This window comes from Gracilinanus agilis, chromosome 5, assembly GCF_016433145.1.
Source record: "Gracilinanus agilis isolate LMUSP501 chromosome 5, AgileGrace, whole genome shotgun sequence".
Classification (NCBI taxonomy): Eukaryota; Metazoa; Chordata; class Mammalia; order Didelphimorphia; family Didelphidae; genus Gracilinanus; species Gracilinanus agilis.
In genome coordinates this window covers 120637211-120709299 of record NC_058134.1, presented here as the reverse complement: position 1 = coordinate 120709299, position 72089 = coordinate 120637211, and the positions used below count along the sequence as shown (strand labels likewise).

At 41.4% G+C, this 72089-nt stretch overlaps 1 protein-coding gene across 1 annotated transcript; it reads right to left on the bottom strand.

The window, feature by feature from the left end:
• Positions 1 to 13337: 13337 nt before the first annotated feature.
• PODXL (podocalyxin like) lies at positions 13338 to 31910 on the bottom strand. Its single transcript, XM_044679014.1, has 8 exons — positions 31853 to 31910; positions 21928 to 22530; positions 20371 to 20819; positions 19719 to 19790; positions 16406 to 16559; positions 16139 to 16200; positions 14815 to 14982; positions 13338 to 14109 (listed from the first exon to the last, which is right to left on the bottom strand). The coding sequence occupies exons 1-8, from the start codon at positions 31908 to 31910 to the stop codon at positions 13909 to 13911; spliced, it is 1767 nt and encodes a 588-aa protein (XP_044534949.1). The 3' UTR covers positions 13338 to 13908.
• Positions 31911 to 72089: the final 40179 nt, after the last annotated feature.

Sequence of the window (72089 nt, the reverse complement as noted above, 5' to 3'; positions counted from 1 at the left end):
GAGAGAGAGAGAGAGAGAGAGAGATTGATTTACTCAGGCCCATACAAGCTTGTCAGCCTTTGCCCTGGAAAGAAGAGCCTTCTTGGAGGGTAGGTATGGGGGTGGGGGTTGTTTTTATGAGACAAACATGCTTCTTTGTACTCTTTTTGTGCAAACAAAAGGTGGAGTGGGGTTTTTAAGATTGAGGCGTCACCTAATGGATCTGAGGGTAGGATTGGACTAATAATGGCAGAGCTCCCCAGGCAGGTAAACATTAGCTTTTAAGACCCTCATTTGCTTTTAGATCTTAGTAATTTGCACGTTTTAGATCCGTCTTTTAAAACTCAAATCACAGTGGAGGATTATAATTTCTTATATGTTCTTGTTCCTATGTTTTTAATGGTGTTTCTCTTAAACTACCTCCACTGGTGATATTTTGCCTATTTTTATTTTTATTTTTTTAAAACCCTTAACTTCTGTGTATTGGCTCATAGGTGGAAGAGTGGTAAGGGTGGGCAATGGGGGTCAAGTGACTTGCCCAGGGTCACACAGCTGGGAAGTGTCTGAGGCCAGATTTATTTTGCCTATTTTTAAAATTAGCCATGAAAGGAAGTAGACTTGAGGATTTGTTTCTTTGTATTTCTTGTGTTAAATGTGAGCAATGCCTGGAATTGCTGTGGATTAGTAAGTTTTTATATTCAGAGGTCCACCTTTTCTCTATTGAAAAAAAGATACCTTTTCACCAAGAGAATAGAAGAGTTTGATAAATAAAATTTTGAGTGGCCATAGCCCAAAGAGCTCCAAGGGAGAAGTAATAGTAAGTATTAATTTTCCCTGTGGAACTTGAATTGGAACCCAAAATTAAAGATGATGTGAAATTCATCCTCTTTTGGAGTATATAGTTATTTGTCAATAAGATCTCAATATTTTCACCAATACTGCCCAGCTTGACCTAGAAAAAAATATCAATGTTCAGTTTTTTTAAATTTTACACATAGCTGTGGTACATTTGACAAAAGGTGTTCATTGTTGAGTAAATAAGTAAACTTTAGAGGACAAATAAATTATATATGTGCTGATAACATGGTACCTCAATACTTCTCTAAGTAGAATTAGTTTAAAATGTTGAAATGGTAACAAAGACATCTCATATACTAAAGCTAATGTCTTATTAACCATTTCAGAGTTTTACTTCCAGTATGCAAGTTTGGATTTGTGCCTCCTCCATTCTAGTTTGGAGAAAGGAGTATTGAATAAGTCAAGGGGTGTGAAGAAATCTGAAACACAATATAGAGTGTAAGTGCAGAACAAGGAGTTATAAAATTACATATTTGGGGTCTAATGTAGGATTTTCTCTAGGTGGTGGAGTGCTGCTTTATCACATGACTTCATTTTCAGTGGTAATAACACTTTCCCCTAAAAAATTAAGAGACTAAAAATACATGTCAAGTGGCAATTGCGATTAATGCTGGCTTCCCATCTCTTCCTCCAGAACAAAAATTTTTCCTTGTCAAAAACTTATTTTTTGAGTAGTCACTAAAAAGATAATTAAGTAGCTTAAATTTGGACTGTCGAACATTCAAACAAATTATTTAGCAGGATTAAATAACTCAGACTTCTAATTTGTGTAGCAGTGGTATGGAAAGAGGTGATTAAAAGACTTTTTTACCTCCATAATGTCAAATGAATCCTATAATTTTGGGGGAATGTCGTTTCATTCCCAGCTTAATGGGGAAATTTTCTGCCTCGTGCTGAAATAGCTCTTTTAGGTCTTGATGGAGAAGACAGGATGATGTGGAGTCTTGGTCTGACCTCAATGAAGCAGCATTTTCTAATGAGAACCTTTGCTGAGAGAAAACAGTAATCAGAGTTGTCTTGTGCAAATTTTGGTGTCCCAAAGAACTTCCTTGTCAGTGTTGGCCCTATATTGTAGTGAGCTGTGTACCATCTGGGTTGCTGGTATTCATGGCAGTTGGTCTGGATCTCAGTGCTGTCTACCACATAAATACTAGCCTGACAGTATCACCAGTCTTCAGTTCCATTTGATGCTTAATGAATATGAATGTCACTAGTCTTCAGTTCCATTTGATGCTTAATGAATGCTAAATTAATTGGCAACAAAGCATTCTGATGTACTAAGCAGGCCTGTATTTATGATTAAGGTAGCTGCTCAGATAGCCAGTCCAAGCTTCCCCTTCCCTCCTCCCTCCATTTTCAAACAGCTCTCAAAAAAGTAATTATTGTGTGTAGTTATTGGTATTTGATTAGCCTTCATTTTCTAGTTGGATTAAAAGTGAAGGGGGAAGGGAGAGAGAGTTGTCATTTCATAACTACATAAAACCTAGATTAGATTTGCTTAGAATCAAGCTAGTGCCCATGTTTTAAAATAAACTAAGGATACATAAGCTCAGGGTCTTTGTTTATTTTTTCTTGAAATATATGAATTCTAGCTTTGGTATCAGATCCTAAATGATTTTGGTTTTGTGATCAACAACATTTTCCTTTTAAGATGATTACCGAGATATTCACTGAAACTGATAGAACAAAAGTTCTTAACCTATTTTTTTTTTTGGTCATGAACCCCTTTTCAGGATAATGTTTTTAAATGCATAAAATGCATAGGATTACAATGGAAGCTTGTTATGTTGAAATAGTTATCAAAGTATTTCTTTTTAAAAAAATCATGAGCTCCAAGTTAAGCACCCCTGTCCTAATGTTTTGCCTATCTAAAGAACCGAGGAGACATCAGTTCTGTGGTAAAACAGACATTTGTGATGAATGATAATCTGATCTGAACTAATTAAGGCCAGGTGCATAAATTAGTCAGAATCCCAAATTATTTTACTCAGTCATTGTCTTAGCTGTATGTTGTGATTCCTCCTAAAGAATTTTACTCCTACATTTAAGGTAGGCTACCCAGAAGCCCTGGGCTTGCTTTTTCTTTGTAAATTTGGTAACTCATTGATGCACACGTTGTACTGTGTGAAAGCCTTTAGTAATACCATTAAGTTGAGTTCAAAAGTTGTGTGATTGCCAAGAGACTCCTGCTGCCACTTGGTGATGCTAGGACAATGAAATGACTATATGTCCACACCTGTCCCAAATCATATGAGAAAAGAGGCCATCTGATTTCAAAAGGCTAATTTTAATTTTGCTTAAAAGTTTATAAAATTGGGACAGGGAAATAAGAAATAGAACTCACCTGCTTGCATTCCTCTGCATTTTTCCTCTCTAGACTAATGCCACAGCAAGGTATATATTTCAGTTGACAACTCAGAAAGAAATGAGTGCTTTGCCAATTGGAAAGCATGCCAGAGGACAACTTGATGGATATGCTTATTTTTCTTGAATGAAATTTATCCTGCCCCAGAGATGTGTTTGTGTTGGTCCTGAAGCCAACTTATACTTTTAGGATGCATGAAGTACCTTTTGAAAGGAATTATTTCAATGTTAGTGTATTTTCGCACATACATTATATAATCTAATAGAAGTTTCAAAATAATGTCATTATTTTGATCCTCTTAATTTAGAAAACCACATATAATGTTTGATCAGCTCTCTATATGGAATTGATTTTCCTGTATTTAGTCCTTATAATTAAATTTCTCTCTCATCCCATGGCCAGTGAGTCCACTCAAAAAAACCATGTGTGGTAAGGCAGGATTTCATTTTTTTCAGAAAACGAGGGAAAGCTCAGTGCATTGATTGGCAAAGACAGTGTTTCATTATTATGTAAAATGATCTGTTTACTAGCAAGTTGGAGGCATGATAGGATAAAATAGTCAACTTTTACTTTTTCATAGCCAGTAAAGAATCTACAATGCCTTCAGATAGAGGTAGAGCCCATAAGCCACAAAAATAGAGGCCCATTTACTATGGTATCCACATACTGAACCATAACTTTTTTCTATACTCTACTTCCTAGTGCTAAAGTCATCTCTTCATGTTGTAATAGATCTTAGATGTGGCACATATACTTGTAGCTATCAGGTCATACAACTTCTTAATATTGAAAAGTCTTTAATAACACTTCTTTTTTGTTTCAAATTCCCTTTTGGCTTCTTAGCAATCCTAGAGATAGTGGAAAGTTTATGCTAACTTAGGCTAAAATGAAACTGATTTTGCAAAAGAGCCTCTATTTCTGCTCTTACTGTTAGATGCATTGTTAAGGAATTTGTGCCTGTTAAAGACAGCCTATTTATGTTGAAACAATTCCCATTTCTCAGTAAAGATCTGAGGAAGTTTTTACCAGTAGAAAACCACTCTGTTGGATATGAGCTGTCCTGCTCATTGTGGTAGATATTTCAGTTTAACCGGTTATTCTGCTAAGTATTTGGACTTCAAAGTCAGTGTCATGACCTGTTGTAGGATAGAACTTAAAAAAGAAATTTGTTGGTGGCCTGGATATCCTCCCCACACCCTTATTAGTATGGGACACTTTATTTCACTGTATCAAAGAGAAAAGCCACTGTAATTGCTCTTATGTAATTGCTCTAATCCTACTGCCCTGCACACAGGGGCTCAGGGCTGTGTTCAAGGGTGCCCCAACTATCAGTGAGAGGCATGAGGAACTGTAGAAAACCAAAATATGAGGTGGACTTATACCTGAGAAACAGGTATACTAAACCATGCTAGATATCATTATCTTGCCTCACTGATGGTCTGTGACACCTGTGTTGGGCTCTTTTTCTCATAATACCTTTCTTCCCTCCTCTTCCTTATAGAATCCCCACCCACTTCCAGTTTCCTGATTTCTCATTTTTAGTCAGTAGAATGTTTTTCTTTTGTTTTTTTCCTTTGAGCACAAGTAATTTTCTGATCCCTGGTTTGGTGAATATGTGAGCACTACTCTGTGAATAAATGAATGGGCAATCTGCTGAACAATTAATTGTAGAATTATGTTGTATGTAATGTACATATGGAGAAAGAATGTATTTTGTTCATTTTTTCTTAATAAAAAGTTGTATATGGGAAATGCAGGATGTGTCATTTTTTGGCTTTTTAGAGTACTCTTTAAAACTGACCATTAAAAATTACTGAGATACTTTACTCCCTACCCCCTTTTTGTTTAAATTAAATTTTTTGCATAGAGTTGGATTTCTAACATGGATACTAAGGTAAGAGAAACAGGGAATTTATGGCCTTATAGTAAGTTATTTAGGGCTATCTAGACTACAAGAAACAGAAATTAATTAGTCAGTTTTAGAAACTCATTTTACATAACAGATATTCTTAATGTTTCTAAGTTTTTTGCAATTTTTTTTTTTTGCAAATCAATTTAAGTCAATTGGGGGAGCTTCCTAGTTAAAGGATCTCTCCGATAAGTTCCTTGATAAATGAAGTTAATTAGTAAAATGAACTATTACCCCATTTCACAATATCGAATACTTGTTTATTGAATTTTCTTTAAGTAGACCTTTAGCTCTGCTTAGCAGTAGGTCATATAAAAGAGCATCTTGAACCAAGGATAGTAATATTTGTGTAAACTAACATGGAAGGGTGATGACTTGGCAAGTATTGTAGTCATCTTGGAAAGCCTGTGAGTCCCCAAGGGAAGAAACAAAAAAGGACCCCTGAAATGTAGCAGCCAAAATCAGGAGTGGTGGGATGGTCACAAAAGTCCCGAGCAAAAAAAAAAAAAATTTTTTTTTAATTGCTACAATAATTCCCAGGCTGTTTTATAGGGTCCAAGTTTGACTATGTGTCATATATAGTCAATAAAGTATTTCCATAAAGTGGACCAAGGATTTTCTTTTTCCTATCCCTTCTTATTTGACTTGTATTCTCCTCACTTTGTCACCTAAGCTCTTCTAAAATGAGATGTTAGCTTGCTTGTGGCAGAAATTTTCTTCCAATTTGCAAATCCAATAACCCATTTCCTACTTCATGACTTTCATTTCTGGGATTTGCTTTGAGTATGACATAAATAACATTTCTCTGGGTCCTCAAAACAGGAAAGAGTGATGTAGGATAAGGCCAGGAATGTGGGAAATAAATGGTTTTCTTTCCCTTATTATATTCTTGCTGACTCCATTTAAGATGGCTTTCAGCAAAGACTCAATAGTGATAACTATAAATTCTAACCTTAACTGATGCTGCTAGATTTAAAGCTTCATACACAGGATGGAATCCCTAATTTCCAGAGGCTTTGGCCCCATCCCTCATCACAACAGGCAAAAAATAGGGAAACTGCCATATGTATAAATGCACATCCTTCATGAAGACGATCCCTCCAGAAAAAAATGGTGTGGCCCTTATTAGAGAAGTTAGAAAAATTGATGAGTCTACACAATAACAGCTGACATATAAATGTCTTGGTGCTTTAAGGTTGATGTTTTTCATATATTTTCTTATTTGATCCTCATAACAAATATAAATAGAACAGAGCAGCCTGGTGCTTTCTTAGTCTGCTTACACAATCCTGAGTATAAGTGCTTTATAATCTGACTCTGATGAAGAAACTAAGACCAAGAGGTTAAATGCTTTGCTCAGGGTCACAGTTACTGTCTTGAGATGAGATTTTTACCTAGACCTTCCTGAATCCCAAGCGCAAATACGTGATGCCATGCATAGTCAACATTCTTTAATCAAAAACCTTTCAGAACTGAATAGGATAAAATATGGGTATCCGGAAAGTTAAGTAAATCTTGGCACTTGAAGATTGTTCCTTTGAAGTCCTTAGAAGTTGTTCACATTCTACTTACTGTTACTTTACCATTTTTGTATTGGAATGGAAGGATGGGGATATCATGTAGAATCCTGGAATTGTTTCTAATGGCTGAGGACAGGGCAGGATGATGATCAATACCACTCTGTTCATTTCGTCTACTTCTTTAGCATAGAGAGAGCCAATCATCAGAAGAGCTACCATATTTCCCCACTGCAAAAGAGGAATTGGAAGCTAGAAGTGGCCAATCCAGGTCCAGGTCTGTTTGTGGTATTTGGGGGCAGTTGGTGAGCAGGGAAGGGCAGAGGGAGGGAAATGATACCAGACCCATTTAAAAATGCCCCTTGGACAAAGGCTTTGATAGAAATGCTTTTATGCATCAATTAGTCCTGTTAACAATCCCATATCTACTACTCCCAGATCTGAGCAAGCCATTCAACTTTTATGCCTCAAACTAAATGCATTACAAATACCTTATTTGATCTTTACAACCCTGGGAAGTAGTTATCACTCCCATTCTAAGGTTAAGGAAACTGAGGGAGACGGGTTGATTGACTTGGCTAACAGTCTATCCAATGTACCACCTAGCTACTTAAGTATCTTTAAGAAAGAATTACTGGGGTGGAGCTATTTAAGAGGATTTCAATTCTTTAAAGTCCAAAGCAGCCTAAGATCTTTTAGATTAATTTGTTTGTATTTAGCAGTTTGACTAAAATACCTTAATGATTATAAAGCACCTCCTTTCCCAAAAAAAGACCAGCAGTGTAAGGTTTACATGACTTACCCAGACACCCTAGCTAGTGACAGAGCTGGGGCTGATTTAGGCCTCCTAAGTCCAACCCACATACCGTTTATAAAGTGTATGGGACTAAATGCCTTTTTACCTTTTCCTCCTTAGAGACTGCAGAGGAGGGGCAAACTAAAAAAGAGGTCAGAACACAAAATTTATTAACAGTACTTCTTGGCTGGCAGGGAATAAGGGTGATTGGTATGTTCAGGAAGACTACAGTCTTTGCTGCATAGATGGCCAAAATCCTGCCTGGGTGTTCCTTCGTTTATACTTAAAATCCCCCTTCCTGATGCTGGCACACTTCAAACATTTAATTCTAATCTATTGTGATAAATGCATGCATTGTTCCCACATTAAAAAATGAGTACAGTTCCAACAGTTAATCCATTAACATTTTTGTCCCATTAGAATTGGCAAAGCTAATAAGATTCTTCCACCTGACATGCAACTGGATGTCTAGACCCTGTGTAGCCAGTCAAGGCTAGATGATGGAGTATATAGTGGGCTCCCCTCTTCAGTCCTTCCTGTGGATGCTAAGGTGGTACAAGATTCCCAAGGAAGACCCCTTCTCTACCTTTAATTTTTCATTTTTGTTGCATTTTTTTAAACGTTCATCTCCTTTCCTGATTGTCCACCTTTCTGTTTATGCCTTTGCTCACCTATCAATAACTCACATAGATTTTATCCCCTTATGCCAAACATACCCCCCACCACATTTATGCTTAGGAGCAATTTTAGCCGAGGAGAATGAAATATCAGAGTTTGAGTCTGACTTTACAACAAAAAAACTTTAATTGACAGCATAGTTTTCCAAAATATAGTTTTGTAGGAAAATGAAAAGAATTAACTATAATCTTTACAATCCAGTTTCTCCATAAATTCCAGTGTACTTCAGACCCCTGTCCTGCTTCCTGATAGCAGCCAGGAGCACTAGCCTCTGATAACGTAAGTGACATTAGCTAATTTTTTTAAGGCCTTTTGAGCAGTGTGTCTGGGCCTGATTTGTTCTATAGTGAATGAATATATGCTAAGTGAGAATGGTAGAAGATGCTAAAACTTCCCCTCCATCCCTGCCCATCTCTACCTAGACAGCAAAAATCCCAGACCTGAAAGGTACTCTATTTTCCCATGTGTACATGTGAGACCGATTTTAAAAGAGAATCCCAAGAGAAATCTGCAAAATTTTACCATTTCAAATTCCAGAATTTCTAAAGGTGCTGCTTTAACTCTATCAATAGGAATTTGTTCTCTTTAGTCTCCAGTCAGTGATTTAGGGCTGCATAAGATTCAAAAAGGAGCAAGAAGCCAGTAAATATGGTGGCCTTCCTTTTTGTGCTCTCTTGTATCAGTGCTTGGTTCCCCTTCCTAATACACATAACTATCACACTGTTCTGCCTTCATTCTCTAAAGATGCAAACATGATAACTTAATCTCAGAAGACCTTTGGAAACATCTTGAGAAACCATTAACAAATTGATTTCAGATGGATCAGCACCTGGCAGATACTGATTTTTGGGTAACTAAAAAGATATGGGATTCAAAGCCAGTGGTGGAAAAACTCATCAAGAATAAATGACTTAAGTTAGACTACAGCAAATCTGAACCATATGCCTAAGGATCAGGTGGAAACCTTTAATTTGAGGTGGGATTTTGCTGGAAGAAGCAAAACCAATTCCAAGCTAGGGCTACAGAGACAAGAATCCCTGAGCTCTTGAGATACCTACCCAGCCAATGTTCCAGAAACTCGGCTAGCCTGCAGTGCTGATCACAACTGACTTCTGTGAGTCTGAGACTAAGCTTTTTGTAATTTGCTTTTTTTAGAGAAATCTGCATTCCTCAGATAAGAAACAGGAAACTTCTTACTTTGTTATTTGGAAAAAGATACATTGTCTTTGCATTTAGAAAGAACACTGTTTTCCCCCTGGTGCACAGCTTGGCAGATTTGGCTAGCTTCTGAGCTGCCTAGGACCAAGGGCTGAATATGGGAGGCTTCCAAGTGAGAATGGGAAGAGGCTTGTATTCCTTCAGGCCAATGAGGCAGCTATACAGTGCTAAAAGAACTGAACTAGGGGCAAGATGACACACAAATTCTAGTCCAGGTTCTGCTAGTAACCCTACATGAGAAGTAATCCATCAATTTTAGGACTTCTCATCACCTACAAAATTAGGTTGTTGAACTTAAGTAGATGGTTCATTATTACCAGGGAGTATACTAGCTGTCATGCCTTGCCAAGAAATGGAAGGTAATAAAGTCCTACTCTTGTGGTCTCTCAGAGTGAATGCTGGATCTGGCCCACTGCATTTTTTAATTTTTTTAAAATTGTGACCATTTTTCAAAAGCATATTCTTACAGCAAATCAGAGTTAGTTAATATGTGATAGTCCTATTTACATTTTCAAAAAATATATATGTATACAGTAGACTTTTCAAATTCTTTCCAGAGCTCTAGCTAGTTAAGATCAAGGAAATGGGCATTTAAATAGCAGTTCTGCTGCTGGTTTCACTTGTAAGGGAAGAGACCAAAAAATGTTTCTAGATCAGACCTGTACACTGGCATAGGTTCCTTCCTTGAAATGGAAAGGAAAACTATTTCTATTTAGCGATCTGTCAATGCTGCCTCCTGTTTACTTGCTGAGGCTGGATGGCAGCTGGTGCCTTATTCAGTGGGTGCTGGTTCATGACATCTAGCTCAATTATTAGGCAGCCTCCAGAAACCTATTATCTGCCAAGTTTCATTTTTCTAAATTAAAAAAAGATTTCTTTGTTAAGAGATAGATCATAGGAAAAGAAAGGGAGGGAAAAGATCCAGAGGAAAATTTAGGCAATATAAAAACAAAAGATAGAGATAAAAATTTTATTTAAAAAAAATTTAAGTTCAAAGTTCTTCCTTAGCATAGCCTTTTGGAGACCCAGGATGAGCTATGGTTGTATTCCTCAAACCAATAATGGATTTTTGGGGGTGGTAGCCCCCCACTTGTCTTCTATTTTGGGGGGGAAGGTGCAGAATGTACTAGATTTTACACCCAAGGCACAGTTACTTCCCAAGTAAGAGATTTGGATCCTGAGGCTTCTGGAAATTTTCAGAAAGGTACCTATGGTTCGGAAGGTATTCAGCCTTCTAACACGTCTTCAGATCAAAGCTGTAGCCTGAATGATCCCAGCCTTGGTTTAAGTTATTCTTGTTTCATCCCCAAGGACATGTTCAGGTTCCTGTGACTCCCCAAAACAAGGATCCCTCTGGTTTAGTCTTTCTACCAAGGAAAATACTGCCATGTCTGGGTTAAAGGCAGCAAGAGTAAAAGTGCCGGCTTCAGGGAACACAGACTAGCCTTTTTAACCATTAATAAAACAGGAACACCTGAAAAAGAGCAAATAGCTCAACGAAGTCTTAATCCTGAGCAGGAAAAAAGTAGAGACTTTTCATTTTGAATAAAACACCCTTTCTTTGTTTCTCCAAAGGAGTCCAGAAGAAAGCTGAGCAAAAAAACATAGGCTTTTGTCTGTAAATGTGTGATGCTAGCTTGGCATCCCTCTAAATTTGTAGTTCTAGAAAGTCTGAAAGCCCCATCTGGGTGGAAAGGTTTGTACTTTGGACCCTTTAAACTTAATAACTCAAGAGAAGCAACTTTGGCAGTGGCTAGAGAATCAAGACCTACATTTACATCTAGAAAAGTCAAATACTGCCTGATGGGTTCTGAACAAGTCACTTCTTACATTATAAGACTACTCTGAAACAATCACAGGTCTGGTGTAAAAAAAAGCAACAAACAAAATGCCTTTTGTTTCACCCTAAATGGGTGAATTCAATCAGAACTTTAACATCCACTCTCTCTCAGAAGATACCAACAGGTACACTCTAGGTAATTTGTGTTCCAATGAATCTATTAGACCTGTAAAAAAATGTTGCCTGCTGCCTCCAGAACAAAGAGACACTTGAAAGACCTCCTTCCCCCCACCCCCCAGCTTGCATCTCCTAGAATCAAGGGCAACGGGGCAGCCCTGAAAGGCACTCAAACTGAGCTGTTTCCTGGAGCCAGAGAGATAACAACCTCCAGCAGATGCCCAAGCATTTGGGGGCCTTAGCTACAGGTGCAAACTCCATGCAAAACTCCTTTGAAACTCCTTGCAAGACTTCAAGAAAATGAGAAGATCAACCTACTATGCTACAATTCCTGGAAGGTTTCTCTTCCCTGCTTTTAACTGACCCCAGGGCAGAAGATAGCTCAGAAAAAATGCAAGATGCCAAAATTGACTTCTGACAACCTGGAGTGGGGGGTGGGGATGGGGGTTAAATCAGGGCAGCCAGGGTACAATTCTGAAATTCCCAGAGGCACCACAGGCAAACTGAAGCAGAATTAAAAATACAGTGAGAACAGAATTCAAACATAAATACTTAATGTTACTGCTCCCCAGGAATGGGTGCTGCTAGACCATGTATCCAGAAGCTGGAGTGCAGCCTGCCTAAGACTTAGCAAACTTAAAAATAATGTTAATAATGATAAGCGCACATGACACTTCCCTACTAAACTTTCTGATTATGTGACCAAATTCCAGGCTGTGCCTGGGCTGCTTGGGTGCATCTAATTGAACTATCTACTTTTCTTCCTGAAACTCCATAAATTGAAGCTAAAAACCACAATCAATAATGGGAACCAGGAGTCAGAATTGAGGTGTGCCCTGACTGAAAAGGCCCTGTAATTCTCAAAAATAAGCCAGTTTCAGTACCAATATTCCCACTGACTTACTCCCAAGTAATCAGAAGCTAGCAATAGGCCCATTTCTGTATATTGTACATTATAAAAAGGGGATGTGAATAAAAATTGCCTTTTTAGATAACTTTTATATGGCATTTTCTTTTTTTAATCCATCTTTTTGAATAGATAAGTTTTGCTATTGTCATGATATGGTCTATACTTAGGGATTTCTGACTCTACATACACCCTGGAATGCCCCAACTTCTATCCCCCACTATACCTATATTATCTTTAAAGGATTGGAATTGAAATAAGTCTTTTACTGTGACTCACTACTTGGCTGCACTGTGAACATAAATGGGTCATCCAGCCTCCATCCAACAATGACCTAGGAGTAATATAAGAGTTACCAGCTATGTATGATGGAGAAAAGAAGGTGGGCTGAGCAAATAACAATCAAGGATAACAAGCAGAGTGCCCTAAAGTCTACCATAAGTTTAAAGGGGGGAAAAAAGGAACCAAAAAAAAAAAAGCTGCTAACCCATTAGCTAGATCCTTTACAGGAAAGCTCTAAAGAATATGGACAAGGATGATTGAAGATATGGACGGCTTGTGATACCCATCAATGGAAAGATTCACATCGATGAGATTATAGAAACCATTGGACGGCTTGATCTTGGGGTTCTTGTGTGTTTGTAGGGAAAGAGGGTAAGGGTCTGCCACTTACTCTACCTCCTTCATAAATAATTCCCAGCAACTTAGTTAGTCCCTGAGTTTCACATGTAGGGTTGGATGAATCCTACCCTTTCCTGCTGCATCGATTGTCCGTTTTAAGACACTGTGCTGACAGATGATCCTCAGGAGCAGAAGACTTTGTCCCAAAAAGCAGCTTCTATTTCAGTGGTGAGAGGGAGGGAGTCATGGGTTCTGGGATCCATTCTTCCCAACAGTAATATGTGCAGATCAGAAAGCGGGATGTTCTCAAGGGCTTCAGCAGAGTCGAGATGTTAAGTGGATGGGAGGCAGGCAGATCTCTTTCCCTGGACCCACTCTAAACAGTGCCTCAACAGTGAAGAGTGAAAGAACAGTGCCAAGTGCTAACACTTCCTGCCAGCCAGTATGAGGTCAACTCCAGAAGTTTGGCAATCCTGTCTCTCATCTGTAAAGGGATTCCTTGAGTAGGAACAATTCACCCTGGCAGGTAAAATCTCCACCTCACCAAATTGGTGAGCAAGGAAATCAGAATTTGTTTACAAGCAGTTCAAGGCCTTCAAGGGTGATTTGGGCCCTTCCTAGGAGGCCCTTGGGATAGTTGGGAAGGATGACAAATAACTTTGCTCTTCAGAAGAGGAGAAAAGACTAGAAAACAGGTCTCATCCACCAGTAGTTTCCACATGAATCTAAATTGCCACCAGTTTTACTTTCCATTTCATCTTTCTTTTTGACAACCTGGCCACAAAATGTTGGTCAGTTCCAGAGGAAATTGTGTGTGGCCATTTTCCCATCTTCCTTTTACCCTTCTCTAACCTTTTAAGATGAATTGTTTCCATTGGCCAGAAAATGAAAAAGTTAAAGCTCCCTCAAGATGAGGTGGGGTGGGGAGAGAGGAGACCCATGACCCTACACATAGGCAACTGTTCCCTTCTTGTCTCTCTCCCTGTTCATGTCTCTCAAGGTGGGGAGGAAGTTGATTTTCCTCCCCCTGCTCAAGTGGCACTTTGGGTGATTAAGTCTCAAAGAGTCCCATGGTGGTGGTCAGAGCTGGCAGACAGGTGGCCTTACAGGTGTGTATCCTCCTCTTCCTGGTCCAGATCATCCTTGGTCAGGTTGTCTAGTGGGACGATCCAGCTGTCCCCTAACTCACCATTGAGATTGGCCACTTTCTTCTCCTGCATCTCAGAGGAAGTCTCCATCACTTCCAGTGTGGGATTGTCATGGTAACCATTCTCCACAGTCTGCAGCTCTTCAGTCAAGCGTTGCTAGGAAAGGGATGGGAAGATGACTGAGGGAGGGCCAGTGGTAGAGGGGTGGAGTATCTCATAAATCTAGTGTCTCTCTCCCACCCCAACCCCCTCAAAGCAACTGGCTCCCTCTGTAGACAACGCTAGCTGATGATCTCACTTGAAAGCTCACTAATAACAGATAAATTCTGTTTTGTTTTCAAGGAGAGGGGAGAAAATGGGCCAGGACCAAAGACTGCTTTTTGCTATCTCAACTCCTTTAAATCTCATCTCCTTTAGAGACCATACCCTTAACATCCCACATGATCCCCCAAAACCTTCTTTTAGCACTTTTACTGAGAAGACCTTTAGAGACAATGCCCCTACCTTTTATAGTTGAACACAGAAATTGAATTCTTAATATTGCATGAAATCACTGATATAACCTATAAGAGACAATTTACCACCTCAGGAAGTGGGGGAGAAAAATCATAAAATGTCAGAAAACAATTAAAAAAATTGTTTCTACGAGTAATTAAAAAAAAAAAAAGAAACAGCACTCTTAAGTATTACTAACTACACTATGCACTTAGAAGAGAAAGGGTTTCATCATGGCATAAGAAATGGGATTGGGAAAGAAAACAGAAGTGGGCAGAATTATTCCTCAAATCACACCAAGATGGCTCATCTCAGAGCTTCAGGTTTAGTTCAGTAGGCCATGGGTGCAATGGGCAGAGTCCTTACCTGGTCCTTGCGCTGAGAGAAGCGCTGGTGGAAGCAGCCATAGAGAGCAGCGACGAGGAGTAGGAAGGCTGCCATGCAAACAATAGTAATGATGAGAGGCAAGCTGAACCGGTCCTCCTCGTCCTTGTCCAGACTTTCCTTTCCGTATGTCATGTTACTAACTCCCAACTGCCCGGAAAGGAATTGAGTAGAGTCAGGTTCTGGGACACCCACCATACACACGGAAAGTATTTAAGCACCAAATATGTGCGAGGTACAGGAGTGCCTAGCCTAAGCGCCAAGGTGATTTTCTGTAAGTCCAGGCCTGACTTCATGACTCCATACTCAACTCCAAGGGCTCCCCTATTGCTTTTGGGATTAAAAAGAAGCTTGTTGTTTGCAGGCTCATTGGATATTCCTTCTCTTCCTGCCCTCTATGATCTGGCCAAACTGGCCTTCCCTCTAGTTCTTCACACTAGACACTCCATTCCCTCTCTGCCTGCCTTTGCACTGGCTGACCATTCCCTAACCTCCCTCTCTTTACATCATAGCTTCCCTTTTGTCCTCAACTCGGCTCAAATACTATTACGTGCATGAATGCCTTTCAGCTCTTCCCAGATGATAGTGCCCTTCCTCTCCCTCCCAAACTACCTTGTATTTTTTTAAACAACTTTGCATTTTCATATTTGCATTTATTCATTTTAGATTAGTGAATTCAAACAAGGGTTCTTAATCTTGATGTGTGACCCCCTTTGGCAGTCTGGGGAAGTCTATGGACTAATTCTCTGAATGCATTTATGCATTTTCAAATGCATAATATAAAATACATAGGATTACAAAGACAACCAATTATATTGAAATAGCTATTTGTCTATGTATCTATATATCTACATATATTTAAACCAAGTTCATAGAATCCCTCAATAAGAACTTGTCTTCTTTATGAGAAAGTAAACTCAAAAAAATTAAAATAAATAAAATAAGGTAAATAAGGTAAAAACAAAAACCCAGTAGGGTTTTTATTCTTTGAATCTGTAACCCCAGTGGTTACCACATAGCAGGTGTTCAATAAATGTTTGTTGGTTGACTGGAAAACTTCTGTTCTCTATTCCAATCCAAGGCCTCTAGTATTCCTGGGCTCCTTTGCTGTTATTCATCCTTTTCTCTATTCCACTACACCTTGATGGTGAGTCACAAAGGAGCAGCTTAGGCCCCTCCTTTTGGGCATCCAGCCCTGGAGATGGCTCTCTGAGCCACGAGAACCCTCTAGAAACCAATAGGGAGTAGGGAACCCTGGGGGCTGGGTTCAAGGCAGGGAGAGGAGAGTGAGGAAAGAGCTGCTTACTGCTTTCAGATCATCCCATCTCTTCTTCAACACTTCAAACAGCTCCTTGGGTTGAAGGTGTGCTGTAGGGAGAAGAAGGGAATACTAACTATGAGGGTGCCAGTATTTGGGGTACTTTCCCTGTGTGGCTCCACCCCAAGGAATGGATGAAAGACTGATACCCTGGCTGAGCTGCTAAGCCTTATGCACCTAACATTCTCCATGGAATTCCCTCCCACCCTCAGAGAAGCCCCCAGCTAGCCCCTGGCCACAGGCATGCTCACTCACTCTGTACGGAGACGTTGAGGACTGCTACCTCTTGCTTCTCTGGCTGGGAGACCAATTGTACATGACATACATCCCTGTCCTTGTTGAAGTTGACTTTTCCTGCTCGGCACAGGGCAGCATAAAGGGGATGGTTACGGGAGTCCTTGGGACTATCCTGTGGGTAGAAAACACAAGTAATTCTCCTAAGAGTAGCTCCTGACACTGTAACAAGGATTTGAATTGTCTTCCCTACTAACTGTGCCCCTGAGGCAGCTGACCTGGAGTCAGGGAGCTTTGAGTTCAAATCTGCCCTCAGATACTTATAGCTGTGTGACCCTGGACTTAACCTTGTTTGCCTTAAAAACAAAAACAAACAAACAAACAAACAAAAAGACATCTTTCCCACTAACCATGCCCCATCCAGGCCAACCTGGACCATGAGATGAACAAGCCACTTGCAATTAAAAGCTGTATACCTCATGTGCGGGGCCAATTCTTTGCCTCATAGTGCTCCAATTTTCTCTCCTTTAACCATCAAATTTAATAATTAAAAGATCTTTGAATAGTCCCCCTGACCAACCTTTTTAAAGAAACAATATTCTTTTTTTACAATACTTTCCCCAACATTTCCTACATCTTCCCCTTCAAGACACCCATCCATATAACATTTTTAAAGGAAAAGTTAAAATGGAAAACAAAACTCATCAATATTTCAAAACAGTCTGCCAGTATATGCACTAAATGTACCAGTTCCTTATAGACACCCATCCCACCTCTGTAAAGAGCGAAGAGGTGACCTTTTCATACCCCTTCCTGAGGCCATCCCTGTTCTTTGAACATGTAATTCTGAAACCTTCATTTGTCACTGTTCTGTGATTGTTGTGAAGTCATGCAGACTGTTCCCGTGTGGCTCTCTTACTTATAGCACCCTGTCTCTTCTCTAAGAGGACAGCTGATGGCGGGAAGTGCTTCCCTACCTACTCCTGAGGTCCCTTTCAGACCTGAGCTCAGATCCCAGCTGGGTGACTGTGCGTAACCTTAGTTGCTTCATCTAGAAAATGAGGATAATGCCACCTGCCCAAACTAGCACATACAATTGTCAAGATCAAATGAGATAGCAGATACAAAAGGAGTTGCTACAAATGTGAATCCCCGTGTGCATCCCTGCTAGCAGATCGTAATAATTCATTCCCTAGGAGCAAAGAGGGGGCAGAGAGAAAGCTCTTCCTGTAGCTGTCTCCCTGCTTTATATCCTGAAATGCCAAACTCCAGGGAAGATTTTGGACTAGGTAGTCAAGTCTGTGGATGGTAAGAAAAGGAAGGGCCTTTTATCCTAAAGATCTAGAAAACAAAGGGATGAGGTAAAGTTAAGACGACAGGGGTACTGACTATGTGGGAGTTGCTCACTTTGCCCCCATGGACTAGTGGTCCCTGGTACCTGGGCAATAGGAAGGGTCTGAATTATACTTTGGGGGAAAATAGCATCTTAGAGATGCCTGGGGAACTCATGAGAAGGAGGCAAGATTCCAGAGTGTCCTTGAAGTCAGACTTCAACTGAGACCCCCTTTAAAGTCCCAGACTTTTCCTGGAGCTGCCTTTTTATTTCTCTGTAATAAAATAATGACTTTAAACTCCCTGTGGGCAGACTATTACTAATTAAGACTAAAGTCTTGCTCATCTTTTCCTTTCCATACTTCAGGCATGTAAAAATGACTTGAATGAGTGAACGAATGAACGTGTATGAAGCCCTGGATGCCTAAAAGGCTTTCTTTTCCCTGCTTTTCAAGTAGGCAGCTACGAGAATAGGAGATTGCCAAAAGAGGGCAGCAATGAGCCACTCACATGAGCCTTGAAAGGCTCATTACATTAACCAGCAATTAATATAAAGTGTTATTTTATTGAACTAGAGGGACTGGGGTTAGAAAGATGAGAAATAGTCCCCTGCTCCACCCCTAATAATAACAACTAATATTTCTATAGCACTTACTACATTATGCCAGGCATGGTGTTCAGCACTTCACAATTGTTATCTCATTTGATCCTCACAACCCTGGAGGTAAGTGCTGTTATTCCCATTTTACAGTTTAGAAAATGGAGGCAAGCAGGATTTTATGGTCATGAAGTTAGTATCTGAGACTAGATTTGAATTGGAGGCTTCCTCATTCCAGGTCCAGTGCTCTATGCACCCAGCTAGCATTTATTTAGGGCTTTAAAGGTTTGCAAAAAGCTGAACAGATCTCATTTGATTCTCACGACCACCCTAAATAGGGTGTTATTGACTGTTCCTATCTCACAGATGAGGAACAAACTGAGAATGACTGGCCTAGGTCACAGAGATTTGGGGAGGTGGAGCAGAGCAGAACTCTGGTCTTCCTGACCCCCAAGTTCAGTACTCTTTGCATTAAGACACCTGTGGTAGATGTGCTATTCCTATGACAAATGATATCTTAAGAAAAGGTTGTTACTAGGACATGGGTGAAGGGGGAGGGGATTCAAGAATATAGGACACTGAATTTATCATCAGATTTCTAAAATGTGTAATGTTTTTCCTCCATTTCTTTTTTTTTAATTGCTTTATGAATTGTCACTTTGGGAGGGAAGAAAAGGGGAAATATAGAGACAAATCTGGATAATTTAAACAAAGGATTGGGACAGCTAGGTAGCACAGAGGATAGAGTGCCAGGCCTGAAGCCCGGAGAACCTGGGGTTCAAAAATATAGCCTCAGACACTAACTAGCTATGTCATCCTGGGCAAGTTACTTAACCCTCATTGCCTAGCCCTTACCATTCTGCCTTGGAACCAATACACAGTATTAATTCTAAGACGGAAGGTAAGGGTTTAAATAAAAAAAAATACTTATATCCATTCTAAGACAGGGTTTAAAAACAAAAAATAAAGTATCCATTTTTTTAAAGGTGATTACTATATGAGGCTGTCCCATTAGCAGCATGGAGTAGTGGCTATCCATTTCCTGAGGGTCAGCCTCCAGAAAACCTGGGCTGGAATCCAGCTATATAAACCTGGCAAGTCATTAAACATTTCAGTGCCCCAGGTAATTTTCCAGATTGCAGAACAAATTGCCAATCTACATTGATAGAGAAAATGTCTTCACTAGTTCCCTTCACTAATTAAATCACAATCTAGATAAAAACAAAAACAAAACCTCACTGCTGCTGGAAATTGATGGGGAACAGTTTTTAAATGGTCTGCTCTTCCCAATCCCATTTGCTCCCTTCTATCCTATTAAAAGGGCCAAGTTGGAGGCAAAGGGCCAAGGATCTATGACCCAAGAGCAATGAAGCTGATGTGGCCAGGCAGGAGAGCAATACTTACACACATGGTGAAGTTGGTCATCTTCAGAATAAGTAGATTCTCTGTGGCATAACTGTCAGCTTGACAGGTGATCTGGAAGGAGTCAGGGTCATGAATTTAGCACCAAACCTGGCAGTTCTACCCTCACCAATCATGGCTTCCAGCTATATGCCTGCCCCTGCCTGAGAGGGAGGAGGCCCAGTCAATCTTATTCTCAGTCAAGGTCAAGTCTTAGCTCTAGGACATCTGAAATGCAGGCACTCCCTTCTGTCACGGATGGGGCAAGTAGAGGTGGTCAGAGAAAGAGGATAACAATGAGCTGCTGGGCTTGGATCAGAGCCTTTCCACCACACCATACGGGGGCCTATGGGCATTAGTGGCCAGACTAAGTTCTAGGAAAGGGATAGAGAGGAAAGGGAAGAATGGGGACCACTAAAAATGGGGTTCTGAGGGGTCGATTTTTCTGGATACAGTGGGGAGGAATGAAAATTACAGGAAAGTTGGAAGGGGTTTCACATGACTTGCTAGCTTTTTGTAGGGAGCTGAAGACCCTGTTAGTAAGGAGGAATATAAAGGGAAATATAGTCTCTCTAACCTAAACACCTAAGCCCTATGGACGCCTCTTTTGCCCACCCGAAATCTTCACCTTCCTCCAGCCGATTATAGTAGTTACCTTGTTGGGTATGGATTCAAAAGTTTCAGATTCAGAGGTTGCCATGGCAGGGGGCTGGTGATGGGAAGAATAGGAGATAGTGGATGAGGTAGAATCAGAGAAAACTGAAGTTGAGCCCTTGGGGGTTACCAAAGTGGTAACTGGGCCTGAAACCGTAGAAGTAAGTGTCTCTGGACCCTGAGAGGTCACCGGACCCGAGCCATCAGAGGGTACTGGAGCCTGGTCCCCAGTGGTCACTACAGCCGATTGAGTCCTGGAAGTTAAGGTGATCCCCGTTGAGGTAATAGTAGGAAAGGCTCCTTGTGCTGGACTGGAAGTAACCGGACTGGTCACGGGAAGGGAACTCCCAGCTATCTGGGAGGTTGTAGTGAAACTCACAGGGCTCTGGTGTTTTGTCAGCAGAGTCGAAGCAGCCGTTTCTTGTGAGGTGATAGTTCCCTTAGTCGTGGCTGCAGAGGAAAGAAACAGAGATGCTGAAGGGGGGAAAAGGACACTGGCACGAAGAAGACCATTCCTTTGTCTCACTCCTACAACCTCCAGGCACCAATCTTAACTTCTGAGTTTCCTTTGTCCCACAAAGCCAACATACCTGTGCACTGGTATGTGAGGCATTGTGCTAAGCATTTTACAATGAATTTTCTCATTTGATCCTCACAATAATCCTCTCACATAAGTGCTGTCACTATCCCTATTTTAGATATTAGGAAACTGGGGTAGAGATTAAGTAACTTGCCCAGGGTCATAGTTATTAGCAAGGGACTATGGTCTCAAATTGGAAGTCAGGTCTTCCTAACTCCAGATCCTGGACTCTATCTACCATGCCACCCGGCTGTTCCAGTAGTAGAGGCTTAGTAAAAGCCACGTAATGATTAAAGTTTAATACACAGTATTGATTCTAAGATGGAAGATATAGGTTGTTTTTTTTTTAAAGCAGTTGTAGCTAACCTTCAAGTAGAGACTTTTAGACTTAGATTAGAGTTTCTTGGTGAATATTAATTCTTGGCATTATGGGAAAGTAAGTTTGAGCTTTATTTACAAAAATACTTTAATTAAATCCCTTTGCCATGAACTAAATTGTGTCCTACATAGGACCAGTAAAAAGCAAACATATTGATAGGGGCTTATCAAGAGGTACGATTCTCAGAGGACTTTGAGCAACCTCCCATAAAATACCTTTGAAACTAAACTAGTTAATTTTTATGTTTTATTTTCAGAGGAAGGTGTTGCTCCTTTGGTGGGAAAAGAACTAATTCCAAGCTGGAAAGACCAAAAGCCCTGGGATATCAGTGTATATAGCCTATTTCCTCATTGTGCCCCATAGAACTATCTCCACCAGTCAAATAAGGATGCTTTGGCTCTGCTGAATTCCCTATCCTAGTAAAATGGTAAGAGCAGGAATGAGTTTAAAACAAGGTTTTCACTTATTCCTATTGTTAGTTCTTTGTTATGAACCCCACCCCCTGGGCCAAAAAGTATAAGATACCTTTGCTACTTTTTCAAAATCAGATCCTGACAATGCCCCTCCCTCTAAAAACAAAACAAAACAAAATTAATTACCTGAAGGTGAGGATTTTACCACCTGTGCTGAAAAAGTGGATGTCTTGGTTCTCAAAGTACCAGTGTCTGAAGATGTACTGGATGCCAACGTGGGTTTGTTAAGAGGGTCTAAGGCAGAACTTCCAGTATCTTTAATAGGGGCTGCAGTGGTCTGTGCTTTGGATCCTCCTGCTGCCACTGTTGTACTGGCCACTTCTTGGTCTGCTTTGGGAGGGACTGAAGATGATTGGCTATCAGGCTTGGATGAACTAGCCCCCGGGGAGCCAGTGCTAGACTTCTCAGGTGAACTAGCCACTGTGGGGCTGGGAGACTTCTCAGGTGAAGTAGCCACTGGGGGCCCAGTGCTAGACTTCTCAGTTGAACTAGCCCCTGGGGGTCCAGCGCTAGACTTCGCAGGTAAACTAACCCCTGGGGGGCCAGTGCTAGACTTCTCAGGTGAACTATTCACTGGAGGGCCAATGCTAGACTTCTCAGGTGAACTAGCTCCTGGGCTAACTTTAGGGTTCTCTGTTCCTGAAGAGCCAGTCAGATGTGGAGGGTTTAAGGCTGTAGAAGTCTCAGAATTGGGCAGTTCCTCAGCTGATGACGATGTCTTGAAGTTTCCTGTTTATAATACCAACAGAAAAAACAAGTGAGTGACCAAAGTGCACTTTATGACAAGATGCATGTGTAAAGACATTATCTTTGTACTGTGTTGTACTTGTTCTGTATATGTTTATAATGCCCTCTAATGTGTCAGAGAGAAGGCACCAAATTAAGCACTGCATGTTTTCAGACTTTTCAAAGCATTAATTGGTTGTGCTGAATTCCCCCCCTCCTTTGTTTGTCTTTCAAAAAATACTACTTGTCTTATGGGATGCCTCTTTGGGAAGAGGAGGGATACTAGGGAAAAACTATGATGCAGAGCTCATAGAGAAGTGGCCCCATGCAATGGATGAAGAAGAATCCTCATCCAGAAGAGCAGCCCAGTGTGACACCCAGGGAAGCTGGCAGATGAGTAAAATCCAGCACAATCTAGTGCACATAGCATCTGGGGAACCTCCATCTCAGTGACAGAGCTGAACTTCAACATATAGACAAGATATTGGGGGGGGGGGGGGGGGAGAGGGGAGAGGGAGACTGGAAAAATGAAAAGCCAAAGAAAAAACTCAACCTTAGAAAATTACATTAGTGACAGGGAAGATCAAAATACAAACTCAGAAGAGGATAATATCGCCAAAGTAGAAACATGTGAAGCTTCAAAGGAAAGTGTGAAAAGATGTTAGACCCCCCCCAAAAAAAAACTCCTGGAAGAGCTTGAAAAGAAGTTTTAAAATATACAATAAGAGAGGTAGAAGCAAAATGGAGGGGAAATGGGAGTCAAGAGATTTGTAAAAGATATACAAAATCTTACAGAAGAAAACAACTCCTCCAAAACTATAATTGGGCAAATGGGAAAAGAAACACAAAAATACACTGAAGAAAACAACTTCTTAAAAATAAAATTGGCCAAATGGAAAAGGAAATACAAAAGCCTAATGTAGAGAATAAAGCTCTAAAAATTAGAATTTGGCAAAAAGAAGCTAATGACTCATAAGACATCAGGAAACAATAGAACAAGTTCAAAAGAATGAAAAAATATAAGAAACTCTGAAATATCTCACTGGAAAAACAACCATAATAATAGATCCAGAAGAGATCATCTAAGAATCATTAGAATAACTAGAAGCCATGGGGAGGAAAATAGCCTAGACAAAAATCATCAGGGAAACCATGTCCTGATATTCTTGAACAAGAAGGAAAAAATAGAAACTGAAAAAATCCATCCATCACCTCCTGAAAGAGATCCCAAAGTAAAAACCCCTAGGACCATTATGTTCAAATTCTAGAACTCCCAAAGAGAAAATACTACAAGTAACCAGGGGGGAAAAAACTCAAATATTATTGAGCCACAGTCAGGATTACACAGGACCTAACAGCTTCTAGTACCAGAAGGTATGAACTACAACCTAGAGAGAAACTAAACATAATCCTCCAGGGAGGGAAATGGTTATTTAATGAAATAGAGAATTTCCAAGTATTCCTAACAAAGAATGGAATAAAATTGAATGGAACATTCAATAATCAAATGGCACTCAAAAGAAGCAGAAAAAAGTAAACAGAAAAATGAAATCTCATGGGATTCAATAAGGTTAAAATGATTATATTCCTACATTGGAAGGTAATAATTCAGATACTGAAGGTGTCTGATATTTGAGATACTTGTTAAACTGATTATATTCCAACACAAGAAGGTGATAATTAAGATACTTAAGACAACTATGATACTTGACACATTTCAGGATTGGTTGAACTGATCATATTCCCACTTGGGAAGGTAAAAAGATACTTAAGAAACCTATAATACTTAAGCTACTCAAGAAACCTATTAAACTGATTACATTCCCACATGGGAAGGAAATAATGAAGATGCTTGAGGTATCTATGATACTTGAGATAGTTAAGGTATTCCTTAAACTGATTACACTCTTTTACATGAGAAGGCAATAATTAAGAGTCTTAAGATATATGATACTTGAGATAGAGAACCTGCTAAACTGATTATACCTCTTATATAGGGGAAAAGTGATAATTAAATATTTAAGGTATCTACCATTCTTTAGACACTTATAGTACTGAAAGTACCTTTAAGTAGATACTAAGATACCTAATAATTTTATACTAAAAGGGCCTTGAGGAGTATACAGAGAGAGAAGGCAGCAATTAAATTGAATATTATGGGAAAATCAATATTTAAAAAAACAAGGGACAAGAAAGAGAAACAATTGTGAAGAGAAAAGAAGAGAAAGACAGGGTTAAATTATCTCACATGAAGAGATATATGAGTCAAAATACAGTGGAGAAGATGGGGAGGGCGGTGCTTGAACCTTACTATCATAATTGGCTCAGAGGGAATAATATCCAAAGTCATTCAGCTACAGAAACCTATTCTATCCTATAGGGAAATAAAAGGGAAGGAGGAATTGGAGAAGTGGGAGATGGACAAAAGAGAGGGTGAACTTGGGGAGGCAATGGCCAGAAGCAAACATCTATAAACAGGTAAAGAATGTTAACAGAGAGTAAAAATAAAATGGAGGGAAATATATAATTAGTAATCATATCTGTGAATGTGAATGAGCTTAACTCACCCATAAAATGGAAGAAGATAGAATAGATTAAAAATCAGACAATATGCTATCTACAAGAAACACATTGAAAGCAGAGAAACACACACAGAGTAATGTCAAGGAGCTGGAGTAAAATCCATTATGGTTCAGCTAAAGTAAAAAAGCAAGGGTAGCAATTATGATCTCAGCTATATCAAAAATAAAAATTGATCTAATTAAAAGAGATATGGGAATGAAATTACATCTTGATAAAGGTACCACAGACAATGAAATAATGTCAATATTAAACCTATATGCACCAAATAGCATAGCACCCAAATTCCTAAAGGTGAAGAAAACAAGATACATTCAACCAAAAAAACAAATAAACAAAATCAAAAAAAGTTAAGGAGGTGAATAGAATTTTAGAAAAGTTAGATATGATAGACCTCTGGAAAAAACTGAATGGGAACAGAAAGGAATAGCTTTCTCTCAGCAGTTTATAGCACCTTCACAAAAACTGACCACGTCATAGGGCATAAAGGCATCATAATCAAATGCAGACTACCAGAAATATTAAATGCATTCTTTGAAGACCAAAATTCAATAAAGGGTTGCAGAAAGTAAGACTAAAATTAATTGGAAACTAAATAATTTTACCCTTAAGAATAAGTGGGTTATGTGAATTGCATTGAAAGCACTGGTATAAACTAATATCACCCTATTTACTGTGGGGGGAGGATGTGGAGGGAAAGAATTTGAATTCCAAAATATCAGAACTGTCAAAAATTGTTTCTACATGTAATTGAAAAAAATGTTAAATTAAAAAAAAAAAAGAATGTTAGCCTGGAATTGGGAGGACCTCGGTTCAAATCTGTCCTGAGATACTTCCTAGCTATGTGACCCCTGGACAAGTCACTTAACACCCATTGGGCGTTACCCCCATAAGGGCTAGTAAGTAGCCCTTACTAGAAGATAAAGTTTTTTTTTAAGATATGTTTTGCATGATAATACATGTGTAACCTAGATCAAATTGCTTGTTACTCTGGAAAGGAAGGATGGAGACAATTTGGATCATATAATTTCTGAAAACTTGTGTGGAAAATTGTCATTACATATAATTGGTAAAATAAAATGTCTTTACAAAAAAAGAATGAATTTGTCAACAAACAAATCACAGAAACAATCAGTAACTTCATGAGCTAGAGTGACAAATTCGTACCTCAATAAAATAGAGAAAAGCACAGATCAATGAATTGGTCATGCAACTAAAAAAACTAGAACAAATTAAAAATTCCAAATTTAGCACCAAATTAAAAATTCTGAAAGTTGAAGGAGAAATAAATAAAATCAAAAGAAAACCATTGAATAAATAAGACAAGAAGATGGTTTTATGAGAGGAAATAAAACCCATAAAACAAATAAACCATTTGTTAATTTTAAGAAAACCAAATTACCAGCATCAAAAGTGAAAAGGGTGAATTCACAACAAATGAAGAAGAAATTGAAGCAATTATTTGGAGTTATTTTGCCCAACAATATGCTGATAACTGCACATCTAAAGAAAACATATGAATATTTAAAAATATAAAAATCTCTCAGATTAACAGAGAAGAAAATGGAATACTAACAGCTCCATCTCAGAAAAAGTAAACAAGCCATCAATGAGTTCCCTAAGAAAACAGCCCCAGGACCAAATGGATTCACAAAAGAATTCTACCAAACATTTAAGGAATAATTAATTCCAATACTATATAAACTGCTTGGAAAAATAGGTGAAGGAATTCTACTAAATTCCTTTTATAACAAATACAGCAAATGAGGGGGTGTCCATGGAGTAGGGAATGGCTGAACAAATTGTGGTATCTGTTGGTGATGGAATAATATTGTGCTAAAAGGAATGATGAACTGGAGGAATTCCATGTGAACTGGAAAGACCTCCAGGAATTGATGCAAAGTGAAAGGAGCAGAACCAGGAGAACATTGTACACAGAGACTGATGCACTGTGGTACATTCGAATGTAATGGACTTCTCTACTAGTAGCAATGAAATGATCCAGGACAATTCTGAGGGACTTATGAGAAAAAACACTCTCCACATTCAGAGGAAGAACTACAGGAGTGGAAACACAGAAGAAAAACATATGATTTTCACATGGTTTGATGGGGATATGATTGAGGATTTTGACTTTAAATGATCACCCTGATGCAAATATCAATAATATGGAAATAGGTCCTGATCAATGACACATGTAAAACCCAATGGAATTGCGTGTTGGCTTGGGGGGGGGGGGGAATGGGAAGAGGGGAGAGAAAGAACATAAAACTTGTAACCATGGAAAAATATTCTAAATTAATTCATTAAATAAAATTTAAAAAAAATACCCTCAAAGCAAGAAAGGCCAGGTTTGAGGTCCTGTCTCTGCCATAGTAGGCATCTAGGTGGTACAGCAGATAGAGGACTTGGTCTGGAGTCAGGAAGTCTCATCTTCCCAAGTTTGGATCTGGCCTTAGACAGTCACTTAACCTCGTTGGCCTCTGTTTCTATAAAATGAGCTGGAGAAAGAAACAGCAAACCATTCCAGTATCTTTGCCAAGAAAATCCCAAATGGGGTCGTGGACGATTGAACAACCCAGCCATACACTGCCAGTATGACCACAGGCTTAACTTCTCAGTGCCACCCCCCCCACCCCCTGCAAGTCTAAGACCGTTAAGTTATGGATCAAGTATCAACTTACATTGGTTGTGGGAGTACCTTTTAATCAAAGAAATCACCAGTCCTAACCCTGACCCTACATAAGCGAGGCTCATAGGTGAAGGGGCTTGGCCAGTGCCCCATGGCAAGGAAGTGTCTGAACCAGGATAAGAACTCACACCACCTAGTTGCCTAGCGAAGGATAAGAGGAGATCTCCCATTCCCCCAAGTCTCTCGAGAAGTTCCCTAGCTTATAGAAACTACCTATAACCATCTGCTACCTCTCCCCCACCCCAAGTGATCCCAGAAACCTTCTCTCTGAACCCTGTATGTTTCATCACTTGTCCTCTTTATCCTGTTATCTACCTCTCTGGGGCTATGTGATAGAGAATCTTAAAGGTTACTGGGGAACTTAGCCTTTGGGGAGAAAGTCACATTCAGGGCTAATAAAACTCAATCCCAGCCCAACCGGGGTATCTGAATATTCCACGTCCACTCCTAGCCCCCAACCAAGACACTGGAGGCGTTGGCCCCTTGACCAGAGTGCCTCTAGTCAGAGTGGGTTTGTTAGCACTACTTGGTCAAAGCTACTGCAAAAACTGGAGCCTACAGTATCCTTCTGTAGAATGTAGGAAGAAAGGAAGGAAAGTGCACAGGACTCAACAAATTTAACTCAAATGTCTCATTCAAGACTTACCACACACTCCAAGCCCATACCTTGCCAAGAATACAAAGGCAGCCCCCTTTCCCTTAAGGAGCATTTGTTTTCCTATATTAGGGGTTCTTAACCTAGGGCCTGTGAATTTGGGGTTTGGATTTCTCTTTTTATATTTTAATCATTTTATTTTGATATTTCTTTTGTAATTCTATTTTATTTTATGCATTAAAAAAAATTCTCATAAAGAGTCTTTCTTCTGCTACAATGCCAAAGAGGTCCAGGTCCACGACACTTAAAAAAATTTTTTTAAAGGTCAAGTGTCTCTGTACTAGAAAAATAGATGTGTCTGCTTTCTTACAGAAGGCAGCATGTATTGAATTTTGAAAGAAACAAGAAAAGGTTAAGAAGGGCAGGGAACAGGGGGTACAAAGACACAAAGATGAAGCATGGAATTTGACATTTGTGTCCCTAATGCTCAGCACAGGTTTTAGTCCCTATAAGTGCTTAATAAGTGGTTTTCTTTCATTCATTTGTCTTAAATGCATATAGCCAAAGTAGAAATTTGTTTTATTTTACTAAGCATATAGGGAAAAACTTCCCATCTCCTCTGGGAGCTCCACCTGTCAGGGAGGCAAGGACAGAGTGGAGAAGAGAAACCCCAGAGCAGGCAGCTTCCTTTCCTTGGGTCTTACCCAGCTCTCCACCCTTAGGGGAGCCCTGGTTTCCTCCCACTTCAGGCCTGGAACGCTTTCCTCCCATATGAAGAGTGACTCTGGGGTTATTAATAGATGGAAAAGGAAATATACAAGAATGCCCCAGGAAGTGGGGGCAGATGGGAGTGGCTGGATTTTTTGTTGGGGGGGGGACGAAAGGGGGAGGTTGCTGTTGGTTTTGAGCCAAGCATCCCCACCTCTCTTTCCAAGGATAAACATTGGAGATCAAGAAATTTGGTACAACAGGAAACAGCCCTGCACCCAACATACCACCACCAAAATCATCCCTGTACTGATAAGAAGTCAGACAACCTGGATCCTAATTCTGGAGTTATCAGTAACTGGCTGTTTGATCTCAAATAGGTTCCTTCATCCTTCTGAAACTCTTTCTTTTTTCAAGAAATGAGGAGGTGGCTGCTGGGTTTGTACCCCAAAGAGATCATAGGGAAAAAGACTTGTACAAAAATATTTATAGCCACACTCTCTGGGGTGGCAAAAAATTGGAAAATGAGGGAATGCCCTTCAATTGGGGAATGGCTGAACAAATTGTGGTATCTATTTGGTGATGAAATACTATTGTGCTCAAAGGAACAATGAACTGGAGGAATTCCATGTGAACTGGAACAACCTCCAGGTTGAAAGGAGCAGAGCCAGAAGAACATTGTACACAGAGACCAATACACTATGGTAAAATAGAATGTAATGGACTCCTGTTCTAGCAGCAATGCAATGATCCAGGACAATTCTGAGGGACTTATGAGAAAGAACACTATCCACATCCAGAGAAAGAACTGTGCGAGTAGAAACGCAGAAGAAAAACTGCCTGATCACATGGGTCAATGGGAATATGATTGGAGATGTAGACTCTAAACAATCACCTTAATGCAAATATTAATAATATGGAAATGGGTCTTGATCAATGACACAAGTAAAACCCAGTAGAATTGCATGTTGGTTATGGGAAGGGGTGGGAGGAGGGGAGGGAAAGAACATGAATCATGTAACCATGGAAAATTTTTCATAATCAATAAAATAAAAAGAAATTTAAAAAAAGAAATGAGGAGGTGGGACTAAATGATTTTTAGGTCCTTTGCTAGCTCTGCCCCTATATGATCCTTTAATCCCAGGGCAGCCTAAGTACTTGACTTGGGAGTAACGAAGACCCAAGTTCAAATCTCGACTCGGACCCTGTGTAAGCCACTTGAACCTCTCTCAGTCTCAGTTTCCCAATCTGTATGATGAAGACAACATTAACTATCTCACAAAGTTGCTAGGATGATCAAATGAGAACACGTTTAGAGGCAACTAGATACAGGACATAGGAGTCAGAAATAATCGCATTTCAAACACTAGGTATGTGATGCAGGATCACAATCCCTGTTTGCCTCAGTTTCCTCAACTGTAAAATTGGGATAATAATAGCACATACCTATAGGGATGTTGTGAGAGCAAATGAATTAACACATGTAAAGTGCTTTGTAATAACAATAAACTACTTTGTAAAACTTAATTCTCTATGTAAGTGTTAGCTATTAGAAAATTGCTACAAGCTATTATCAGAAGTTTCTATGACTGTCCCTCTAAAGGAGCAACAGTTACTATTTTCTCTTTGCACTCTGTCATTCCCTTCGGGGAGCAGCAGAATACAAGTTGGAACCTGGGGACGGGGGATAGGGTCTGGCCCCATAACATCCCCCTCCAGCCCCAAATTCTGGTTTCCCTTTTGGGAGTGACCATTTGCTACCAAACTCCTGGGCAGAAACTAGAGGTGAAGGAGCAAGGATCTCTAGGCACAGCCTCGACCCACTGAGGCCACTGCATCGTTGCTATAAATTTATTATCTACATATATATAAATTAGCCTATTATTATAAATTTGCTATAATTAAAGGAGAAGCCATGGTAAGAGAAAGCTGGGTTTTTGCTGCCTGGACAGAAAACAATCCCCGGATTTAGAGCTGGGAGGGGCGATAAGATTATCCTGTGTGACCCCTTCATTTTAGAAGCAAAGAAAGTAAGCCCCCAAATGAAGTTACTAGCTCGAAGGCACCAGGTAAGTGGTCCTCTGCATCTCTCTTGAAATTCGATGTTCTTTCCACTGTAATACTCTGGCTCTCCAGCAGATGGAGACAGGGGTTAACGTCAGTCTTCCCTAGGATCCCTTGTACATACGGAAGCCCAGATTATTCAGCCTAGCCATTCCGTCAGCATCCCTCATTTCCTCCTCTAAGTAATTTGTTTGAGGCTAAAAAACTTGCTCAGTCCCTCCCCCACCCCCGGTCTGCTGCTCTTCTTCTCTCTGGTTCTCACAGACCTGCTCAGTGCTCACTACACCTCAGTGAAGCCCTTTTGGATTGGATTTAGCAGCACTCAGAGACCCTTATCTTATCTTGCCTGGGTCTTCTGCCTTTCCGAAGGAAGGTGTAGAATTTCCTAGCCAGAACCCCAAGTTCTGCAGGGCCGGGAAAGGACCTGGCCCTGGGCTGGTGCAGCTTTAGGCATTCCACCCCCAGGCAGGGGAACTCTTTGTGTGTGCAGTCTCTCCGCCTTTGAAGAGGAATGCCCAGAAAGCAGGGTCCACCCCTTTTCCGGTTTATTTGTTTGTCTGGTTTTTTTTTGTCTCCCCCACTCCCAATTTGGCAACTAAATAAGAGCCGTGGGTAGAGGGCTGGACCACCGTTCAAATGCTGCCTCAGCACATTTAGTAACTGTGTGACCTGTGCCACTGCCTTACCTGCAAAACGGGGTGGTAACAGCACCTGCCTCCCAGGGCTGTTGGAGGAAAGCGCCATCATATTTGCAAAGTGCTCAGTAAACCTTAAAGCCAGATTTGTAGCTCTATTGCTTACGACAGTGCTTGGCCCACGGCAAGTACTATTACATGTGTATGATGCAGGCATTAATAACTCATTCATTCACTTCATGTTTGTATATCAAAGTGGGATTAGTTACGTTCTTCCCGGATCACGTCCAGACAGGGAGGAACCCTGTGAGACAGGGTACAGGTATTCTCAGCCTCTTTTTCACACAAGGGTGCCTTTATTCGCCAACGGTCAGATATTCAGTAAGTGGATTTACTTCTATGGGAAACTTGCCAGGATGGCAGTTTCATGGAAAGATGGATGTGGCAGGTGATGCTTTGTTACTTAGGTCAATTTTCACTGGGCATGTATGTCAAAATATGGAGCAGGATCTTAAAGAGATGTTTGAGGGGGGTGTAATCTGGTGCCCCAATGATAATGGTATTTTTTTTAAACCCTTACCTTCCATGTTGGAGTCAATACTGTGTATTGGCAGGAAGAATGGTAAGGGTAGGCAATGGGGGTCCAGTGACTTGCCCAGGGTCACACAGCTGGGAAGTGTCTGAGGCCAGATTTGAACCTAGGACCTCCTGTCTCTAGGCCTGGCTCTCATACACTGAGCTACCCAGCTTCCCCCAATGGTATTCTTTTATATGATGCTCCTTTAAGGTATCAATTGCTGGATGTATGTCTGAATGTTCCATGCACCTAGGGTGCTGCTCTTCTCCCTGTCCATACCGTGGCTCAGTCTTTCCCAAGTCCTGGGAGGTAGGACTGAGTCACTCCATTCTGACCCAGGAGTTCTGACCTCAGACACTTCCTGGCTGTGTGACCCTGGGCAAGTCACAACTCCTACTGCCTAGCCCTTTTCATTCTTTTGCCTTAAAACCAATACATAGTATTGATTCTAAGATAGAAGGTAAATTTTTTTTAAAGTACCAACCACATCCTATTCCTGCAAATCCCTTCAAATTCACATAAGTACTTATTAAGCTGAGCATTTCACTTCATGGTCAGTCATTTTTCAGTTGTGCCTGACTCTTTATGACCTCATATAGAGTTTTCTTGGCAGAGATACTGGAGTGGTGTGCCATTTCCTTCTCCTGCTCATTTTACAGATGAGGAAACCAAGGCAAACAGAGTCACATGATTTGCCCAAAGAGACACACAGCTAATTAAGTGTCTGAGGCCACATGTGAAATCTGGATGCTGAGTCTTCCTAATCTAGAGGACATCACTCTATCCTCTGCACCTCCTAGCTGCGTTTTACTAGGAAATAAAAGACCATTTAGAATAAACCACAATCTAACCTTGTCTTCACCAAAAAAAAATTGTCTAGAGAAAAGAGCTATGGCTCATAGAACTACTCTTTGAGTCCAAGGCCATCTCCATCTAATAGTGTTGTCTAGGCTACATCTTTCCATGTTTTCTAGAAAAACATCATAGCTTGTCAATTACTTTGACAGTCTAGAAAACACGAGAAGGCTCATGGGGGTAGACGGGGAACATTCATATTTGGAAATGACTAAGGTCTTATAAAAGGTGTTCATTAAAATTTTAGACTATTATTCTCAAACTATAGAATAATTACACAATGTTATAAACTATATATTAAACAATCTTATACATTAAGTATTATTAAATATATTAAATACTAAAATAATCTGGTCCACTTGGAAATTCGTTTAGCCAGATGCTCGTCTTATGAAGCCCTGCTAGCTTGGGGATCACTTCCTTTCCAGAGGCTCACTAACCATCTCTTTGGTGGTGTTATATAATTTCTGCCAAGTCACTGAGCTGCAATAATACTTCTCTTTTTTTCCCCTTTCTTTTTGCTTTTTTTAGATGATCAGGTCCCAGGGATAAAAGTGGAAGGTCAGTCAGGGAAGTCTTCCAAGAAAAGGTGGCATTCTGAGGCAGGCTTTAAATGAGAATAGATCTGGATTTTTATTTCTAGGGGATTATACATTGTTGAAAGGGGGGAGGATTTGGAACCCTCTGGGAATTTGCATTAAAATGGGGGGGTGGTATTTGAGGAAGAGTGATTAGCCCAATTTGGCAGGAGAATTATCAAGATCAGAAGGGAACAGTGTAATAATGCTCTGCCCAGCTGGCCCAGGCTCTGTCTAGGATCTCTGTCTGCCCAGCTAGTTTCTCTGTATGAAGTCTTGTCTGTGGCTGCTCATCAATGAAGCACTCCATGACATGCCCTCCCCCCAACACTGTCACCATTCAAGGGACAGCCCAAGTGCTAGGCAGCCCAACTTTCCCCTTTCCCCAGGGAGCCCTGGGCTCTTCCCCTCAGGGGAGATTAATTCCTGGCATTCTTCAAATAGAGAATTGTTCCCTGCTTATCTCTTGGCTCAGCTGGCCCGCTAAGCACCCCATCCCAACAGGCAGGGACACTCCATCTGATTGTGTTCCACCTCAGGCTGATGGATGCAACCTTCCTGGAAACCTCATCCAACCCAGGAGGAAGTTCCCGACACCAAGAGAGGAGCGAGACGCTTTACCTGATGGAGATGCCCACACTTCGGGGCAGTTTGTCCTTTTCTCCTGGACACTCCCAAGTACTCCCAGGTCTCTCTCTCCTTCTCTGCACCTCCATACTTCTCACCTTGTCTTCTCCTCCACTTCCCGCTAGTCTTTCTCCTTTCTTATCTCTTAACAATCAGTTCCCCCCCCCCCCAGGGGTAGCTAGGGAGGTCTACCTACAGGAGGTCCTGAGTTCAAATCTGCCCTCAGACACTTCCTAGCTGGGTGACCCTGGCCAAGTCGCTTGACACCCCCCCATTGCCTAGCCCATACCGCTCTTCTGCCTCGGAACCTATCCACAGTATCGACTCTAAGACAAAAGGTAAGCGTTTAAAAAAACAAACCAAACCAACCATTCCCAGGGAGTCCATTTCCAGCCTTCTCTCTTGTACCTGAGACAGATGTTCTACCAGACATTCGGGCACACAAATACCCCCCAAAACACCCCATTACACAGCGGGATTCTGGGCAGAGGGAAGCAATAGAGGCGCTCGAAGGGAAGAGGGCCTTGGCATTGGTAGGGAGGGGAAGGGAAGGCCGAGGCCCGCTGTGGCCACAGTGGGCTGCTTCTGACTGAAGAGGCGCCAGTCTGAGAAGCTCAGGCCGGCCCAGAAGGGACACCTTAGGAGAAATCAGGGAAGGAGGAGACCCGAAGAGAGCGGGCTTCCTCTGGGACCCAAAGTTCCTCCCTCTCTCTGGAGCGGGCCTTCCGGAGGCCCTGCCCTGGCAGCAACCCTAGGCCCATTCTTTGAGTAGGGAGAGGCCCAGGAGGGGGACGGGGGGCTCCGCCTGAATCTCCTTTCTATTGAAAGCTATTTAAAGCTGGGTGGAGGAGGGCTCAGGCGCCTGGGCACGGCTCCCCTGGGGCTAGCCTGGCTAGAGCTCCAATCCCTGGGATGGGAAGCCAAGGTCCGAGCATCCAGCCTCTTCTCCAGATGGGAAAAACCAAGGGCAGGTCCAAGTGGCTGCCTCACTCTCTTGGGCCTCAACGGCAGAAATTTTGGTTTCCCCTTTTCATTCCGCCATGATGAGTGGTTGTTGGGTAATGTTTGGATGAAAGAGGTAGCTATTCCCCAAAATGTTTCCCCCTTCCTGATCATGGGCTAATATCACATAATTTAGAAGCTTTACAAATACAACAATGTTTATAGCTGCGCTCTTTGGGGTGGCAAAAAATTGGAAAATGAGGGTATGTCCTTCGATTGGGGAATGGCTGAACAAACTGTGGTATATGCGGGTGATGGAATACTATTGTGCTAAAAGGAATAATAAACTGGAGGAGTTCCAGGCGAACTGGAGAGACCTCCGGGAACAGATGCAGAGCGAAAGGAGCAGAGCCAGAAGAACATTGTACACAGAGACTGATACACTGTGGTACAATCGAACATAACTGACTTCTCTACTAGCAACAATGCAATGATCCAGGACAGTTCTGAGGGACTTATGAGAAAGAAAACTAGCCACATTCAGAGGAAGAACTGTGGGAGCGGAAAAACAGCTGCTTGAACACATGGACTGATGGGAATATTATTGGGGATGTAGACACTAAACTATAACTCTAGTCCAACAATCAATAATATGGAATTAGGTCTTGATCAATGATACATGTAAAACCCAGTGGAATTGTGTGTCGACTACGGGGGGTTATGGGGGACTTGAGGGAGTCTTGGGGGAGAGGGAAAGAACATGAAATATGTAACTAGGGGAAAATATTCAAAATTAAAATTAAAAAAAATCTTGGAGGAAAAAAAAAATATAACAATGGAGTCTAGGCCCCTTACTTTCCATTTGAAGAAACAGGCCCAGAGATCTCCTTGTCCAGATGGAGGCTGCCCTGGTTGTTAAGTGACACAGCAGGAACAGAGGGTCCTTGCTTAGACCTGGGAGGGCCCTCAGAGGCGCTCTAACATCCAGTCACCCTCTTATAGAGGGAGGCGAGGAAGATCCCAGTATTAGAGGAGGCCTGCAAACGCCTTACGGGCCAGCTGGCTTCTCAGAAAGTCCCAAGATCCAGTCATTCACGGCAAGGCGCAATGGCCCATTTTCTTACTGTTCTCCAGTATGACTCAGGCCTTGTTAGTTTAGTGACCCTCTTCCTTCCTGACCCCCCAACTCCCTTGCCCTGTAGGACCTACCTTCCCTGATTTCTCCTAAGGTGTCCCTTCTGGGCCGGCCTGAGAATGACTCAAACATGGTGATGAGTTCCCAAATGGAGCCCAATGACTCATCAGCAAAATATTTCAATTGAACCCAACAGGAGCACTGATTTTAACAAACCACAGTAGGGGCAGGGGTGGCTCATTCAGTGAAAAAGAGAAGAACAAGGCAGAACTCTGGACTCAAGGGCCAGGAAAGGCTTGAACTAAGGTACAAGGAGCACAGACTTGTAAGTCGAGGAACACATCTGTACCAAATTCCTCACTAGTACTGTGAATCATGTGCACAGTGCAGGTTGGGGTAGGGTTCATAGATGAGATCTTTCCTTCCTCGTGGGAGGACTCAATGTCACTTTAACAAAAATATTGGGACCTAAGAGAAGTGTAGCTCATTAGATATGGGTGTTGCTTGATATCCTGACAAACCTATTTTCTTCTCCCACAATGACAGGGCAACTCAATCACAAATGGAGAAATTATGGGAGGTGCTAAGGTAGATAGAACTCATCAAGGGGAAAATTTTCTTGATTCACTGAGTGAAAATAGACTTGATCTGTTTGATGCTTTCTTAGCTTTAACACTTGCAAAAGTACTGAAGGAAAAACTCAAAATAACATAATTAAAGAATTATATATTAAAGCAATTCTAAAATCCCAACTCATATCTTATCTATCAGATTGGCAAAGATGACAAAAAAAGAAAAATAACAAAATTTGGAAAATCTACAGGAAAACGGGCACATTAATACAATGCTGGTGGAGCTGGTGGAGCTCCAACAATTTGGAACTGTCACAAAAAAGTCACTAAACCATGTATATCCAGGATTCCATTACAGCACAGAGCAAAAAATCCAACCCCTCCATGTCCTTTTGTCTCCATCCTCTCTCACTGTGCCTCTTTCAAAGCTGCTTCTAATCTTAAGGTTTCTCAGTAATTGGCTCAAGCCCTCCTCGGAGGTCTTCCCAGGAACATCTTATAACTTATGTTTTCTCTAGCTCATTCTTCTAAAAGCACCAATCTCTCAAGATTCAAGATATAAAACATCTTTGACAAATACAATGAATATACTGAGAAAAGCCTGAAGAGATTATTTACATGCACTTTTTGATGCAAAGAAAATTAAGTAGACCCAAGGAGATATGTGTAACTACTACAGCAATGTAAGGAGAAGGAATTCAATCAAAATGACTGAAAAATGTAAGCTCTCTTTTCTATATATGTTATTATTTGGTGATTTCCTCTCCTCCCATGGAGGCTTAAATGTCATCTTTATTTAGATGAGAGCCAAATGTATATTTGAAACCTTAATAGCTCCTTAAAGATAACACTAGACATTGGACCAAGGACAAGTTTTGGCAACAGTTAGACCTGAATTCAAGTCTTTTTTTTAGAATACAGGGGTCTTTAAAAGTTAAGTGCTCCTGCTCTAACACACACACTTACTGTCAAAGTAACTTTAAAACATTTTATTAAAAAAAAAAGTTTAGAAACTAGGAAGTGATGAATTCATATATTCAAACTAAAAAAATAACCTCACCAATATACCAGTCCTTAGTTGACTGGTATATTGGTGAGGTTATTTTTTTCATTAATTAAGGGAGTAACTAAGCTAAACTAAACTAAAAAACAAAGTCAACTAAGGACTGGTATATTGGTGAGGTCATTTTTTAGTTTAGTTTAGTTACTCCCTTAATTGGTGGAGTGGTTGGTGGTGGGGAGGACATCTACTATCAAAAAACTACGGGTAGGCATCTCAAACTACGTTCAAAACAAAATTGTTCCCACTATTTCCCATTGTTGAACCCTTATCTCTCTCCCCTTATACCTCTATTCCAGTCAACCAAGGTTCATAAACTTGACTCTTCCTTTTCTCATTCCCCAAATCCAGCCAAGCCAATCTATTCCTACATCTCTTGGCTTCTCCTCTTCACTCACCTGGCCTCCACCTCAGTGCAAGCCCTCATCACTTTCAACCTAAACTACTTTCATAGCCTCTTTATTTAATCCTTGCTTCCAAGTGAATTCAATATATATTTCTTGAGTGCCTGCTGCATGCAAGGCACTGTACTAGTCATTTCCTCCCCATCCTCCAGAGATACAAATATCTGACCATGCCATTCCCCTGTTCTAAAATATTCTGAGTCTCCCCTTATCTAAAAGATGGAATGCAAATTCTTTATCATCCATCAGTTCCAGTTCAGCTTTCTATCTTGATTTTAGCCTGAAATCAGCTTTTCACTCAATACTCTACTTCTTGACTGAGTACATACATTACAAATCTCCCTCAGAATCCTGTCAATTCCTTTTAAGGTTCAATCCAGGTGGTATTTCCTCAGGTAAAAGCTCTCTTCCCAAATCATGAACTGTCTTGTCTGTCTGCCAACTTCCTTAATTTTCTTGTATTATGCCTGTTTGTATATGTGTCTATATACATACATGCATACACATAATTCCCATGATAATATACCCAAGATGGGGCCCTGTCACTGGTAAGTTGGGAGTATAAAGAAGTGTCATAAAGGAAATTGGAGGAAATATAAGGAAGAGAGGAAAAAAGAGGAGGGTTTTGTGACTTCATCTGTAGGAAAATTAGATTCTGACTTGGGAGGTCATTCATTGAAGACCTGCGACTCTTTCTGCAAAGCCAAGTCCAGAATGAAGTGCCCCTAACTCTGTTTATCTATAATTTTTTCTACTAGAACACTTTGTTTTTCTCCAGTTTTCCAATCTCTTAGCCACAGTTTTTCAAGATGGGTAGAGTAGGAAAAGGACTGGTTTGATGCTCTCCTTACCATCCTGATTCCTGAAGAATCCCAAAAGCCTCTCCTTACTGGATATGGAATGGAAAGCTTCTGGAGTTTACCAAAGAAAATTATTACCTTTTCTAAGTCTTCTGTCTCTACCCCACCATTTCAACAGCTCTCAGAGCCCCACCACTTCACCAAGCTAGTCTGAAACTGGAGAAACAAATTTACAATATGTCAGATTTAGAGTCGGAAGGGGCCAACGAATCTCTAGTCCAACCTTATTTTATAAATGAGGAAATTAAATGACTTGCCCAAGTTGACACAAAAGTAAGCAGCTAGCTAGAATTCAAATCTCTCCCTAGCATTAAACTCCATTCAAGGTTATAAGCAAATTTAGAGACTAGGCAGACAGCCTAAGAGTAGGTACTCCAAACAACATTTTTGTATTTGGTTTTGGAATATGTTTTATGATTTCCTTGAGTGCATTCTGACAAGACAAACAGGAGATTGCCTGGGGAGTATGCAGGGCAAAAAGGATTAAAAAGCCAGAGCTAGATGAGAAAGATCAATGTAAATTATTCTCCATTTAGCCCGAGTCTCTCTCATTTCAATCTTCAAATGTCCAGAGCTTCAAGGCAAAACTGAATCTAAGCACTGATAATGAGACACATTTCCTTGTTCCTCTGGACCCTCTAACACTTAAATGTCAACAATCATCTGGAAGTTTCCCTGTGCTATTAATCTGACTTATCTTTTTATGCATGCCCTGTTTCAACTAGACTGTAAGTTTCTCATAAGTGTTGTTTTTTGTTGCGTCTTTTTTTTTCCCCAAACGTGTCTGACTCTGTGACCCCATTTAGGGTTTTGTGGGTAAAGATACTGGAGTAGTTTGCCATTTCCTTCTCCAGCTCATTTTGTGGATCAGGAAACTAATGCAAGCAAGTAGGGTTAAATGACTTATCCAGGGTCCGAGGCTCAACATGGGATGTTTCATATAGGATAGTCACAGGAAATAACTAGTCATTTAGCATATGCCAAATCAAACTTGTTAAAATTGTCCCCAAACTCATCCTCCTCCTCTTCCAAAGCTCCGTGTTTTTTATGGGTCCTCCCAGATTTACAACCCCGTCATCGTCTTTGACTTTTTCCTCTTCCCATCATGGTGAATCTATTAGTAAGGATACTCTAGTAAGCTCTCATCTGTCCTCTTCTCTGATAAATTGGAGCCTAAGAGCCACATAAACTAGCCCTAACGTCTCAATTAGTTCAGAGCCATCCCCAAATCAGAACACCCTCAGAGGTGTTGGCAGGAAGATGAGCAGAAAACCCTACGAGCGTCTCAGGAGGAAGCGACAAGATAAATTCCTTGGATTAGTCATTATGGTCTTCTGGGGAGTGGAGAGAAAGGGGGGTGAGGTCAGGGGACCAACAATGGGCCTTGATTCCATGACTCACAAGGAGTTGGGCTTGCTTTCCAGGCTGTCTCCTGGGCGCAGGCTGGGGAGGAGGGGAGAGAAGAGGGGCCGGTCCTGCCCCCTTCCCCAAGGGGCTCAAAGCACCTGCTGAGTGATTGCCCTCCTGCCAGGGGAGGTGTCAATTCTAATTTCTTAAGGGTCAGTCAAGCTCGGCCACTCTGTCTTCTGGGTCTTGTCTTTAGCTGGAAAGAGCATATTAACCTCCTTAAAACAATACCCCTCCTGGTGCCTCCTAATCCTCTCCCTTGCTCCAGACCATGTGAATCCAGATATTCAACTGATCTGTCTTTCTGGGCAGCATGCCGAAGTGCAGCCAGCCTGGCCAGCATGCAGGGAAGGGCTCTGGGGATGGGGTGGGATGGAGGGTGGGTGGGTAGGGGTGGGGGTGGGAATGCAGGGAGTCTCTTCTCTTGCCAACTCTTTCATGCAGATCTCTGAAAAATGTTCCTATGTGAGGTTGCAGAACAGTGAGAAAGAATCTCAAGTAAAAGCAGAATTGTCCCATTCCCCACCCCCACCCAACATAGGTTCTCAATAAGAGCTAAATTTAAAATGAACTCTGTGTATTATCATCTCTTTTGACTAAACAACCATGTCTGGGGAGAGCAGCCCATTGGGTCAGGATATCAGGAGAGACTACAAAGAAATTTCTGGTCTCAACTCTTCTTAGTAACTAACTGTGTGAACCTGTGACATTTGATTTTGTTGTGCCTCAGTTTCCTAATCTGTTCATGATCTAACTGACGCCTTCCTCGTGAGTGAAATACAAAACTGTAGAGAGAGGAAAGGAGGGAGAAGAGGTAGCCAAAAGGATCAAACTTAGGTAAAGAATCCTTTAGGTACTAGGGAGCAGATTGTGCAACATGTAGAATCATCCCCCTTTCCCGATGGATCCCTCTGGTAATGTGTAACTGGAATTCTGGGAGGGCTGTATTCCAAGATTCCCAGCGACAGACACCATCATCAGAGGAAGAAATTGATGTACTTTGTTTTTTGTTTTTTAAACCTTTAACTTCTATGTATTGGCTCCTTGGTGGTAAGGGTGGGCAATGGGGGTCAAGTGACTTGCCCAGGGTCACATAGCTGGGAAGTGTCTGAGGCCAGCTTGAACCTAGGACCTCCCGTCTCTAGGCCTGACTCTCAATCCACTGAGCTACCCAGCTGCCCCCCACCCCCCATTGATGTACTTTGTGAGTTCCCTAGGTATCCACAGGTGACTGGCCAGCAAAATGTAGGGGAAATGAATGTATTTGAACTGTGTGAAGTGTCAAAGTGAGCCAATCAAGGAAGAGATGCCCAATACCACCAATGCCAGGGGAAAGGACATTGGGTTAATCTTTTGTGGAGGATTTACAGGTAAGTGAGGAATCATGCAGCTTGAGAGGGGAAGGAGGAGGAAGAGGGCTGAATGGGCACTGAAGGATGAAGTCACCCATGACAATGAAATCATGGATTACTCAGTGTGAAAGTATCTAAGGAAATTCACTCCCATACCTAAAGGACACATATTTTCAGTATCCAACAGCTCTGGTAAAAATCAAGTTTGAAAACAACCTTGTTCAAAGTATCATCTGAAGAATTCATCCACTCACCAGTCCCTTATCCTCAAACCACCCCCACAAACCCAAAGCTGTGAAAACAACCTGTTCATGGCCACTTCTCTGATGCTATTGCTAGAGAACTCACTGGCCAGGTTCCATTCCTTGCCTTAATCAAACAGCCACCCAAAGCCAAAGGGAAGTCCCCAACAGACTGCTTGCCAGTCCAAGGATAATAACTCTTGAAAAGCACTGCTGGGACAGTGAGAAAGTTTTCTGAACCACGGCCTCCGAGTTCCCCAGTGACTGACCCTCTTCCGGCCAGTGGACACTAATGGCCAAACCAGTGAAGCACAGCCTTCCAAGTTTCCAATCTTTTTTTGTTTTGTTTTGGAGGGAATCCTCCCCCTTCCAGGAATATCCTCTTTCCTGCAGGTTCAAGGACAATCCTTTGCAGAACCTCTGGGTTGGTAAGATACTATAATTAATGATAGGATCAGATTAAGAGTTAGAGTGGTTGGAAGAAGCCTCAGAAGCCATTTCGACTCCTCTTTTTCTATAAATGAGCAAACTGAGGCCTGGCAAGGTGCTGTGTGGCAGAGGGGAACCAGCCTGAGGTTCTGTGAGTAAAGCTAGAAAAACCTATTCACTGTATGGGTAGAAATAAGATTCAAACTGAGATTGAAGCTTCTCAGAAATTATGCTTTTGATGGCCCCTCTCCCCCAACTGAAAGGTTTTTCTCTAATGAATTACTATCCTTTAGTCTTCAAGCATCCTCTCCCCTCTAGGAAGTCGACCTGATTGAGAGGAGGGGCAGAAGAAATTCTACTCCCTCAAATCAGCACAAGAATAGCCCCTCTAGGATCATGCACCTACTAGCAGAGCTTCCAATAAATCAATGACCTGCCTCCTAATCCTTTACTTTGGCAGAATGCTCTCTGCAGGGTGCCTGACCTCTTCATCCCACTCTTAGGAAGTTGGTAATTAGGAACAGTACCCACTGTTCCTTTGATAGACCCTCCCCAAGGCTCCAGGGGAGGAGACAGACACCCCAATGGAGAAGCTAAAATGGTTTCAGTGGCTTTTCTAAGTAGGGGTTCTAGTCCCTTCATTTAGAAGCTAATTCTCCATGAGGCCTTGAGGAAGATCTGGTTCCCAAGGACTGTTGGCCAAGTAAAGGGCTGAAATACAGACATGGGCTATTATTATTATCATCCTGAGCTCCTTAGGAAGGGGTAGCTGTGGAAGTGGCCAGGTCCTGGCTCTGCCACTAACTTGCCCTGTGACAATGGAAAAGTCCCATCTCTACTCTCGGGGCCGGTTGTCTCACTGGTAAAATTCCGGGGTTGGCCTAGATTGGGGGGGGTCTAGGAACTTGTTTTTAAAAAATATTTTTATTTTATTTCATAATAATTAATTTTTTATTTTATGCATTTAAAACATTCTGAAAAGGGGTCCACAATTTTCAGGATGTCCCAGGGGTCCATGTCACAAAAAAGAGAACCACCTCTCTGTCTTTCCCATCTTCCTGCCTTCTTCTCTCAAGCGCCCTCCTTTCCTCCCCCTTTTACTGTAATCTGGCCTCCCTCTCCCTCTCTCCTTCCACTGTTATCAGGGATGAAGAGCAATCAGGTGTCAGTAATTGCTTTGCACTTCACAGGCACTAAGTGAATGCTTACTGATTGTTGCCTAACAAATGGTCCGTGGCTGTTGTGAGGGTTGTATGACTAGCTTTTGCCCAAGACACACCACTTGGATCCACTTTCAAGAGTGCCCTAGATGGGACAGAGAAATGGAAGCCGGGAGACTTCATTCTCCAAGCTGGAGCTCACTCTTCTGGCTCCAGATGGCCCCCGATTACGGCTGCTCCTGATACAGGCACCCAAGTTAGGGCTCATGAAGAAGTCCTTGGAGGATGGCTGAGGCAGCGGTAATGAACATTTTCTGGTAAATAACTATTTAATCTGACAAAATTGCCCCCCGCTCCCATCTCGGGGTGGCTTGGGGAATTCCTCAGGGAATCAAAGGCAGGGCTCCTTTTAAACAAAGCCAAGCCGTGTACTTGTCCGTGAGACTTTGGAGCTAACTAAGGAAGCCAGAGTTTCCTATGGGAGCCGCCCAGGGAAGTGAGCGAGGCTCGGGTCCCAGCTAGAATCCTGTGCTGGAGCCAGGTGTCCTGAGAGCAGTCAGGCTGTTGATCCTACAAAAGCTGCCAAGGCAGAGCCAGCTGCTTATGACATCATGGAGGAGTGAAAGGAATGAACACCACATATAGAATGATATGGTTCTTACATAATTCTTCCGTTCAAAGGAAACGGGGTTCCAAAGGAAATATTCCTCTCTGTGAAGCCTTGCAGGTCACAGAGGATGGGCCAGGCAGTCTAGTGCCTCACAGTAACCCCACCACTGCTAACTAGCCAAATATGATTAATTAGGAAATCAAGACTAAGGCTTTTAAAGGACTAAGATCCAGTTATTGTCTTCTTTCTCCCCTTCCCCCCAATTTTCTTACCCTTCCTCTCTCTTCTTCCTTATCTGTTTCCTCCCTCTACTTTCTTCTCATTTTCCTCCTTTTTTTAAATTTACCTTCTCGACAGGGTGTCCTACACCTAGCAGGTTCTTAACCTCTAGTGTGTCTAGACTGGCTCTGTCTGGCTACTCCTCTTCTCAGGGTACTGGGAAGGAAATGACCAGTGGGCACCCCTTTGAGGTATTTGAAGTGGCAGGAAACTACTGACGGCTACTTCCCTGTATGATTCTGAATAAGTCACTGTCCCATCTGCAAAATGAGAGCAGACCACAGAATGTTAAAACTACTGGTCCTCTCTCCTTTCCCCTGTCCCTGCCCCAACATGCATTTTAGAAAGGGAGAAAAGAAAGCCAAGGAGATAAAAGTAATTTTCCCAAGGAGCACATATCTAGTCAATGGCAGAGGAATGAGAAACAGCCTATATTCCTTTCCCTTTCCCCAGTGTCCCATCCCTTCAGTGCTAGTAGAGAAGGCAGATCAGAGCCAAATTCTAGCTCTCCTCCTCAACACCTGAGTGATCTTGGACTAGTCACTTAACCTCTTTGGGACATATTTGTAAAATGAGGGAGTTGGGGGAAGGGTGGGATGAAGGAGATCATTTAGAACTCAAAATTTAAAAACAAAAGAATGCTAAAATAAATAATTTTTTAGAGTGAGATGATTAATTAAAATTTAACTGTTGTTAGAGGCAGGTAGAAACTGAGGGTAGGTCAACTGACTCTGTGGTCATATTCCATATGCCTCACTTCCCTGCAGTGACCATGATGGCACAAAAGCTAGAACACACCTCTAAGAGCCATGGTGACAAACCTATGCCATTCGTGCCACAGACAACCACCAGAAATTCATTTTGTTACTAGAAAGGCAGAGACTCAGGCTGAGCTGCTCCCTTCCTCCTCTCCACCATCCTGAGGACTTTTTTTTTTCACTTCCTCCATCCCTCTGCTCAGCAGCCCAATGGGAATGTTTCCTCTCTCCCCTGTCTGGGGTAAGGTATGGGGTCGGTCTCAAGGGGTGGGGCATGGCATGCAGTCTCCAAAGGGTTCACCATCACTGTCTTAGAGGATTACCTTGGCAAGTCAGAGGACACAAGGGGGAAACCTGAAAGGTAATGAAAAATGACAAGCGCAGTTGGGAAAGGAGAAGAAATTGAAGACTAAGAGAAAAGAATGAGGATTACAGATGAAGGGTGGGTAGTACTGTAATTTAAAGTTTATTCTGACCTAAATATCTCACTACTAGGCTTCTATCTGGAGGGGAACATTGTGACCCGATATACACCAAAATATTTATAGCAGGACTTTTTTTCATGGTAGCAAAGAACTAGAGCCAAGGTAGATGCTCACCAATTGAAGTATGATAGTGGCTTGTGAACATTATGGATTATTACTGTGCAGTTTTAAAAAAATGATGAAGGATAAATTCAGAAAAGCATAGAAAAACTTACATGAACTGATCCACAATGAAGTAAACATAGCCAAAAATACTGTATATACAATGAATGTAAGAATACAAATTAGAAAAAGCCCAAAATAATAGTTTTTGCAGTTATAAAAACAAGTATGATACCCAAGGGATACGAAAAGACACCTCCCCATCTTAACTACTTTGCAGAGGCAGAGGCAAGACATCCATAGGTTTAGGAACACTGTATATAGAGTTAGATTTTATATACAAGTCAGTTTAGCTGATTATTTCTCTTCTTACTTTTTCTTTCCTTAAATTTTTTTTTATTATATGGGATGGCCCTCTGGCCAAGGAAAGAGGATAAAATTTTAAATAAGATAAATACACAACACACACACAAACCCTGACAGGGTAAATTTCTTAACTGTCATTTGATAATATTATTCATAGATCATATATTTAAAGCTGGAAAGGTTCTCAAAGTCAACCAGTCCAAATAACATCTTTTCCCATATGCCAGGTTCATAACCAGCCATTATCTTTCCTAATTTTCTCCCACCTTATATATCCACTTGGAAGATGCTGCAGCTTGGGTTTTCTATCCCCAGCCATCTCTCACATTTTCTTTTTGCTGACAGTTGTTCAGGCCCTTCTTATCTCTTGCCTAGGTTACTGTTAAATTTCCTGATAGGTCTTCCTGCCTCAAGTCACTAACCATTTCGGTCCATCCTCCACACTACTGATATAATTATTTTCTTTAAATACATTTGGCCGTGATCAATCCCCTATTCAATAAATTTCAGCAGCTCCCTATTGCCTCTAGAATCAAATATAAACACGGTTTAGCTTTTAAAGTCCTTCACAATTTGGCTTCAATCTCAGCTTCATGAATACTTCCTCTTGAAAAGAAAGCCACAGTGGTCTTTCTTTGTTCCTCCTACAGGCATGGCCATCCCCCATCCTTATTATGTATTTCTCTCTCAAACCTGCCCCAAACTTAGAATTCTTTCCTTTCTTCAAGAGGCAGATCAAACACTAACTATCCTTTTATATGAAAACTTTCCTGATAGTCTCAATTGCTAATGCCCCCTCACTCAACCTGCTATTTACTTTATATTTATTTACTCTCTTGATGTTTCTTCTATATATATTTAGGTACCTCATTTTTGCCTCCCATTAGTCTGTAAGCTTGTTAGTAGGTGATGGTATCACTGATCCAATTCATATCCCCCAGTGCCTAGCACAGAACCTGGCACATATGTGTTTAGAGAATGTGTGATGATTTTTACTCAATTCTCATTTACAGATTAAAAAACTGAGACCAGAAAGTATACTGACCCACTCAAGGCAACAGGGACAGGACTAAGGAACAGAACTAGAATCTGAACCCAGTTCCAAGAGACAAGGGACAGCTAGGTGGCTCAGTGAATAAAATACTGGTTCTGGAGTCACAAGACCCGGAGTTCAAATCTGTCCTGAGACTCTTACTAGCTGTATGACTCTGGGCAAATCACTTAACTCTGTGGATCTCAATTCCTTCATTTGTAAAATGAACTGGAGAAGGAAATGGCAAACCACTCCAGTATCTTTGCAAGAAAATCCCAAAAGGGATCACAAAGAGTCAGACATGACTGAACGACTGAACAAGGGACAAACTGGATGGGGTAAGAAGAGATTAAAGGGAAAATAATGTTGCATGTCCCCACTGTGGTACTCCTCTTTTGAGCCATAAGGACAAGAAAACCCTCAAAGTTTGGATGAAGTATTGCAAATGAACAACTTGTTTTTGCTTCTTTTGAACAAATATCCAACATTAATTGCTCTTGGGTAGGCTGAGCTAATATAATAAAAATGACAATTCTATCTAAATTAATTTACTTATTCAGTGCCATACCAACCAAACTATCAAAAAACTACTTTATAGAACTAGAAAAAAATAACATAATTCATCTGGAAGAACAAAAGGTCAAGAATATCAAAGGAACTAATGAAAAAAAATGTGAAGGATGGTGACCTACCAGTACTAAATCTTAAACTGTACCATAAAGCAATGATCATGAAAACAATCTGAAAATGGCTAAGAGGTAGAAGGGTAGATCAATGGAATAGATTAGGGGTAAATGACCTCAGCAAGCTAGTGTTTGATAAACTCATAGTCCCGGCTTTGGGGATAAGAACTCACTATTTGACAAAAACTGCTGGGAAAATTGGAAAACAATATGGGGAAAATTAGGTTTAGATTAATATCTCACATCCTATACCGAGATAAGATCAAAATGGGTATATGATTTAAACATGAAGAGTGATATTATAAGTAAATTCGGGGAATATAGAATAGTTAACTGTCAGATCTATGGAGAAGGAAAGAATTTACCATCAAACAAGAGAAAGAAAACATTACAAGATATAAAAAGAAAATTTTTGATTATATTAAATTTAAGTTTTTGTACAAATAAAACCAATGCAACCAAGATTAGAAGGGAAACAACTGGGAAAAAAATTTTATAAAAATTTCTCTGATAAAGATTTCATTTCTCAAATATGTAAAGAATTAAGTCAAATTTATAAGAATCCAAGTCATTCCTCAATTGATAAATGATCAAAGAATATGAATAGGTAGTTTTCAGATGAAGAAATCAAAGCTATCAATAATCATATGAAAAAATATTCTAAATCCCTCTTGATTAGAGAATTGCAAATTAAAAGAATTATGAGATACCTCTGAGACAATAAAAGAAAATGATAAATGTTGGAAGGGATGTGGCAAAATTGGGACACTAATGCATTGCTTATGGAGTTGTGAACTAATCCAACCATTCTGGGGGGGAGAATTTGGAATTATGCCCAAAGGGCTGTAAAAAAAAGTGCCTGCCTTTTGATCCAGTGATACCACTACTGGGTCTGCATCCCAAAGAGAGAAAAGAAAATGGAAAAGGAACTGGTTATACAAAAATATTTATGGCTGCTCTTTTTGTGGTAGCAAAGAATCAGAAACCAAAGGGATGTCCCTCAATTGGAGAAAGGCTGAACCAACTGTGCTAAATGATGGTGATGGAATACAATTGTTCTCTAAGGAATACTAAACAGGATGATTTCAGAAAGAGCTAGAAAGACCTACGTGAACTGATGCAGAGTGAAATAAGCAGAACCAGGAGATTATTACATACAGAAACTGCAATATTGTGGAATGATCAACTGTGAAAGACTTTGCCACTAATAGCAATACAAATAAATGGAGCATTTATGAACAAATTGTGGTATCTTTGGTGCTTAACAAAGAATATGACAATAGCAATACAATGGTCCAGGACAATTCTGAGGGTCTTATGACAAAGAATGTTACCCATCTGCAGAGAACTAACTGTTGGAGTAGAAATGCAGGTGAAAACATATGATTTAATCACTTGTTTATTTGGGTAAAGGTTTGGGGGTTTTGGTTCTTTATAAGATTATCTGCTTACAAAAATGAATAATATGGAAATGTTTTGTGTGATAACACATGTATAACCTAGAATGAATTGCTTGTAAGGGCTGGGAGGAGAGAGGGAAGAAAGGAAGGAGAGAATATAGATCATATGACTTTGAAAAACTTATGTGGAAATTTATTAAAATAAATTTTAATTTTAATTTAAAATTATAATTTTTTTAAAAACAAGTATTCTCTGGCTAGAAGAACACTGTACACAGAATTACTTGGCTATTTTGATCATTATAACGACCCAATTCTGAAGGATTTATGATGAAAAATGTCGTCTACCACTAGAGAGAGAACTGAAGTTGGAGTGCAGACTGAAGCAGTACGTTTTTTACTTTTTTTTATTAAAGCACAGCTAATAAGGGAATGTATTTTACATAATTTTGCATGTATAATTGATTTTGCATTTCTTGCCTTCTCAATAGATGGGGAAGGATGGGAGGGAGGAGAGAATTCTAAGCTTGAAATCTTTAAAAACTGAATATGAAAATAAATAATGATTTTGTTTTAAAGACAAACAAGTATTCATTGAAGCCAACTTTTCCCTCTCCCAAGCAATCCAAACTCACAGACTGTGTAGTGTGTGACAGCATAGATACTCCTACAGTATCTAGACTACTCTGAGCCTCAGTTTCTCATCTCCAAAATGGCACAATTAAAAAAAATTCATGTACTCTTTCAGAGTGGTTGTGGAGGGGAGGGGGGAGCACTTGGCAAACCTTCCACTCTAGCAACATGAATTTCCTTTTCTTCCTCTATCTAGCTTTGGCACTCTGTGCTTTGCATTGCCTGTGGTGTCAGACTGTGACATCACTGTCTCTTGACAGAAACAAACACCCGATTCTGATGCCAGGCCTGGGACTTTCCCTGAGGTAGAGTTGTAGTCTCAGCTCAACAGGGGATACGACAGGAAACAAGGCAGAAGCAGCAAAACTAGAAATGAGTGTTTTGCCCATATAACAGATCGATGAAAGGTCAGCACTATTTTCCTATAAAAATCTTCCAATAAAGCACGTGCACGTCACCAAAAACCAGCCAACCCTACAGTAGTATTTAAATGCCTCACTAAAAGAGGAGCTCTGCGCAGGGGGCTTCAGTGAAATGGTCATTCAAGGGAATAAAATGGGGACCCATCAACAGGGAAGTGGCTGGAGACATTTATGAACAAATTGTGATATATCTGGTGCTTAACAAAGACTATGACAAGTTTGGGTCAGGTTAGACAGACCCATAAGGACTGATAATGGAGGGGAGTAAGCGGAAACAGGAAAAGTTTCAACAAGGACCACAGATGTCAGAACTCTAACGAATGTAGTGGCCCATCTTGACTTGAAATGTGCCTTTTAGCAGAGGAGCGGTGGGCCACGGTGCAAAACAAGAGGTACACTGCCAGACATGGCTGGCTTGTGTTTTTCTTCATTTTATGCCATTTTGTGGGGAGTAGGGAAAGCATTGAAAAATCCGTGTGGGAAGTAATAACTTTTTTTTTTTTGAAGGGCATCAACAAAAAATTTAAAATAGTGCTTGTGTGATCTATTTCCTACACTTCTAAGTCAGCTATGTGGCTATAAGGATGAAAATAAGCCTTTACCCTTCTTTATCATTTTTGGGAGGACCTCCATCTAACATTTCTCTGAACTTCAGTCTTGTTCCTGGGCCCCAGAAGCCATGCCTAAGATGTCCCAGATTTTGAAAGATAATGTGCTTGGAAAGCCCACTTCTAGTTCATCATCTCATTACTTTAAAGAGCTCTAACAGGGAAGAGTGTTGTTATCATTCTGCCACGAGTAGACTGAGGAGTCCAGCGTCTCCTACGCAGCTAGACTCATGCCACGTAGCCAGCTGACCCTCCTGCAGACCCTGCAGTATTTTATCTAGGCCAAGCTCCTCTCTTCCCCAATTCCCCCTCTGGAAAAAAAAAATCCCACACCTGAATTTATATTGAATAGCGTAGTTAAGCGCCTTCACACCAAAAGAAAACGTATCCAGTGTAAGAGAAAACTTTTTAAATGTTTTATTTCATGATCAACAAACAGTGATGACATTGAAGGGGACCAGGGCTTGGGTCCGAGATGGTGACCAAGAAACGGTTCAAAGTAATGTCAGACATGATTGAAATTGTGTGGATAGCCAGGAAATGGTGTGTTAGTGCAATGGGGTCAGAAGCGACAGTATTTCTCTAGGGAATATGGACCTGGTAACAGATGATGGAGCTTCAGATCAGGGTTTAGGTCGCTTGAAAATCAAGTGTTACAGCAGACAACTCTACCCCAAGGAGAGATCTTCCCTACACTCGGCCAGCCATTGTGAAAGTGGAATCCACAGAGGAGATCTGACCAACAGGTCATGCCTGGTAACAAATCAGGAGCTACCTAGAACCCTTTCCTAACACAGGAGACCCCTTCCACAATCTGGCTTTCACTGATCATTTCTGACCTTTTTCATACGTTCACATTCTATCTATAGGGGACAAAAATGTTCCCTTTTCTTATTGTGCCTTTTCTTGCCTTCCTGTACAAACGTCTGGAAAGAACTCACTTCTCAGGTATGTAAATAGTTATTTACAGATTGTCTCATTCATTCATTCGATAAATATTTTTAAGGACCTGCTACATATACAGCAAACACTTAGTGCTAAGTGCTGAGGATACAAAGAGACAAAACGGTCCTTGTCCTCAAAAAAAGCTAACAATCCAATGAGAAGTTAAGCTCCTTTTGAGAAAATAATTTTTATGCTCATCTTTGTAGCCCCAAGACTTATTAGCACCAATACCAGCCAGCCATATTAGTCAATGCTTTTTTGACTCATCTTCTGTTGTTGATATTCAATCCTGCTGACATCACACCACTGAAGGATTATTTTACAGAGGGAGGGGGAAAATTCATCAAGAGTCTTAAGGGAAATGATGAAGAAACAAGAGGGATAGAAGGGGGAGCTAGCCGTGCCAGCTCTCAAACTGGACTAGACAAAGCTGTAATCATCCAAACCATTTAGTGCTCATTAAAAAAAGAGGTAAATCAACAGAACTGATTGGGAACATAAAATTATCTGCATAATTACTGTCCCAATTCTTCCTGTAAATCATCCATAAACCTTTCCTCTGCTGCCTTTAATATCTCAGTGTTACCAGTCTATCATGTTGGCTTTGCATCTGTTGTTCTCTATTTTGATGCATGACCCACCTACCCTTCCCCTTCTCTGTTCATGTATGTTCTTGGCAATGTTTTATATCACTTCTCCCAAAGCCAGTTCTTGGTTGGTAATATGGTGCAGTCTACTTATACCCAACCACTTATTTTTCCATTGTTCTTTGGATTACTTGTAATTCTTCTCTGAGGCAGTAATATTGATTCACATCCATAACTGGGGAAAATATGGCTTAGTACAGGAGGAAGAGCACTGGATTAGGAGCCAAAGTACCTGAATTCATATCCTGGCTTTACAATATGTTACCTGGAAAACCTTGAGCAAGTCACTGACTCTCTGGGGGATTCTGTTTCTTCAACTGCATAGTGAGGGGAAATGACATTAACAATCTTACAATTATGATATTGTGAATTATATTTTTAATTCTGAACTTAAATTAGGCTACTTAAAATATATTTATAATTGTACATGCAACTATATATTTATGACATAAAGCTTTAGACTATAACCAATTCAACACCTAACTTTGAGCTTATGATATTCAAGAAATGGACTTTTGCTTTCATTGGTCTCAACCTGCTGCTGCAATGAAAGAAATTTTCCAAATGCAGAAAAAGTCTATCTCCCTCTTGTCGTCGATCAGCCCTTGGCCCTGTCCAATTTCATGCCCTCCTGTGGCAATCTGACTTTATCTGTTTTGTTTTTTTCTAAAGTGGATGATTACTCATAAATTTTGAGTTCTTAGATATTTCACTATTTGAGAGGACAACCCAATTAGTACAATGCCATCTGCAACTCAAAGCCATTTGGGAGAACCTCTCACAATCAGTTTTGTAATGGGTGTTTTGATCAAGACCTGTGTTTCCATCAGAAGAGGGAAATTTATGTATTAATGGGGAGAAGGAACTCCTCAGTAATCTGTAGTCCTGGCCAGGTCACCACTCTCCAGGGTCACTCATCCAGAACATATCAGAGCCAAGTCATGAACCCCAAACCTGCCTTACTGCCTCGAAGACCCGCAGCTTCTTGCTCCATCAATCAGGACATCTATTAGAGCACTGGAATGGGAGGGTACGAGCCCGTGTTGGACTAAAGCTTTAACTCAATACTTCGGGAATCATTGAACTACGTTATTTGGAGTCAGTCCTTTGAGTCCCTAGAATTTATAGCATTGTATCTTTGCCTCTCAGACAGTTGTAGATGCAAACACAACATGGATTCTGTTGCACAAAACAGTTACAAAAGATTGCCTGTTTCCATCTCCTTTTGATGCGTATCTAGACTATTCTCATAAAGATTTTGCAGAAATGAGAAAGTAGGCACCGGGGACAGAGTTGTTGATGTATTCCGGAGGGCACAATGTGGTTTGTGGTCAATGTTGGGTGTACCTTGGCCTGTTTTTAATACTGGATGATGCTTTTGCCACACGCCTGGACCTTGGGGCACATGTGGAGGCTGTCTACGCGATGTAGGGATCTGTTTGAGATCAGAGGTAGCTTGGGAGGAAGATCTCCTATTCCCCCTGCAACTGAGCTCTTCTGGGATATGGCTGCTGACCAGGGGGAGAGGAAAATAACCTTTTCCCCTGGGTCCTGGCCTTTTTTCCTGAAGGCACCCTGTAGCACAGAGACATTAGGAGGATCTTGATTGGGATTTTCATATAACTTGTCCTTAAGAGACCTGAGCAAGGTTTCCCAACTTTCTTCTGAGTTACTAGGAAGGGCTACAGAGATTGATGCAGGACAGAGTGACACTGAATTTGAAAAGAACTCAGTGGTCATCCAGTCCTACAGACCAGTCTAGATTGAGGGTAATTTTGAATGCACTGAGGCATGCAGGACAAGTAGTTATGTCCAGATTTTGCTTTAAAACCTTCAGTAAGGTTAACCATACTCTCTGTCCCTCTAGGCAATCCATTCCACTTCTGAGTGGCTCGAATTGTTAGAAAATGTTTCCTACCACAAAAATCTAAATTTGCCTCTTTCCAAAGAATGAAGGCAGACTCAGAAGTATAATGACTTGCCTAGTGTCATATGGAACGTCAAGACTTAGTAAGAAGGTCAGCATTCAAATTCTGCTCATTCATTCCTATGAGCCTCAATTTGTAAAATGGGGATAGTAACATTGATACTACCAACTTCGAATTATTGTGGGGAAAGCACTCTGTAAACCATAAGAATAATTATTAAAACGTAAATCGTAAATCTAGAGAACAGAGAGCCAGGTCTGGAGGATTAGAGGTTCTAGGTTCAAATCTGGTCTGGCACTTCCTAGCTATGTGACCTTGGGCAAGTCACAACTCTTAACTGCCTAGCCATTCCCACTCTTCTGCCTTGGAATAATCGATTCCAAGACAGAAGGCAAGTCTACTACAGAAGGCAAGGCATGTCTACTGATAAAAATATTGGGACTTCAAAAGGGTTTATTTATTTTAATATTTAGATTATTTAAAAAACATTTAATATGAAACAAAAATATTTACTATTTAATTTAATATTTAAATTATTTAAGAAAATATTTAATATTAAATAAAAAAACCCACTTGAAGTCCCAATATTTTTATCAGTAGACATTTAAACTGTGACCCGAGGTCCCCTGAGGACCCTCCGGCACAACGCCCCCCTCCCCATCATTCCAATTCCCCAGCTCCCGACTCTGAATGCTGCTGGATCATTCTCATAGATCTTCTTCTCTTACTCTGTTAAGGGGCATGGTCTTCCTGCCACTACAATTGGCGGATGGGGTGCAACCCTAAGCCCAAGGAAACACAGAGCCAGTCAACTTGTGAAATAGAATGAGAATGCAAAAGGGTGGTACAGCAGGGAGACCGGATGTGGCCAACGGGCACGGCTTGGATGGGGAGTATTGCTAGGTCATGCCCAGTCCCTTTCCATGATTAGTGAAACTGATACCGAGGAGCCAGGCAGGGCAGGAAAGAGGCAGGCAGTATATTCTGTGGCAGGCTTGCATCACAAACACACCACCCCTGTGCCTCAGTTTACCCACATACTAAAAATGAAGTCGATATGTAGTTGTTTGGATGTTGTTTCACTCTATTAGACTGAACTCCTTGAGAGAAGGGGCTGGGTTTTTTTTAAAAACTCTTTCTTTCACCCCAAGCATTTAATATAATACCCAGCCTAGAGAAGGCACTTGATAGATGCTAGCTGGGGAGAGAGGGAGGGAATTGGGCAGGAAGTACTAGAAGACATATTATGCAGTGTTGAAGTACTAAATAAACCTGCTTTGGCATGTCATTGCAGGTGGCCCAGGTTTCCAAAGGTTATACCAAGATAGAGCAGGACCAATCAGGTTGTAAAGGTTGGAAGGGACCTAATGGAGCCGCACATCTGTTGTCCAAGGACTAGTCTACAACCTAGAAGGCAATCACGACCAGGCTGGTCTGCAACCACAGCAGCTCGGAAGAGTTGGGGTGTAAAGGAGCTGCCACCTGCTTGAGTCAATACCAATGAAATTATGAGAGTTTTGAAGCAGATAAATAGATTCACATACTGGACAGATACTTCACTTCAAGCAAGAACTATGTTATAGAAAAGCTGTGGGTCCCAGCAAAATACTGAAAAAGAAAGAGAAAAGACAAATTTTGGCAGATCTACAGAAATGACTGCTTAACTGATTGAAGAATGAATGAAGCAGAACCTGGAGAGGGGAAATATATATATATGCATATATATATATATATACACACATATATGTATACATATATACACACATACATATATATAATATACACACATTATATGTGTGTATAGTATTGTTATCATGTGATAACAATACTATAGTAAGTAACAATACTATATATATAAATAATACTTATATATGATAAAATACTACAAAGGCAATCAACTTTAAAAGATTTGAGAATTCTGATGGATTCAGTGACCTGCAAGGAATTCCAGAGAATCACTAATGATACATGCTACCTACCTCCATACGGAAAGGTGATTCGGGATATAGACTGAGACGTTTGGTTTTTTTGGACACAACTAATGTGGGAATCTGTTTTGTTAGAATATGTAGTTTAAAGTCTGCCCACTCCCCCATTACAAAAGATGCTTTAAAGTGAAAAAGGGTTTAATTAAAATATATTGAAGAACTCTGAAAAGAGAAACTCTGATCAATGCAAGGACCAACTAAGATTCTCAAGAACTATAATGAATGAAATATGCTAACCACTTCCTGGCAAAGCAGTGATGATTTGAGATACAGAAAGAAACATACATTTCTGGAGATGGTAGCTACAGGAACTAATTTTGGTTTATTCTGCATACGTTACGAGAATTTTATTTTATTGAAAAAGGGGAGTAGGAGAGGGTGAAATCAATTTTAATTGAGAAATAAAATGAAAAGATTATGGCGCAGTATATGAATTATTGTACCTTAAGAAATGATAAAGGGGACAGTTTCAGAGAAAGCTGGGAAGATTTGTATGAAATGATGCTGAATTAGGGCAACAGAACCAAAAGAACAATTTTTGCAATAACAAGGTCAAGACAAACAACTTGAAAAGGAACTAATGCAATAACCAATTTTAAGGCACTGATGCTGAAGAATACTACTAACCTTTAGGGAGGGGTGATTGGAGTCAAGATGCATAATGAGGGGTATATTTTTAAATGTGGGGATTTGTTTTGCTTGACTATGCATGTCACGTGTTTTCTTTTCTTTCTTTCTTTTTTCTAATAGTGGAAGAGAAAATTGCTTAATAATTGAAAAATATTATTTTTAAAATAGTGTATATCGGGGCAGCTGGGTAGCTCAGTGGATTGAGAGCCAGGCCTAGAGATGGGAGGTCCTAGGTTCAAATCCAGCCTCAGACACTTCCCAGCTGTGTGACCCTGAGCAAGTCACTTGACCCCCATTGCCCACCCTTACCACTCTTCCACCTATAAGTCAATACACAGAAGTTAAAGGTTTAAAATTAAAAAAAAAATAAAAAAATAAAATAAAATAGTGTATATCAGTCTGGTTCTGCTTTGTTTTGCTTCTATAAATCTTCCCAAAGTGTTTCAGAAAAATCTGAGAAGACTTACATGAACTGATGCAAAGTGAAGTGAGCAGATCCAGGAGAACATTGTATAGGGTAACAGCAATATTTGTAATGGTGATCAACTCTGAAAGACTTAACTACTCTGATCAAACAATGATCTAAGACAATTCCAAAGGAATTATGATGAAAAATGTTACCCACTACCAAGAAAGAACCAATGAACTGAGTGCAGATGGAAACATGATTTTTTCACTTTATTTTTGCAACATGGCTAATATGGAAATATTTTGCATGACTTTACAGGTATAATTGATACATACTCCTTGCCTTCTCAATGGGTGAGGGAGGGAATAGAGGGAAGGAGAGAATTTAGAACTCAAAAAAATTTTAAATGTTAGAAATAAAGAGTAGAAAATGTCTTCCCATTTATTGATGCAAAGCAAAGCAGATCATATGACTAAAATTATATACACAATAATTCATTAGAATGTAAACTCCTAGGGGGCAGCTAGGTGGCTCAGTGGATGGAGAATCAGGCCCAGAGATGGGAGGCCCTGGGTTCAAATCTGACCTCAGACACTTCCCAGCTATGTGACCCTGGGCAAAGCCCTTACTACTCTTCTGCCTTAGAACCAATACACAGTATTGATTCTAAGATGGAAGGTAAGGGTTTTTTTTTTCAAACATTTATTAATATTCATTTTTAACATAGTTACATGATTCATGCTCCTCCTTTCCCCTTCGCCCCCTGCACTCCCCCCACCCATGGCCGATGCGCATTTCCACTAGTTTTGTCATGTGTCCTTGATCAAGACCTATTTCCAAATTGTTGGTAGTTGCATTGGTGTGGTAGTTTCGAGTTCACACCCTCAATCATGTCCACCCCGACCCACGAATTCAAGCCGTTGTTTTTCTTATATGTTTCCTCTCCTGCAGTCCTTCCTCTGAATGTGGGTAGCGTCTTTACCATAAATCCCTCAGAATTGTCCTGGGTCATTGCATTGCTGCTGGTACAGAGGTCCATTACATTCGATTTTACCACAGAATGTCAGTCTCTGTGTATAGAGTTCTTCTGGCTCTGCTCCTTTCACTCTGCATCAGTTCCCGGAGGTCTCTCCAGTTCGCCTGGAACTTCTCCAGTTTATTATTCCTTTTAGCACAATAGTATTCCATCACCCGCATATACCACAGTTTGTTCAGCCATTCCCCAATTGAAGGACATACCCTCCTTTTCCAGTTTGTTGCCACCACAAAAAGCGCAGCTATGAATATTTTCGTACAAGTCTGTTTATCTATGATCTCTTTGGGGTACAAACCCAGCAATGGTATGGCTGGATCAAAGGGCAGGCATTCTTTTATAGCCCTTTGAGCATGATTCCAAATTGCCAGCCAGAATGGCTGAATCAGTTCACAGCTCCACCAGCAATGCATTAATGTCCCAATTTTGCCACATCCCCTCCAACATTCATTACTCTCCCCTTCTATCATTTTAGCCAATCTGCTAGGTGTGAGGTGATACCTCAGAGTTGTTTTGATTTGCATTTCTCTAATTATTAGAGATTTGGAACACTTTCTCATGTGCTTATTGATACTTTTGATTTCTTTACCTGAAAATTGCCTATTCATGTCTCTTGCCCATTCCCCATTTATCAATTGGGGAATGGCTTGATTTTTTATACAATGGAAGGTAAGGGTTTTAATTAAAAAAAAAAAGAATGTAAACTCCTTAAAAATTGGCACACTAATAAACTCTATTGGTGGAGTAGTGGAAGTAGTCCGACCATTTTAGAGAACAATTTAGAAGTAGGAGGACTATCAAACTGTGCATACACACACATACCCTTTGACCCAGAAACATCACTATTAGGTCTGTATCCCAAAGACATAAAAGAAAAAGTAAAAGGACCTATTTGTACAAAAATATTCACAGCAACTCTTTTGTAATGGCAAAGAATCAGAAATGGAAAGATCAGTTCTCCTTTAGGAAACAGCTAAATAATTCCCGGCAGGCATGACTGTGCTGGGATACTACTGTGCTTTGGGACATGACAAGGGGGACGGCTTCACAGGAGCAGGGCAAGGTCTATACGGACTGATGAAAGGTGAAGGAAGAACCTGGAAATCGCTGTGCACAGTAAGCTGCATCGTGGTAGTGGTCATTAATGAACGTCGGTTACTCTGACCAGTCCAACGAATCCAGACAATTTCAAAGGACTCACGATGAGAAAAATGCTAGCCATCTGTCCCCCTCCAGAGAGGGAACTAATGACCTGCAGCGTACACTGAAGTAAATTTTTATCATTTTCTTTTTTCAATATGGCTAATATGGAAATGTTCTGCATGGCTTCATATGTGTCATTATATACTGCTTGCCTTCTCAGTGGGTGGGGGTGAGAGTAACTGGAACTCAAAATTTAAAAAGAAAATAGCACCAAAAATAAATGAATGATACTAGAGAAAAAAAATGTAAGCTCCTTGAGGTCAAGGATTGACTTTCTTTCAGCCTGGAGCTTTTAACATAGTACCAGGCACAGAATAAGCCAGTGTTTGACTTGTGACTACAATAACGTAAATGAAAACTGCAACAGAAAGAGCAGCAAAACTTGGATTAAATACAAATGACAAATCTTTATCACCGAGAATAGATGAGGAAACACACCTTTCTTTTCTGGGGCTTGCAGGTGCTTGAGCGTTACACACTCTTTCCTTTGGTTATTTTTGCTGGTTTTCCTTTGTATCAATGATTCAATGTGTTACATAGGGCTTGGAATTAAAAAAGGGGAGAAAATTAGGATGTAAAAAATAAATCAATCGATGCAACATTTTAAAAACTAGAAAAGCTATGTATAAATGAGATCTTGGTCAATTTAATATTTTAATGCTGCTCTTTAATAGCGCACGGTGCATCCTTTTGTAATAAGATCTTCCTGCACTATAAAGACAAAATGTCCATCTATTAGACTTGCTTAAAGAGAAGAAATATTTTCATCCTAGCACAGCCTCATTAGTCCTGCAAAACCTGTCTCCAAATCCTGGCCACTGACCAATGTTTCTGAGAGAGCAGAGAATGACAGGTCACCAGAACAGCTGAGATCTCCAGGAAGCATATTCTGAGAAAAGCCACTAGGGTAGGGGAAAAAAGGCAACTGCTTTGGGTATTTTACAAAGAACCTTGGGGAATCGTGAAGACTCTGGATTGGCTCAGTCTAGAATACAGCTTCCAGCCCCATCCTGGCATACAGGACACAAGCAGTCCCTATGTATGCAGTAGCCTTTTCACTCACTTATAAGAAAGGAGCTTCCGTGAGCGTGTGCCTACCTCTCTTTGCAGGTGTGGAAATGTACCCTCATACACACATACCCCTTCTTATAGCATTTACTGTTAAAAGGCTTAAATGTCTTTGGTGGGGTTGGGGGGGCCATATAAGTGTGTTCGGGGGTGTCTGTCTAATTTAGAAAGAGCCCCTTGCTCAGATGAGACTCAGAACCAAAACGGGGCATTTTGGTCTCTGGCAGGAATGACAGAGGCGAACAAGGACTGGTTTTTTGACCTAGACCCTGTGACATCAGGAAAAATCTGCTGAAAATTTCCAGTGGTTACTAGTCTCTTCCATTCAGTTCAGGACTGAGGGACGAAGGTTCTCTCTTTTAGCTCTTGTAGGGTTTGGTCAGGAAGGGAAGGGACATGTCTGTCTCAGTTTCCCCTCAAGAATATTAACAATCATGCAAATCGAATTACAAGGGAGCCTAAAGGGATGTCCCTGAAGGAAGTTCTTTACAATCTCAAAGGAAGCAAGGGTCAGGGAGGTAAAGGGGAGGAACATAGGGGACAATCTCAGGCCACAACATAAGTCCTTCTTTCCCAAGTGGGACTTAGGAGTTAGGAAGACTAGGGGTCACTATCCATCGCCATAACCCCAGAACTGATGGAGTCTGGATGTAGATGGAAGTACCATTCTTCACTTTATTTCCTCCATGAATTTTTCTTCAGTGTAACATGGAAATATGTATTGTATGATAACATGTACAATCTATATCATATGACCTGCCTTCTTGAGGAGAGGGAGGGGTAGGAAGAGGGGAAGAGAAAGAGCATGGATCACAAAATGTCAGAAAATGAGTATTAAAAATTATATCAACATGTAACCTTGGGGAAAAAAAGTTTTTTTTTTTAAAAGGCTGCCATTCCAAACAGGCTTTGGACACTCACTAGCTACATGATTGTGTAAGTTGCTTAGCTTCTCTCCACTTCAGTTTCCTCATCTGTAAAATGGGGATAAGGAGAGCCTTAGAGGGTTGTTGAGAATCAGATAATATAACCACATAAAAAGCTTTTCAAAACTTAAAGAACTACACATATGAAAGCTAGCATCATACACTGAATCTTTTTTTTTTCTTTTTTTCTTTAAAACCCTTACCTTCCTTCTTAGAGTCAATCCTGTGTATTGGCTCCAAGGCAGAAGAGTGGTAAAGGCTAGGCAATGGGGGGAGAGGGGGATCAAGTGACTTGCCCAGGGTCACACAGCTGAGAAGTGTCTGAGGTCAAATTTGAGCCTAGGACCTCCTGTCTCTAGGCCTGGCTCTCAATCCACTGAGCTACCCAGCTGCCCCCATACACTGAATCTTAAAAGACACAAGACATCCCCTTTGACCAGTGATGGCCAGATGTGGCCCCCTAAAATGTTCTATGGGCTGGAGACATTATTCCTAATCTGACGAATACAATGAATAGGATACAATACAATGAAACTTCTAAAGAGTTGCCTTAGAAACAGAGCATTTCCTTTCCTTGGGCCCCCTCTTTAAACAGTTTGCCCATCACTGCCTTTGACCCTTATCTCAGACTTAGCCTGCTCTAGCATACCGAGCGCCACTCCCAAAGGGCATGAGTTACATATAAAGCCTCGAATGCAATACCTAGCACACAGCAGGTGCTTAAAGCATATCCCTGGCATTTAGGCTAAAACAAAGCAAGGATCCCCCCCTCTTAGGATTCCAATTCAGGGAGTTGGCGAGGTGGGAAGATCTCGGGGTCAGAGGATGCCTGTCCTGGGAAGTGAGGAAGCTGGTGCCGGCCCCCACACCAAAGTTCTGTTCAGGGACCGCCTGCCTTCAGACTCCTATTATTCCAGGATTCTATATTATATTGTATGATATATATATATATATATATATTAACTAGCCGCCCTGTGGCAATGCCAAAAGCAGGAGGCGGCGAAATGATCCGCTCGGCCGTGTCAAGCTCAAACAGGCGGTAGGGATCCCTGCCAACACACACCGAGTTGGAGAACCCCCTGAGCAGAGGAGCCAGGCGCCGCGCAGCCGCAGGCGGGGTGCCTCCCACGGAAGGCTTAGTAGCTCAAATGCTGCAGCTCTGCACGGGTTAAATGCCCTTCCCAGGACAATACCCTCGGGGTAGAATCTGAATCAGGGTATCCTGACCAAGCCTGGCACTCTGCCAACTCCGCCACCCCTCACAGAGGCCTGTGTGGCATTTTTATAGCACTTCTAAAACGGCAAAGCGCTTGGCACCACTCAGAAGACCAGGGTACACCTGGGACAAATCCGCAGCCCGCCTGGGGCTTGGTCTTCTCCACTGTAAATGCCAGCATTGGAGGGGATGCTAGCTAAGGCCTCCAGATCAATCTGGCGATTCTGGCTGAACGAGAAGCTGACGGCACCTCAGAAGTGTCTGGCGGCACCCCTCTCGTCTCCATTTCTCTGGAGCCACAGCCTGGGATGCTGTTAAGTGTTTAACAACTCTCTGGTAAAGCAATTGCGCCTGAGCATCCTTTAACATTTTTTATCCTTTCAACTTTCATCTGCATTATTAACGGGTACCTTAGGACCTCCCACCCCCATCCCTTTATTTCGTCCCGGCAATCCACAAAAGGACCCATCAAGCCCCGATGGGTAGCCTTTGCCAATCGGTTCAATTCTGCTGGCTGCATGTAGCTAATCCACACCAAAATCCAGGGTAGCCAAGTTTTCCCCGTGCTGAGTCGTGTGATTTAAAAAATACTGTGGGGGGAGGGGGAGACAAGGTGCAACACAAATTTAATTACATAATTGACTAAGTAATCCAAGCAGACTAGCATGACATCTGGTGACAAGTCAATTACTCTGGGGTACCTGAGCAGGTGGTGAGGCCCACAGGTTCCTGTGGTAGCTAATGAGATGACCATTCCCCACCCCCCCACACCCCCACTCTGAAAATCTTAACCTTGGAGTCAGGCAGGTGCGTGTGGTCTAGAGGCATCCTCAGCTCTAAACAGTTAAAAACAGTAGATCTAGGAATTCAATCTGACTCTAGAAGCTTTAACACTCTTCGCCCTGGATGTACAGGATCACGGATTTAAAACATTCTGCTCTTATTTTATACGGATGAGGAAATGGAGGCCTCGAGAAATTAAGCAGCTAGGGGGTACAGCCTGTAGTCAAGATGACCCAAATTCAAATCTGACCTCAGATAATGGCTGGGTGACCTTGAAAAAAAATCACTTAATCTTGTTTGCCTGAATTTCCTCACCTGTAAAACAGGTTGAAGAAGAAAATGGCAAACCTCTCCTGTATCTTTGCCTGGAAAACCCCAAATGGGGTCACAAAGAGAAGGACAGGACTGAGACAACTTGGAAACTGAGTCCCAGAGAAATTAAGTTGATTATTCACAGGGAGGATATAACAGAACTGGGAGAAGAACCACAGTCCAACTGGCAAAGCCAGTACTATTTCCATAGTACCAAGATGATTCTGGGAGAATGGGTCCCTAGGGAGACACACTGCCTGAGATCTGTGAGCAAATCTTGTAGCCCAGAACACTGCAATCTCTTTGGAGGTGGCCTGGGTCAGCAAAGAAAACCTGGATCCCTAATCCTAAACCTGAGCTGCCAAACCCAATTCTGCCCTACCCCCACCCCACCAATCTTCCCAATTTCCAAAGAGGTTTCAGATAAAAAGCCCCACCCAGCAGGGAACTCAAGTCTCAGATCAAATACTAGTTTCCTTAGTGGAAAAGCCCAAGAGGAACAGTACATATTACTGAGAGTGATGTTAATATGAAATTTATTCACAATATTCAGCCACTGGGTTCTAGCTTTGTCTTTTTTTTGGGGGGGGGGTCTTCTCCCACTGCACCACTTCCAACTTGCTAGATTCTCTTAACATTTGGGTTGATACTTACTAAATTGTTACCTCTGACCCTCAACAGTCCCAGTTCTTGATGCCCTCATACTCCAGAACAAGCCAAAGCTTCATCTTATTGAAGGGGGCCTCAGAGAGCATCCAGTCCAACATTCCTCCTCATAGGACAGATGGGGAAAGTGAAGCCCCAAGAGAAAGAGGCTCAAAATCTCTCCACACCCCCCCCACTGAATCTCCTATGCTTTCAGTGATGCTCTCTCCCCGATACTGGACCCACATACACACTCTCTCCCAGGCTCTTCCCAGAAGTCCCCCAGCTCATCTGAGTCTCTAGTTATGGAATCAGGGTCCTAACTTTCAGTCCTACCTCTGCTACTTACTCTCTGAGTCATGTTGGGCAAGTCATTTTGATTGGAGTCTCTTCCTCATCTGTAAAAGGGTGTTTCTGAGCTACAGAATCTAAGGTCATCTCTAACACAGACAAAACATCCCATCCTACTCCTGCCTAGAAGCTTCCAACGTGGGAACTCTCTTCCCTCGATAACCCTTCAAGCTGGGTCTGTCTCCCTCCTCTCAGCATCACCTCCTGGGTTCAATGGTCCCATCTCTCTAGACTACTTAGGACCCAGCGGCCTTTCCCCCTTCCCAGTCCCCCAACCAGTTTCATCCCTTCACAAATCCAATTCCTCCCCATTCTTTCCTCAGTAGGCCCTTCCCATTCACCAGAAGTTTCTATTTACAGAGGTTTACAAAGGGACCTGCTTTGAATGGAAGTCCATTCACTTCCCACTCCTTCAGAGGTCCTCTTAAGGCAACAGCCCTGTTCTTTTAAGTGTGGTCATCCTCCCTCCAGACCATCAACTCCTGGACAAGGCTTTGGAGAATTCCAGACAAAGTAGGCAATGAATAAATGTTTGACTGGCAGTTTCTTTTCACAAGGCTCTCAGAATTTTCCAGAAGAGGCTCAGCAAAATTAGCTGACTTGTCCAAGAGCCTCGACAGCAATTCCCATCTGTCTTCAGGCTCAAAATGGAAGCTGGTGGTTCTGCAGATTCAGAGCTTAGAATGGAGTCAGGATAACCAAGAGTTCAAACTAGCCTCAAACACTGACCATCTGGGTGACATGGGGCCAGTTACCTAAACTGTCTGTCTAAGTTTAGTCAACTTTAATTCAAAGCTTCTGACATTTGTGAAGCATTAGCTCAGTGTCTGGTACATAGTGGGTGCTTAATAAATGCTCATTTCCTGCCTTCCTTCAAAAATTTAGTTCTCTGCCTATCATACCATAGTTTAATGTTCAGCCTACAATGTTCCATTCTTCAAAGGAAAATAAGGTATCCTCTTCAGGAAACCTGCCCAGATCAAGCCCAAATATCTCTTTGATTTCTCCCTCAAATTCTAGATTGCCCTTAGCACAATTTGAATAAATTTAGATAAAAATAGTAGTAGCTCATATTTAGATAATGCTTTAAGGTCTGCAAAGGTCTTTATGTTATCTCATTTAATCTCAGTCAATTAATATTTATTAAGCATTTACTATTTGCCAGGCACCGGATGTTAAATGTGGGGAATACAAATACAAGCAGAAAGAAAGAAAAGCAGTCTCAAATCATTGTAAGCCCCCTTTTTTGTTTTAGTAACAACTCTAAGACAGAAGAGCAAGGGCTAAGTAAATGGGGTTTAGTGACTTGTCCAAGGTCACACAACTAAGAAGTGTCTGAGGTCAAATTTGAACCTAAGACCTCTCATCTCCAGGTCTGGCACTCTACTGTGTTACTTAGGTGCCCCATCAAATCATTTTGACTGTCACTTAAAAATAAAATGAGGATGATTTGGCCAAAGGTGAAAAAAGCTTGGGGTGGGGTGGTTAGTCCAAAGCAGATATCTCCGACTCCCATTAGCACATTTCTCATTAGTGGACAATCACTTCCAGCCTTTTGGCTAAAATCAGGTGTAGTCTCATTAGTGGACAAGCCCCATGACAAATCTAGCATGGTAAGTAACTCATGGTACGTGTTTAAACCCTTTTGAAACTCCATGCTAGAACCTTAAAATGGCCAACTCTGGCCCCAGAGAAAATATATAAGAAGGCACCTTTTCTTGGCATAGATGTGGGGAGAAGTCTCTGGGTTGGGACACATTGCATATAACGTCAGTTTTTCTGTTTGTTTTACTAATTTCGTTTTTCCTGAACTGGTTTTTCCTCCTTCTTTTATTCTCTCATAAGAGAAGGGAAAGAGTATTGGGAAATGCCTGATACTTTAAAAATAGATTAATAAATATTCCTTTTTAAAAAAATACTTATTGAGTCTACTAGGCTAACTGGACTATCAGGTTTTTTTATATGAAAATATTTCTGGCATCTATGTAAATCAGCGTACTAGTGGGGTCGCCCAGTTTCGGTCCTGCCTACTGCAATGCTTCAGCTCAGCATGAGGATGAGGATGAGCCTGTGTTTTCAGACTATGCAAGCAGAGGGCAAACACTGGCAAGGGCTACAGAGCAGGCAATACACATCAGAGCAGGAGGTGGAGGCAGTTGAGTTGGCCCACCAGATGACCACTGAAATTCTTGAAGTGGGGTTTATTTTTATTTGCACTGGTCAGGGAAATCTCTACACTGTTGAATGACAAGAAATTCTGAACTATTGAAAAAGTCAAATCTATAGATAACAGTGGGTAGCTAGGTGGCGCAGTGGAGAGAGAATGGGGCCTGGAAGACTCATCTCACTGAGTTCTAGTCTGACCTCTGATACTTACTGGCTGTGTGACTCTAGGTAAGTCACAACTCTGATTGCCTCAGATTCCCAAGATCTGTAAAATGAGCTGGAGAAGGAAGTGACAAACCATCTCTGCCAACAAAACTCCAAATGGGGTCACAAAAAATCAGACATGGTTGAAAGGAAAATAAGAGGAAAAAGGCAACTAGGTGACTTAATGGATAGAGAGCTAAGCCTGGAGACGGAAGGTCCTGTGTTCAATTTTGGCCTTGAACACTTCCTGGCTGTGTAACCCTGGGCAAATCACTTAACCCCAATTGCCTAGCCCTTACTACCTCTTCTACCATAGAACTAATACTCAATATCTATTCTAAGATAGAAGGTAAAGTAGAAAAGAGAGAGGAGAGGAGAAAGGAGAGAGAGACAGATAGAGAGACAGAGAGAGACAGAGAGAGAGAGAGAGAGAGAGAGAGAGAGAAATAGAGAGAGAGAGAGAGAGAGAGAGAGAAATAGAGTAGCATTATGAACAAAACCTTGGATTTGGGGGTCACCAAGAACTGGGTTCAAACTGTGCCTGAGACACATATGACCTTCAGCAAGTCACTTAAACCTCAGTGCATCTCAGTTTCCTCATCTGTAAAACAAAAAGATTAGAATCTTAAAAGACTCTTCTAGCATAATTCCATGAAATATTGACATAAAAGGAACATTATTTAAGGAAAAAAAGAAATTAAAAAAAGAAACTAAGTGAGGGTTGATGCTAGAACTCAGTACTGAACTACTCTTAGTCAAGCGGTCTTTTCATTGAATCTTAAAGCCTGACTATTATTACCAAATCTTAGAACAAGCTTTGCATTTTCTCTAGACAAAGCAGCTGCACAGATATATCCCCCACCAAATGGCCCTGAAAGTGGAATAGAGTGGAGAAGATTTTAGTTTCTATCCAATCAGTTGTGTGTAGGAAAAAAATCTCTGTATTTGGAGTCAACAGAACTTGGGTTCCAATCTCAAGTCAGATACTACACCTCTATGACTGTGGGAAAATCACCACCTCTTTGGATGAAGGTTTCCTCATTGTAATCCAAAGGGGTTTACTAGATGAGCAAAGACTCCTTCCTTTATCTATTCTATCTTGCTTTCCAAATCTAGTAGAAATGGGGAAGTGTAAACGGTACAAATGTTCTCAGGACTGCTTTTCTGTTTGGTTTGCATATACACAAGTTGGTGGCATAAAGTAGTTGCTAATACACACCTGTAAACAGATTCTAATTGGGCCAACCCTCTGTTTGTCCCTCATGGCCCTATATTTCAGGGTCCCTTTTGGAGGAGGGGAACTTTCTGTTTCAACCTGGGCTAGTTGTGATTTTCAGTCATATTCTACTCTCAATGACCCCATTTGGGGTTCTCTTGGCAAAGATACTGGAGTGGTCTGTCATTTCCTTCTTCAATTATTTTACAGATGGGGAAACCAAGGCAAACAGTGTTAAGTGACCTTGCCCAGGGTCACAAAGCTAGTAAGATGTCTTCTTGACTGCAGGTCTGGCACTCTATCACCACTGTGCCACCCACCTGTCCCCCGGAAGGATTTAATTAGTGCCTATATATGTGAACACAATCCCCTACCTGCTTGGAGCAGAAAGTCAGCAGCCTTTCTAACTTTCAGTGGGAAATTTTCCCATGTCACAAAGAGTAGAAAGAAAGCCTAGAGAATATTCATTCATTGATCCTGTCATTCTACTCCAAAGAAACCCCAAATGAACTGAGGTTGCTATGAATTAGGAAACTTCTCCAAACTGATATAGGGTGAATTCATAAAGGAGACCTGTGCCTTTAAGATACACTGGGTAAGCAAGTAAAAGAATCAGATTTACTTCTACCAGAAAAAGTGGCATTCATTCTTGCTACCACTAAACCTGCCCTCCATCTTCTTGTTTTCTTACAAGCTCCACACCAAGGATTCATGCAGATGCCAGGGCCAAAGCAGGCCAGTTTACTGCAGCCACACCCTCAAAAGCTCCCAACTGTTCAGGCTAGTAGGTAACAAGAGGTGCTGCTTCCAGACTTCCCCCTTTCTTTCCCACTGATCCGCAAGGAGTATCCACTGGCCCCACTGCAGACAAAATAGCAGATAGAACCATGTAAAAACATTTCTAAAAGGTTTTGCTGGGCCCTACCTCACCAAGGGTCCTGTACACCCCACATTCATTAGATTTCTCTCCTTTTTCTCAGCAAGTCTTCCCCCTCCCCGCCCAGTAGTTCCCATCCTCCCATTCTTACCCAGGGGCACTACCCTGCATCCAACATTTTTACTTTTGTGTTTGCCAGGAGAGAAGGTGGGGAGTGATGACACCTTATCCACATGCCTTATCTGGGGATGGATATTTTGGGCCACTGAGATACACTATCTTTACTGTTCACAATAAGGGTAACATCAGCTGACAATTGTGCAGCAACTATGCTTTTCTGGCCTTTTTCATGGGCATTTTATCATCTGCTCCACACAGTAACCCCTTCAAATAGGTAGGATAAGAATTACTATTACCCTCATTTTTCAAATGAGAAAAACTGAGGCTCACACAACCAAAGCCTGTAGGAGAGCCCAGATAGGCTGCTGCCTCTGTTCACTTTTCCAAGTCTGACAGCAGTGACTACACTATTATGCACTGACTAACCTTCATATTGGAGTTACTTGTCTATACATTTTATGCCCACTCTCCTCCCGATAGAAGGGAAGGAACCAATTCTTATTTTATGTCTTCCTCAGGGCTTAGCAAAGTGCTGCAAGGGTAGCAACTGTCCCACTTTAAAATGTAACAAACTGAGGCATGAAGATGCTGACTGACTGGCCCAAGGTCACACAGAAAGGACAAATAGCTATCCCTTTTCAGGCAGCCTTTTCAGTCCCTGCAGAGCCCATGATTGATACTTCCAATACTCCAGACACAGAAATCCAGGAGTTTACTGAAACCGACCCCCCCCCCAAAGTGGTTCCGGTTTAAGGGTTGCTGTGAGGATTTCACTCCCTAAGAATCTGTCAGCCTGGAAGATAAGCTTCTCTCACCCTTCTCCTCACTCACACCTAGCCTAGTCAAGTGGGCAAGAACCTTGGGAATCAGAAGCCCCTCTGGCTAGAATTCCCAGATCTCAAGATCTCTCTGCCGCTACAGCCTAGGCATTCTCTTAAGCCAGATTTTTTTTACCCATCAAGTCTAGTTCTCTCCTGTCCTATCCTCCCTTGCCCTGCTGGTTCACCATCACTCTCCGTGGCACTGGGGGAATGAGAGGTATGAGAGCTAACTGCTCTTCTCCTCCCCCTAGAAAGGATAATCATAAACCATAGGATAATCATAAATCCAGGTGGAAATGGAAGATGGCTTTTAAGTGCCCCTGGAGCAGAAAAAGATGCTCCGGTGCTAACTTGGTCTTTTATGGTTTGGTACACTTTGGATTTTCCCCAGCTTTCTCATTATGCTGCCACTGCATTTAGAGCTGGTATAGAGACAGTATAGTAGGATAGAGACAGAGGCGGGGGACAAGAAGGGTTCTTCAATGCGCCTGGGTGCCCTGTAGATTGGCAAGAGAAATAAGTTCCTATAAGGTGTGTAAAGGGGCGTTTGGAGTGACCTACATCAGGGACCCCAGCTGGCCTCTACCTCCTAATGGAGTTTCTTTTCTTTTGGCTGACTAGAGTCAGCTCTCTGGTTGCTTAACTGAGTGAATGGCCGTTCAGAATTACCTGATCTAAAACGTATTCACAACCGGCCCCATTACCTACCCACATGTTCCAAGACTACGATGGCTAACTTTAAACAGGCCATCTTCCTGCAGGTAACTGCCGTCGGAACTTCCTTCCCCACCTGCCTCCGATTTCTCAATCCCCCAGCTTCATCAATGAGATTGTTTGCTTCCAACTCATAAAAAGGAAAGTGAGCAGACAGAAGGGAGAGAGGGTGGGGAGCCAAAGGATAAGATGGATGAGAGGCGTATGAATGGCTCCGTACAGCTCCATCAGCACTAGAGAGCCCCTCCGCAGTCCCAACAGTCCCCTTTCTTCCAGCTATTTCCTGACCGGGACGGAAAAACCTAACACACACACTCGCAAAGGTCTGCACCTGCTTTCTTGGGGGTGGGGGTGGGGCGTTGTTGGTTGAAGATGCAGGATCTGGGTTGACCCAAGGTCAGGACTCAACAGTGGCCGTCGCCACAGCCGGTCCAGGCTCCGAGGGATTGGCCCAGAGGGTGCCCCAACCGTAAGGCTCACATCTGGGGTGCGAGCGCTTCCACGCCT

Bases quoted from the DNA above. Each gene is read 5' to 3' on its own strand.
- PODXL (XM_044679014.1), bottom strand. From the start codon at position 31,910: ATGGCGCTTTCCTCCAACAGCCCTGGGAGGCAGGTGCTGTTACCACCC. The intron at 22,531-31,852 runs GTAAGGCAGTGG...TATTATAAACAG, and splicing joins GTTACCACCCCGTTTTGCAG to GAAACTTCAAGACATCGTCA. The intron at 16,201-16,405 runs GTGAGTGAGCAT...TTCTCCCTACAG, and splicing joins CCTCAACGTCTCCGTACAGA to CACACCTTCAACCCAAGGAG.